This window comes from Panicum virgatum, chromosome 9N (assembly GCF_016808335.1).
Source record: "Panicum virgatum strain AP13 chromosome 9N, P.virgatum_v5, whole genome shotgun sequence".
Taxonomy (NCBI): Eukaryota; Viridiplantae; Streptophyta; class Magnoliopsida; order Poales; family Poaceae; genus Panicum; species Panicum virgatum.
Genome location: NC_053153.1, coordinates 14383276 through 14444223, shown reverse-complemented (window position 1 = coordinate 14444223; position 60948 = coordinate 14383276). Strand labels below are relative to the sequence as shown.

The window sequence follows — 60948 nt, the reverse complement described above, 5'->3', positions numbered from 1 at the left end:
TCTGGGGATGAACCAAGTCCGCGCACGTCAGTGCCACGTGTCCAAAACTGCCGCCACGTCAGTGCAAAACCACCGAAAACGAGCACATGTGCCAAAGTTGCACGGTATTACGACTTAGGGTGTCCATTGTGTCCGGTTTTATAGTTGAGGGTGAAAGTTGGACAAACCCAATAGTTAAGGGGTCAAAAGTGGACTTTTTCCTTTTTTTTCTCAGAATATGCATGAGAGCTGTATATCATTACATTAAGAAGAGAAAATGATAATTGTTTTTCAGATGTTCAGAATCTTCGTTCAAATGCGCAATCTTATCAAGCCCAAGTATAGTGACACGGTATATAGCATCAACTGATGCGAGCAACAGTTAGCTACTTAGCTTCATCAGACAACAAGGCGACAGAAGAGCAGGTGCTCCGGCCGGCTGTACCGCTCGCGCCGACGCGCTCCACGGCTGGGAGCACCTCGCCGGACTAGCTGACTGCCACCGGCGGACCAGCTGCCGGCGCCGGGAGGGAGATCGCCAGGCTCTCGCTTAGCAGTTTTCAGATGGAATGCATTCTTCTCCGACAACCTCTTCCTCTGCAATGCGATGCGTGGTGGGGACTCCCCGGCCATGGACGTGGCACCGAGGGAAACGAGTCGCGCTGCAGGGTATGAGATCAGCACCAACAAAAGTCTGCAGCAAATCCCACAAAATAAGCTTCGTGCTGCACAGTCAGTGCCGGTCAGCTTGTGGACATCTGAAATTCATGCCATCGTCCTTTGATACAATGGAGCTGAATGCCTATACGCCCCCGCACTTTTTGAAATAGATATAAACATGAACCTTCATGACCAAATGCTGCCAACATCAACCAAAAATAGACGCACCAAGAGTCGCCATTCCTCTTCTCGCCTGAGTTGCTATCAAGCCCCAGTAAATACAAAATACAAACAGAGGCTGTCCAAAGATGTTTGGGTCTTATGGGAAAAAGCAGAGCAATGGGCACAAGTAGTGGTCACAACGAGAAGCGACATACACCGAATTCTTTCCCACAACATATCAACTGAAGCTTGAAATCAAATACACAAGCACAATTGTCAGGCAAACAGTTTGTGCTAAGCAACTCGCAAACAACATGACTCCCATGCAACGGGGCAGAATTTATTAAATGAAACTTTAGTCGGAACATGCCAAGCATCGCATCACCGTCAGCTGCAAGTTGTAGTGAACTCAATGAGAAGACGACGATGACGATGATGATGCCTGCACAGAATAATAAGAAAAATCCATGAGTTCCCAGATAGCCAAAAGGACTCTTCATTCTTTCTTCTTTTTCTTTAATCAGACGATTCGGACCCGTAGAGTAGACACAGACTCTTTGTTTTTTTTCTCTCCCAATTTTGGATTAAATTGCCACAACTAGAAGCCTAGAAAAGTATACATGAGTTTACTGCTGCATAGTATAAATTCTCAAACACGCACAATGTAAGCAAAACAGCAAGTAGAGACAGCTGATAATATCGGGGATTTATTAGTTACACTCCCCATGCAAGATCATGATGTATTGCAGGTCCATTTCATCAGAAGGAAAACAAGAATGCTTATACAACAGATAATGACTTGAGTTGCTCAATTAGCTCAAAATAAAATTGTTGACAAGCGGAAATATTAACTAGTTGCTACCTATAAGCTAAGTACACTATAGTTCGTGAAGTGGTAGTTTTACCAATAAAGAAAGCTATAAGGAAACACAGCAAAGAAAGACATGAACAATATAAGCAAACAAATCAATAAAAACACCTCATACTATATAGGAAATATCATTCACACTCCCCCAATGCAAGATCATCATGTAGTGCAGATTCATCTCAAAAGGAAAAAAGAAAGCATGTTCACACAATGGAGAATGAACTAAGCTAATCAACAAGCTCAGCAAGAATTAGTTGACAAGCAGAAATACAAACTAGTTGGTACCTCTAAATGAGACACACTATAGTTCATGTAGTGATAGCCTTGCCAACTGAAATATCCTATAATGATGGCATTAAAATAATTATGCAGTCGCAGCACATGACAGGTGTGTTTTAATCACTACCAGTCACAAACTTAGATATGCAGCAACATATATTTTCGCAGCCAAGCATACTTTCTTCCGATCTGGTTACCAAATTCTAGGAAGTATAATATAATATATCAAAAAAATTATGAAAAGAAACCTGATGGCAGTAGGCATAAAAACTATCGAATGCAACATTGCAAATAAGTGTAAATTCAGAGTACTCAATCAACACCACCTTTTTTTCAGATTCATTAACAAAACGAGCAAAAGCATATTGCTAAGTGAAGACAAGGAATCAGATGCTAATACCTCATGTCCATGTCCATGTCCATGTCCATGTCCATGAGAGTGATCATCATGCCCATCCCAAGGATGGCGCAAGCCCTGAAAGAATTGCACTTATTTAACTTGTATTCAAGAAACAGATACAGTGTAGAACAGAAGTTGACAAAAATAAGAGAGAATATTACCAAGAGCACAGCACCGTCCTGCTTAGCTCTGTAGAAAACCCAAAACCTACAGACAGAAAAATTGGTTATGCTTGTGAGTTGTGACTCGTGAAAATATGCCCAAACTATGCTGTTAGAATATTTGGTGCTTAAACTCTGAAGTCTAAAGATATCTGAGATAATTCTTCATACTTGTGTACTTTTAATATTTCAGGGAAAATCACAGCATTGATAATATGAAGCTCCAGCTACAAAAGAAAGACAGCTTTCAGGCTGGTTAATGAACCTATGCCCAAAGAAAGGGCAAAGCTGGCTTACATGCACAGCAGACTTCAATATCATGCCACATACATTTCTGCAGACCATGCTTATGAAATCATGGCTTTTGTTTGTAACTTGATACAAAATAGATGTGTGGTGATGGAAATGGGATTGTTCAAGTACGAGTACTTACTAGCTAGTTACTGTGTTACGAAATTTCCATAACATGTTTACTGCAGTAGCTGTTTTCAAACCGAACTCCCCAAATGTTCAAAATTAAATATTCATCCTGTAGACATAATTGTGAACCAGGGAACATGCTTTGTTTAACTGGCAAGGGATGTAAAAACAACAGAACGATCAAATGCCTTGAACCGATCTTGTTTGCTGTAAAAATGAAACGACAGTTGAAGCACTGGTCCCCAAACTCTTGCAAGAAAAACAGGGAAATACAGGCATAAAGCCATTGAATGATGTTAGAAAGTTCTCATCAAAGTACCAAGAGCCTAAGGCCTTCCGCAGTGTAGTATCTGAGTGATGCTTCAAATCACTTTTTGGTCTTTGGGCATCACTTCGAGTGGTGCTTGAACACTGCAGCTACTGATGCTCAAAATAAAATTTCTGGCATCGGTGAATGTTGATGCACCGCTGCTTGCTCCTGAAAAGCGGCTGCTGCTGCCGTCAGGAAGAGAAGGAAAGAGCAAGTTAATTCTTTTTATTCTTATATTGTGGGTCCAGCTACAGGAGGAAGTGATGCCTCACGCTGCAGTTTTACAAGCAAAGTTGGCATTGCTTATGACATGACGGTCCAAGCATCACTAGTGAAGCTTCACGCTGTGGAAGGCCTAATAAAGCATAAAAAGTCGGCTTCACCCTTACTAATCGCGCAACGATGGTTCTGGTACGCACAGCTGTCAGTGATGATCACTAGAGCAATCGCAGCTCCCGGATGCTGCAATCGGTGGACAGTCCTAACGAGACGAGATGAGTTAATAAGGCAGTCACCCAGCTCCATTTCCAGATCCCCAAGTCGGGTTTTTGCTACGCGGATTAAGCCTATCGTTGCGCCGGTGCGGGCAGGAAATGGATCGAGACCGCGTCTAACCCCTTGTAATCCCATGGTACTCACGATCCGCGCACGAACAAGTGTCATAAAAAATAGTCCCCAAAGTTTCCCGATCTACCCGAGGCCCACCCGCGAAGACGAACCCCACCGCGGCGTTCCATCCAGTAGATGAGTGCAGGGAGTCACCGGCGGCGGCATCCAGGCAGCCTTGAATCAGCCGAGGGGGGGGGGGGGGGGGGGGACACCGGATCGAAGGAGAATGAGGGATGGAGAGGGAATTGGGGACGAGCGGGGCGGGTGTACCACATGACGGCGCAGAGGCCCTTGCCGGCGACGGTATGCCAGCGCTTGTTGTGCGGGATGGTGTAGCCCTTGTAGGTGGTGCCGCCGTGCGCGCCGCCGCCGCCCATCGCCTCCGCCTCGGCCGGTTCTCGCCTCGTTCAGGCGTCGGCGTGCTGGTGGTGCGCGTCGTGTGTGTAGTGGGCACTGGTCACGCCTCTGGATCTGCCATCCATTTCGCTTCGCTGGTTGCTGGGCTCTTGGGCCTCTTGAATTTTAGTGGGAGGAAGATGAAAAGCCCATAGTCTCTATTGGGCCGTCGGGAGCAATTAAAGTTACTGGAATCGGTTAAACAGCGGAATCCAATACATCTTTCAAAAGATATTTTCTGCCCCGCCTTTCAATGTAATATTACATTTGTTGGATCACTTCACCCAAACCCTAGACCAACGTCGCCCCTGCCTCCGCCATTCGGCCCGGCGGTGCGCGCCGCCCCTACGACCTCGTTGTGTCGCCGTCGGGTTGGGAGGTGGAGGGAGCGTCCGCCAGCGAGGTCGCCGGCGGGCGGGGTTGGCGATCGAGACCAGCGACGAGTTAGGGCTCTGGAATTGCCAGGGTTCGAAGCTACAGTGGTCGCCGGCGTTACAAAAGAGGGTCAGGGGAAGGAACCGCCGGGCAGTGGACGGTGGTGCGATGGGTGGGCAAAGGGACACCACCGGCCGGGGTGGTGGCTGCCGGCGGCGTCGGCGCCACCGGTCAGGGTGGAAGCCGTTGTGGGCCTTGATGGGCTGGAAGATCGCTTGCTTATCCATCTTCTGAAAGCCATACAGGGAAGCTCCCTAAATAGGTCTAAGGCCGTTCCGGCAAGCCTTTGGGCAGTTGGTACTTCATGCATTTTTTTCTTTTTTTTTCCTCTTTTTGTTGGTCAAGCAAAAGAAGAAGGCGAAAAGATGAAGAGGAAGGTGGTGATTTTGGAAGGAAAATGTCAGTCATGAGAACCTTTTTCAGGAAGCAGCAAGAACACGTAGGAAAAGTCTGCCACGCTTAGTAATAAATGAGTTACAAGTGAAGGAGCAGGAGCAATGATCGCAAAAAAGGCCGGACCAGGATGATCACGGAGAGGGAGCAGACATCGGCAGTCGGTGTTGCATTGCTTGCACACACGACGAGCTCGGTCGATTGATCACGGGGAGCAGTAGAGAAGAGCTAGGAACAACGGAGGATGTAGGTCCCATGGCCGTCGTGGATCGATGGGATTCGTTGGAAAGCGACACCGTGGTCGGTGTACAGTGTCCTACTTGACCGTAAACACTACAGTACATGCTCATGTGATCCCTAAACCCCAAGGGGAGGAACGAAGAATCATCGGTGGTAGACTGGTAGGCTGCCACGTACGTCGCTGCTGCGTTGTACTCCTATAATAGCACGTGACGCTACTGACAACATCCGCAGCTCAGAGCTCACCATGACCGTCAGAGAAGAGAACCATGCGGTGCCGTGAAGGGTTTGTGCTTGTCAGCGACGATGAATCTTGTCCCTCCATTCCATCCAAAGCCACAAACATATATTGTTTTTCGAGGAATGACAAACATATATTTGAATTGTGAGATCGGCCGGCACATTGGCCAGCAAGGAAATTCGCTGATACAAGCATCCATCACTGCATTATAGTGCAGCGCACCTAGCATACTTTCTTGCATTGGTTCGTGCAGCCTTGGATCTCTTCAGCCATAGCTAGGGTTGAAAACGGTCGGGAAATCCCGTTTCATTCCGCTCCGATGTCTACCTGCTCGTTTTCATATTTCCGGACAAATATGGAATTGGTGTGAATTACGGGATGTTAAACAGGATGGAAACGGTTTGGTTTGTATTCCGATCGTTTTCGTATTTCTCGTATTTTATCGGGATATTTCGCTTTTAATTCTGCATTATACCATTTTTACGTGTGCGGCTATGACTATGAATTTTTTAAATCTTCTATGTTAGTGCAAGCTTATGAGTTGCGACTATATATTGCACTACTATGTGTGTGGTTGTGAACTTGTTTGTGAGGTTGTGAATTATTATCATAGTTTATAATTACTTGTGTTATTATCATTTGTTTATTGTTTTCATGTACTCATGTCCGGTTTGTTGGATGATTGGATATCGTACGGATCGGTGTGTTTTTGTTTTGCTTTTCGTAGACCGTTTGTTTTTTATACATATCCGTTTGAATTAGTTCGTTTTCGATATCTCAGAAGTTCATATTTGTTTCCGTGTTTGACTATTTCGTTTTCGATACCATTTTCGTATTTCAATGAAAAGTAAAAACAGTAATGGGATTATACTCCCAACCGATCTCGACCGTTTTCAACTCTAGCCATAGCCCATAGGTTTTCTGTTCTGTTTCTCTCTTCGATTCTCTTCAACAACCAACTCTCCATCACAATTCAAGCAAATTACACGCTGGTTGCTGGGCCCTTGGGCCTCCTGAATTTTGGTGGGAGGAAGATGAAAGCCTAATAGTCTCTATTAGGCCGCCGAGTGCAATTAAAGTTACTGGAATTGCCTAAACAGGCCTAGCCCGTTCTGGCAGGCCTTTGGGCAGTTGGTACTTCATGTCCTTTCCCCCCTTTTTTCGGTCAAGTAAAAGAAGAAAGCGATTAGATTAGGTTCAGTTCATGATGCTTTTTTGCTGAAGCTCAAGCTTCCATGGCAGATTCAACAGCCATGTGGACTCAAGGAATGACAAGAATTCAGCTGGGCAGCGACTCGTCTAACCTAGTTTCTGCCCTGAAGTCAAATGCCTTTTATCTATCACCGGCTGGTGTTTTGCTTAGGGAGACAAGAAAATTGATCCCAATAGATTTTGTTGATGTTATTAAGATCTTGTTGTCCAGGCAGGTGGAGAACTTCAACGCCACCAGGGCCAAGTTGGTCGCCGTGGCGGGCTCCGGCACGGTGAACGCCCAGCTCGTGGTAATAAGGCATGGCTCTAATGCTCTCTTTACAATTCTATTTGGCTTTTAATTTTTTAATTCAAAATTGAATAAAATTAGAACCCGGTCCTTTAGAATCTTGCCCTTAAATTATCTAGACAAAAAATTAAAGCCCTTTACCACCCTACGGTGCTCTTCAAGTCCATCTTCCTCGTCGGTGTCGACGGCAACGACATGTTGGTGTTTGCGGCCACGCGGTAGTCGCGGAACAGGCCGGCTGCGCAACGCCAGAGCACGCCACCGTGCTCTTCGCCGACCTCCTCTCCAACTGCTCGGCCACCATCACGATACCCAATCATCTATCTATCGCTAGATTGCTTCTGATTGATCATGGTAATTCGCTTATATTACGTGCGAATGCATGCGTGCGTGCAGGAGCTGCACGCCATGGGCGCCAGGAAGTTCACCACCACCAACCTGGAGCTACTCGGGTGCGTGCCGGCGCTGCGGGCGCTCGACCCAGCGGGCGCGTGCGTCGACGGCGTGAACCAGCTCGCTGCCGGCTTCAACGGTGCGTTCCGGCCGCTGCTCGCCGGCCTCGCCCCCCGGCTCCCGGACCTCTCGTCTACTCCCTCGCCGACTCCTTCGGGCTCACGCGAGACACCTTCGCGGACCCGCAGGCATCGGGGACACCGACATCGCCGGCACGTGCTGCGGCAGCGGGCGGCTGCACACCGAGGGGAACTGCCTGCTCAACTCCATGGTCTGCTCCGACCGCGACCACCCCCCTTCCAGCGGGGGCTCCTATATACATCTTGCTGAGATGATTAAGCAAATCATCTATAAAGCCCATTAAAACTCAATTAATATTGAACTAGTATTTTAAAAATATTGAATTAGTATTTTGAAAATATTGAAATGGTATTTTGAAAATGTTGGAACTTAACATTACCACTTTCTTCTCCGGCAGTGGTGGCCGGCGGCGGGGCAGGGCAGGGCAGCGGCGTGGAGCAGGCAGCGCGCAGGAGCGGCGGCGGTTGCAGCCGGAGGCGGTGGCCGGCAGCGGGGCGCGGCAGCGGCGCGTGGAGCTAGCGGCGCGCAGGAGTGGCGGGGCGGTTGCAGGTGGCGGCGGCAGCGCGCAGGAAGGCCGTGACGGCGGGTGCAGGCAGCGGCGTGCCGGAGACGGCGGCGGCGCGGTCCCCTGTGGCGGCGGGTTCACGGGAGGGGATGGGGAACAGGAGGGTTAGGGTTGGACTGGGTAGATTCAATGGATGTAGATTGTTGCACGAATCTCAAACAGTGGAAGGTGAGGGAGAAAAAAAAAATCTTCCGGAAGATATATAGGATTGGTGCTTTCCAGCGGACCTCTCTTTTCACGGCCCAGGCATTGTAAATGGCCCGGCCCAGTACACCACGCCAATGAACTTCATGCAGCTGGCCCAGTCCAGTTAATACATGACTTGTATTGTAGTCATGACACTACTGACAAATGTGCTCATGGTACACTGCGTAGTGAGCCGCAACCTGTTAGCAGAAGCAGGGGATCGGATATAGAGAATTGGGATTGGGAGGAAGCAATTGGATTGGGAGGACAGCTTGAACGATATGTTCAGAGTTCTGTTACATCCTGTCCTCTTCCTCACGTGTCTCTCGCTTTTAAACTACTTTGCCAGACGCAGCTGGCCATCGAGCTGTCAGACAGCAAGTCTCTCACGCTAGCGATTTGGGCTACTTCCACTCCGGCCCATGTACACGAGCATTAGGCTTCCTTGTACGCATTCCTCGGCGCGGTACGTCTGCAGCTTCAGGTGGCGTAGTAGTAGCAGTACTGACATCCCCCCCCCTTGTAAAGGGCCTGCTTGTTCCAGAGCAGGCGCCCGTGGAAATTGCTGCTTCAAGCAATCCAGGTTCTCCCAGGTTGCCAAGGAAACCGGCATGCTGGACTATTTCACCAAGACCTCCGGAACGGGATGATCACCAGGAGCAAGCCTGGTCTGCAAGATGCGTTCAGGTATCTGAAATGCAGCAGTATCATCAGGAAGACTCACCGACACAGGATGAGAGGCAGGTACAGCTTTCTTCAATTGAGACACGTGGAACACCAGGTGGATCGTGGCAGAAGATGGTAATTGGAAGCGATATGCAACAGCGCCAATGCGCTCCAGGATAGTGCAGGGGCCGAAAAACTTGAAGGCCAGCTTTTGATTGGAGCGTGGAGCCAAAGAGGCTTGGACATATGGTTGAAGCTTCAAGTATACAGACTCACCAACTGCAAAAATCCATTCAGAGCGATGCTTATCAGCTTGGGATTTCATGCGCTGTTGGGCACGGAGCAAATGCTGCTTGATCAGTTGCTCCATAGTCTGACGTTGGGACATCCAGTCAGTCAACTCGGACACAGGGGAAGCAGTAGCAGACTCAAGGCTAAAGTGGCGAAGATGGTAACCGTATAGTGCTTTGAATGGAGTCATGTACAAGGCAGAGTGGCAGCTCGTGTTATACCAATATTCAGCTAACTGCAACCATTGACCCCACTGAGAAGGACACGAGTGCACAAAACATCGGAGAAAGGTCTCAATACACTGGTTGACTCTCTCAGATTGGCCATCCGTCTGAGGATGGTATGCAGAGCTCATGTTAAGAGTAACTCCAGCGAACTTAAAGAGATGGCGCCAAAAATTACTTGTAAAGACTTTGTCACGATCACTCACTATTGTTGTTGGTAATCCGTGAAGTCGATAAATCTCAGAGAAGAAAAGCTTGGCAACACTGACCGCAGTGAATGGGTGACTCAATCCCAAGAAATGACTATACTTGCTGAATTTGTCGACAACCACCAAGATGCAGTTCCATTTGCCTGATCGTGGAAGCCCTTCAATGAAATCCATGGTGATGATTTGCCAGGCGCCAGATGGTACCGGTAAGGGCTGTAGAAGACCAGGATACCTAGAGCGATCCGGCTTTGCCTGCTGACAGATAGTACATCCAGCAACAAATGTCTGAACCGTCTTCTTAAGACCCGGCCAAGCGAAAAATTGTTTGAGCTTCCTCAGGGTCACAGGAATGCCAGAGTGGCCACCCAATGGAGAAGAATGAAGGGCAGCTATGACCTTGTATTGGAGTGAAACATTGGTGCCCAACCATATTCTATTCTTGTAACGTAGGACACCATGAACCAATGTAAAGTGGGGAACAGCATCAGCTTTGACTGACAGCTTGGTGATTAGGTCAGAGGCCATGGAATCAGACTGATAGCCAAGGACCACCTCTTCCAGCCATTGAGGTGTGCAAGAAGTTACTGTCATGCAGTCAGATGTGGGGTGAGGTCTCCTGGACAGTGCATCAGCAACACTATTATCCACTCCCTTTTTGTAAACAATTCTGTAAGAGAGACCCAATAATTTGGTGAATACCTTTTGTTGCCAGACTGTGTGCAGCCTTTGCTCATTCAGGTGAACTAATGCTTGTTGGTCAGTGTAAATAAGAAACTCAGATTGTTGCAAATACATTCTCCACTGCTCAATGGCAAGCAAGATGGCCAAGTACTCTTTTTCATATGTTGAGAGAGCTTGATTTCTGACACCAAGTGGTTTGCTGATAAATGCCAAGGGGTGTCCATTCTGAAGCAGTACTGCTCCCACTCCATCCTTGGAAGCATTTGTTTCCAGACAAAATTGTTGTGTGAAGTCAGGAACTGCTAACACTGGTGCTGATGACAAGGCCTGTTTGAGCAGATCAAAGGATGTGGTATGCTCTACTGTCCAGACAAACAAGGTGTTCTTCCTCAGCAAATCAGTGAGAGGTTTGGCAATAATGGCAAAGTGCCTAACATACTTTCTGTAATATCCAGCTAGGCCAAGGAAGCTTCTAAGTTGTTTCACATTTTCAGGAATGGCCCAAGTCACAATGGCCTCTACTTTCTTGGGATCAGTGGCAACACCCTTGTCAGAAATGATATGGCCCAAATAAGAGATTTGCTGTTGTGCAAAAGTGCACTTAGATATTTTCACATACCACTTGTCCTGCCATAACAATGTCAACACTTGTCTGATGTGCTGAACATGTTCCTCAAATGTAGCACTATAGATTAGGATATCATCGAAAAAGACAAGGACACACTTCCTCAACAGTGGTGATAATGTCACATTCATTGCTCCTTGAAATGTACCTGGTGCTCCACACAATCCAAAGGCCATGACTCGAAATTCATAGTGGCCAAAGTGAGTCTGGAATGCTGTTTTATGCTCCTCACCTGGTTTCAATATGATCTGATGATATCCTGCATTCAGGTCTAATGTTGTAAACCAACGTGCCTGAGCCAACTCATCCATCAATTGATCGAACACTGGTATAGGGAAACGGCTTTTAAGAGTAAGGGCATTTAGATACCGATAATCTACACAAAACCTCCAGGACCCATCCTTCTTTCTTACGAGCAACACTGGAGAAGAAAAAGCACAAACACTTGGCTGAATGAGACCCTTAGCCAGCATTTCTGCCACCTAATTTTCAATTTCTGTCTTTAGGGAGGGATGATATCTATAGGGACGTACATAAACAGGTTTAGCACCAGCAATGAGAGGAATAACATGATCACAGTATCGAGGAGGTGGAAGCTCAGAAGGAGGAGAAAACAAGTTCTCAAACTCCTACAACGGGGAAGCAATAGGAGCAGGTAATTGACTACTAGGATGTGGAGAAGCAGGTGTGGATGAGGAGGTGAGGTAAAGCTCACTAATGCGGACTAGCAGCTCTGAAGGCATATCATCCAATAGACCCTGAATGAGCAAGGAATAGACAGCCATTTTAATTTCCAGTGAACCTTCATTGGACTGAATGCTTCCAACCAATCCATGCCTATAATCAGATCATAATGAGGCAATGGCAAGATCTTAAGATCAGCAGAAAACTGAAACCCCCCCCATAGACCACTGAGCATTCCTGACAAAGGAAGAGCAGGTAAACTGTTCCCCATTAGCAACTTGGACAAGCATAGGAGAAGCCACTGGGCTGACTGCAGCCAACAAGTTAGCAATCTTTTGACTCAGAAAAGAATGTGAACTGCCAGAATCAATGAGAACCAACAACTCATGGCCTTGAATAGAACCTGCCAATTTCATGGTACGAGGTCCCTCTGATCCCGAAGCAGCATGGACAGAAAGAGTGAGAAAAAGCTGATGCTGAAAGGAAGACTGGGAGTGCACTGAGGCTGTATCATCAAGTGCTTCCAGATTGAACAAATCCAAGACCTCTTGCATAGCATGCAGCTGAATAGTGGTAGAGCACACATGATCACGACCCCATTTCTCAGCACATTTGATGTAGAGCCCTTTAGCTCTTCTGAAAGCACGAAGAGCACGCAGTTTCTCTTCGGCAGACTTGCCATCACAGAGCTTCTTCTCTTCAGGGTGGACAGGGACCGACTGCTTGTCAGCCCCAGGTGGCAGAGGTAATGGCTGAGCCCCCTTGGGCGAAAACTTGGAAGAAAACCCAACATCAGGCTTCTTATACTCACGGCGACGAGAAGAATCAGTCAACTCTTCCTGCAAAATGGCAAGAGAATAGGCAGTATCGAGGTCTTTTGGGCGTTGAACAAGCACTATAGCACGAATAAACCATCTACGAAACGCATGGTGTAGTACAAAGGATCAGTCACATGACCATAGGCCGTCAATTGATCAACCAATTTAGAGAACTGCTCAACGTATTCAGAAACAGGGCCCGACTGCCGCATATGAAACATCTGACGGATAAGAACCTCCTGCTGCTCCCGACCGAATCGATCTAACAGCAACTGAGTAAATTCATCCCAAGTCGCGGAGCGGAGCCGCTTCTCCACAGATTGGAGCCAGTGAGCGGCCGCCCCAGAAAAATGCATAGTGGCGAACTTGACGCGCATGCTAGACTCGAATGTAAACATCTCAAAGTAGTTCTCGCACCGAGAGACCCACAATTTCGGGTTCTCGCCATCGAAGGAAGGAAAGGGAACCTTAGGAATGCACTCGATCCAGTACTACCAACAGTAAGAGAACTCGATCTAGCTCCCCAAGTAGAAGGCTGATGAATTATGCACGGAAAAGGAGGTGGAGGAGGAATCGACTCACCCTTGACCGGGGGAGGGGTGAGGGTGGTGACAACCCCGTACCCATCCGCCCGGTGATTGTCTGCAACGTGGTGCCCGTTGGGCCGGCTGGCAGGATCTCCGGCAGGAAGGCGCGCCGACGCCAGCTCGAACTGGGAGAGGACCAGTGTGGCCTACCTCGTGCTCACGGACGGGGCGGTCCCAGTACTTGGTGAGTTTGCGGACCTCCAACTTGAGATCGTCAACCAGGCCGTCGATACTTGGCCGCCATTCCTCCAGGGAGGCGGCGACGGACTCGATTTTGGAGATGCGTTCATCCTTCTGGGTCTCGAACTCAGCGAACTTCTGGTCCCAACCGGTGGCGGCTTCAGTGAAGCGCTTGTCCAGAAGAGCGGTTTGTTCGGCGAATTGCTTCTGGATCTCGTCGAGGATCAACTTGGTGTCGGGATTCATGGCGCCCTGCCGCTTCTGCAGACGGGTGAAGTGGCTGTGTTGAGGAAAGGAATCCAGGACTCGATGATTGTCTCTGATACCAGATATGTTAGCAGAAGCAGGGGATCGGATATAGAGAATTGGGATTGGGAGGAAGCAATTGGATTGGGAGGACAGCTTGAACGATATGTTCAGAGTTCTGTTACATCATGTCCTCTTCCTCACGAGTCTCTGTGTATCCGTAAAACAGTGGTAAAAAAAAGTCACATCAGACACTGTGGTATACTATAGAATTTTTTGTTTATGGTAATTGTTGTCCTACCATGACCTAACTATGCTCAAAAGATCCGTCTCGTCGTGTACATCAAACCTATACAATTAATTTTTTTATTTATCTACATTTAATGCTCCATGCATGAAATAATATATTTGATGTGATAAGTGAATAGTGAAATTTGGAGAGAGAAATTTTGAAAATGAACACAGCCTTTGCCGGACACAGCTGGCCATCGAGCTGTCAGACAGCAAGTCTCTTACGCTAGCGATTTGGGCTACTTCCACTCCGGCCCATGTACACGAGCATTAGGCTTCCTTGTACGCGTTCCTCGGCGCGGTACGTCTTCAGCTTCAGGTGGCGTAGTAGTAGCAGTACTGACACAACCGCAAGGAACAAACAGCCCGAGCTGCCGTCCAAACAGAAACAAGGTTCAAGCTGCTGTTCGTGAAGGATAGCTTTAGCAGCAAGCTGGAGGATGAAGATGAGCTCACGGCGCAGGTGGAGACGAGGATGAATAATGGACACTGTGACCTTGCGGACCAGTCAGGTTGCTTCCATGTTTGTTTGCCTCCTCTACCTGAGTTCGTTTGCCTCCTATTTCAGGCTTCCATTCATCGTGCGAGCCCCCTCCTCTACCTGAGTTTGTTTGACTCTAGACTGATGCTGGGACGACATGCTCCCAATGTCCAACCCAATTGCGACCGTAGATTTGTAGTAGTAGGAAGCAGCATCAGTCCACAGCCTAATTGCAGTAGTCAGATTTGCTCCGCTCGGCACATGCTCCCATCCCAGATCACCGTTGATTCACCTCCACGTTCCCGATCCGTGCAGAGAGCCCTTTTTCAACCGGGTCTGTTCAACCATGCACCGAATCTAATCCACAATGTCGTTTCCCAGGGAATTGACGGGCCATCAGCTTGCTCAGCTCGATATCTTGGACCTGCACACACGGTATTCAGGGACACGCCTCCTGGTCCCATCGGCCGCGCCGGTCGGTCAAAAGATTCGCCAACCAACCACCATGAACCAAGCTCCACCCGCCACGAAGCCGCGCGCGTCCCAGTTGCTCAAGCTTGTAGTCTCTCCCCCCAGTCCTTCGCGCACGTGGTGGACGAACGCGAGCTCTTGCCGGCCCGTCGCGCTCTGTTCTACAGTAGTGTTCTGCCCGCCCTATAAATCATCCCGCACCTCCTCGCTTGTTCTCCCGCAGCTGCCGACCACCGAGTCCAACGAGAAGACGCGATCCAACAACCACGCCGATCGAGAGCGATCTCGATCGATCGCCGGACAGACGCCGCCGCACGCCCGCAGCTCGGTCCGTCCAGCCATGGTGTGGAAGAGGAAGAGCGGCGGCGGCGGGGACGAGGAGGAGAGGGTGCCCAGGGGCCACGTCCCCATGGTGGTGGCCGGCGGAGGCGAGCGCGTGTTGGTGCCGGTGCGGCTGCTCAGCGACCCGCGCGTCGCGGAGCTGCTGGAAATGGCGGCGCAGCGGTACGGGTACGGCCAGCCGGGCGTGCTGCGGGTGCCCTGCGACGCGGGGCGGTTCCGCCAGGTCGTCGACGGCGCCATGCAGAGACTAGTAGAGCTGCATGGCCACGAGATGGGAGGACGCGCCCCCCATGTGTGCGGCGACAGTGCTTGTAGTCTTGTACTCCTACCAGATGATTGATTAGCTTAATCTGTGATAGGATAGATCGACCATATTTCCTAGATGTAGGGAGCTTACCAATGAATGATGATTCTTATTAGCTGATATTCTCCGTTGTTGAATAAACGGTGCAAATTAGGTGCGGATACCTGCTCAGGACTTCTAAAATGAAAACTGCAGTTTCTCTACACTTTTGTGAGCACATAATGCACCATCAAGTAATGTGAAAGCTGCCCCTGAAATTTTTGCTTCTTCCAGTAGCTACTTCGATTCGAGGCTTAAATTTCTGCTGCAGGCCTGTAGTCGATCGGTTACTCGACCGTTTGGTGTGCGAACCTTCCAAAGTTCATCTCTGTATTTACAAACGTCTGCAGGTTGCAAGTGTGACGGAACCGCCAAATTAAAACTCTAATTAAGCATAATGACTGTCATTTGAACACATCGGGCTCATTAGCTTAACGGCTTAATTTGGCGATCCTTTCTCAACCCACGTCCCGATCGAAACATCACCGATAGTCCCACGCGAAGGTGGGCGTAGATGGTACAAGCACGACACATATATAGAAATACAACAAATATACATACGATTTCACCTTAAATTTTACAAACCCCGTTTGAATACCTCCATAGTTTATAAACTTTACACTACCGAAATTAGAGTTCGAGTAGGGAAAAGGACATACAACTACCAAAAGTGTAACCTCGGAAGGTCCCTAACTAAACATCCGGCTCCGCAACCTCCCATCCCTCTGTGTCCCGACGGATGAACTTGACGCAGCAGGGACAGAAGTCTACGTATGCGTGTCCTGAAATAATTGTGGCAACAAACCTTGAGTATACTAATACTCAGTAAGGCTTACCCGACCAGTGGGTATAACTTAGCCCACATATCTAAACATGCAAGGCTTTTGGCTGGTGGTTATCTTGCAGAAAACAGCGACTAAGTTAATTCCTCACTTTCCTTATTTTAGCCCAAGTTCTATATAAATTAACAGAGTCTTATATTTGCATAACCAAATCTAGAGCAAACATAGTGGAGCAATAAATAATAAATCATATGTTCATCAACATAGGTATAATCATTATTCCATCACAACACTACGCTGCGACGCAGTGACCAAGGTGCTCAAATCCAAGAGCGACTGACGGCGAATCGATTCGATTTAACCTTGCAAGGTGGACCTAACCAACACGGCACGCATTAGCCCCGTCGGACCACACGCACCAACCCTTCCCCTCCCCGCCTCGAACTACAGAACCACCCCACCTTCATATAGTCAGCCGAGCTCAACGAGAGACCACCAAAAGTAAACATATGCATCCCGTTTCTCCGCGACTACTCGACTCGCCCTAAGGGGTGGTGATGAAGTTCTGTACTTTCGAAGCGAGGCAGTACTAGGCTTACCGGTTTCGACTACCTCCTACTCCCGGCATGCGGTTAGTACAGTTCAAACATGATCAGCAGGGCCAACAACGGCTCGGTCCTTAACCGACACAGGCGAAACTACACTTCTCCCGCCCGGTCTCAGATTCTATTCTTTCTTTCATTCCAAGACTTTCATCCATAAATTAGTAACTCATATCTGGAAACATAAAACTATCCTATATCTCGCGAGTAACCAAGAATTACTCGACTTCTACCGAACCCTATCTAGCATAGCATTTCTATCGTCCTATACATACTAGTACAACTCAAGGACACCTAGGGTTTATGCAACTAGGGTTTCAAACAACTCCTAAACGTATTGCATAAGTAATAAATACATATATAGGTGTCATAATTTAAATTAATAGGGTGTGCACCGGGGCTTGCCTTCGGGCTGCTGCTCAAAGCTGGGGTTAGACGGGCCTTGGGCCGGGTTCTCACACCTCTCCTCTTGGGCTTGCGCCGGCTGCTCCTGCGGTGCCGCAATCACTTCAAATACGGCGCCCTCAGCTGCGGATGCTACACGTATGCATATGAAATAAATGAGTGCAGCTCAATGATGTAAATATTTTACTTCAACTGGAACGCCCTGCGGACTGTCCGCGCCCAAGTGGCGGACCGTACGCCATACCATTCTACCGACCTACCAGAACCAATTATCTCTCTGGACAAACTTCAATCCATACGGCGGACTGTCCGCTCACCCTTTGCGGACTGTCCGCAATACACCTACGCCAACCCACCAGAGACAACAACGCCTCTGGACCAATTTCTAATCCTACCGGCGGACTGTCCGGCCCCCCTTGGCGGACCGTCCGCAGTTCATTTATCCAGTCCACCAGAGACGGCAACGTCTCTGTACAAAAGACTCTACGGCGGACTGTCCGCTCTCCAATAGCGGACCGTCCGCAGCTCAATCCTGCGAACCCCACCAGAGACAACATCGTCTCTGGACAAATTTCAAGTTTCAACGGCGGACCGTCCGCTCTCCTATAGCGGACCGTCCGCAGTTCAGTTATGCTAAACCACCAGAGACAACATCGTCTCTGGACGAAATCTAATCTGACCGGCGGACTATCCGCACCTCCCAAGCGGACCATCCGCGATACATAACTTTTGACCCGCGCCACAGGCGGCAGCAAGTGCGGCGGCGACGGCGGCGGCCATTCACCGGCGCCGGCGACACACCACAGAAGGGGAAAAAGACCGGGGAGCACAAGGAACTCACCACGAATCCATTCCCGCAGTCGGTTCGAGCGGAGGACGACCGGAGAGGTGGATCGACGGTGGAGCAAAGCTTCAAGCACCTCCAATGGTGACCGGCGGTGGTTGGGCGATTCCGGCCGGGGAGAAGCCGGAATGGGGGTTTGGGAAGGTGGAGGAGGTGCCGGGGAAGGTTCTCGCGCGAGGAATCGAGGTTTGGTGGCCGGAGGAGGGAGATCGACGGAAGGGGGCGCCGACGGGGTGAGCGCACGAGCTCCGCTCGGCTCTGGTCGAAGTGAGGAGGAAGAGGAGGAATGACAGGCGAGTCCCACATCCATCCAGATAAATATCTGGATGTTGTCTGGACGGACCGTCCGCCGACCCCGAGCGGACCGTCCGCGAGGCAGGTGTTACAGCAAGCACAATAATTCTTCCCACGTGAATCAGATACTGAGATACAGGTTAGATTAAGACCTTTCTGTTTAGTTTTGGCAGGAATCTGCTACGAGCGGGTCCTACGATTTTTCTCCACACTCTCACCTCCACGTGAGCTGCCGAGGTCGACTGTTGCATTGGGCTCGCTTCTAGTTAGCATTGGGTTGAGCAGTGTAGACGGCCGCTCCGTCGCAGCTTAATGTACATGCTCGTAATCCAATTATAATAGCAAATCGTGTTCGTACACTCTTGCCGTAACTTACTGGTTGCTCAATTCTTCTTCAAACTGCAGTTTATGTACAAAGGTACGTAACAGAGGTGGACGTGATTTATTACTTAACAGGGAACTTTAATCTTCAGTGTTAATCTGATAGCCGAGAAAGAATTAGTGAACAAACTACGCAGTAGAAAAACAGCCTAACCTTTTCGATGCGCTAGGCAAGCATCAGCATCACTTTGTAGAGACCTAAGAACGAACTTGACCCAATAAATTAATAACTTTTCCAAAAGCATCTCAGTTGTGGTGGTATAGCCAACTTACAAAAGTCCCTCGGATAACATAATATTAACTTGAAGCTAAGCACGTTCTTTCCGTGCATCACGTGCAACATGTTTGGATTTCCTTGCCATCTGCTCATCTCGTGCTTCAAATTTCTCTCCAGGGTCCCACGCACGATCAATTCTCCAGAAATTCCATAGCTCCGTAGCGCGATCACGGAACAACGCACAGTTCTTATGACTTTGTCATGGGGATTGAGCTTTGTGTGTGAACCAAAAAACCCCCCACACCTCTTGCCGCCTTGCCGGAAATGTTGGGGCATCTTGGTCGCAGAAAAATTGCGCAGAGGGAAGGCGCGCGGCATCCGGGCTCGTCGCAGTTGCTCAAACCGTGGTCTTCTTCCCGGCCGCCCGCCAGAAGCGTCCAATCTGAAGAGCGACAGCGCGTGGACGGACGCGAGCTCCACCGATACTCCTCATCTCTCACCCGGCCCGCGGTGTCACGCTTGGCCTCCCTATCTATATAAACCCGGCCACCTCTCGGCTCTATCTCGGATCCTCCGCAGCTGACGACCGAGGTGGCGAGCCCGTGAACACCGACCTGAACCACCCGCAGTCGCAGCCTCGCAGCAGCCGAGCACCGGCCGGGCGCGGCGCGATGGCGTGGAAGAGGAAGATCGGCGGCGGCGGCGGCGAGTCGCCCTCCCGGGCTGCCGCCGGCTCCGGCGAGGAGGAGAAGGTCCCGAGGGGCCACGTCCCCATGGTCGCCGGCGGCGGCTGCGGCGAGGGGGGAGAAGGCGAGCGCGTGCTGGTGCCGGTGAGGCTGCTCGGCGACCCGTGCGTCACGGAGCTGCTGGACATGGCGGCGCGGCGGTACGGGTACCGCCAGCCGGGCGTGCTGCGGGTGCCCTGCGACGCGGGGCACTTCCGCCGCGTCCTCGACGGCGCCGCGCAGAGGTGCGGGACCAGCTCCGACTAAAAAGGCTGGCCAAGCTGCGACGGCGAGGACGACGCCCCGGCCCCGCGGCGGGCTAGCATTTTATCTGTACAAAAACAGATGAACTTTGTTAGATAGATCAAATTCTTTAAAGAATATACTACTCATTTTTATTAGTGGCAATGTGCCTGTCAGGACTTCTCGTGGCTAAGCACGCTCTGGTGACGCGGAAGGCGAATGGGCCGTAAACCATTTGAGTGTAAAGCCCAAAGACGAGACGGATTGAATTTGGGCCTACCGGCCGGCTGTGACCGGAGTAGTTAAATACTCGTGGGGGATAACAAAGAACAGAACAAACATTCTATCCTGGAAATTCTCTGATTCCCTCTGATTCTTTCTCTCGATTGCTTCTTCTTCCTCTCCGGCGGACTTGTACCCTGACATCTGGTATCACGAGCCTCTCGATTGGGAGCCCAATTTTTTTTCCCAATCCAGTTCCGTTCCTGCAGCCGCCGTGTCGTTCCCCAATAGTGTGGCCGCTTCGCCGGTGCCTCTTCCAAGCTCGGCGCCCATGCCCCGCCACCGACTTCCAGTCGGCGGCGGCCACCGCATAGCGCCAGTTAGCCGTTCCGGCGCCGTCGCCCACTCCCTATCGCGCCGCTTAGGTTGTAGTGCAGGAACGTGACTCGGCTGCGCCCTGGCTCCGCGCAAGGCCACGAGGTTCGAGTCGCAGATGACTACCTCCATGGACGAGCTCACGAAGAGGTTCGACGGGTTTGAAGCCGTGATGACGAAGATGCTCGACAAGCTTTCGGGCCTCGAGGAGTGGCGCTCCACCGCGGACGCGACGATGGCCAAGCTGCTGTCCTCGACTACCAACACCGCGTCGCCTACACAACATTCGGAGCAAGCGCTGCCCTCCTCCTCGCGACCACCTCTGCTGCCCGTTCGCCCGACGACAGCACCGCCGCACCCGTCCGCGCACAACTTCAACCCGTTCGACCTCAATTTGGCTCCACCCCAAGACATGTGCCCATCTGCATCGTCTTCGGAGCGGCCCAGCGGGCACCACGTCGACCACCACCACCGGGATGTTTGCGGTGGGATTCTCGGATCCCATCCGCCACACCCGGTCACGGGTATGTTTCCTGAGCCACCTCCTCATCGTATTGATCACCACTCTGTTGGTCGTTCACCTCCTCTGCCCAAACTAGATTTCCCCAAATTTGACGGCGAAAACCCTAGGTTGTAGAGAGATCGTTGTGAGATGTATTTCAATGTCTATGGGGTGAGTGAGTCCTCGAAAACTCGTTTTGCCGCTCTGAATTTTTCGGGCACAGCGGCCTCTTGGCTCCATTCTGTCGAGTGTAAGGGACGCATTTCAGATTGGGACCAGTTCTGCACCTTAGTTTGTGATTGCTTTGATCGTCACCAATACCAAACCCATATGAATCAATTTAATGCTCTTAAGCAGACAGGCTCAGCTGAGGAGTACTATAATAGGTTCATCGAACTTTCCCACCACATCTTGCTTTACAACCCGGCTTATGATCATGTCTTCTTTGTCACTCGTTTTTTGCATGGTCTTAGAGATGAAATTCATTCTGCAATTACCCTACACCGCCCCAAAGATGTGGAGACTGCTAGTGCTCTTGCACTTTTGCAGGAATCAGAGTTGGAGCTTAGCAAGAAGAAGTTTCCATCCAAGCATGATAATGGCTGTTCTGTCAAATCTCTTGTTAAGTCTGGGTATTCTTTTGACAAAGGGAAGCAGAAAAGTGACACCAAGTCATCTGAAGATTCTAAACCCAATGATAAGCTGGATCTTCTTAAAGCTTATCGCAGAGATAAGGGTCTCTGTTTTAAATGTGGTGAGAAGTGGAGTAAACAACACCAATGCCCTCAACAAGCGCCTTTGCACATCATTGAAGAACTGTTGGAAGTCCTGGATCATTTTGATGGTGATACCTCTGATGATGGGGATCTCTGTAGTCCAGTGGACTCTTCTCTCATGGCTTTATCTACTACTTCTGTGCCAACCCAAAAGAAAATAAGAACAATGCAGTTGCAGGGTTTCATTGGTAAGCAAGAAGTACTTATTTTGGTTGACTCAGGGAGTGTTTCTTCTTTCATCAGTGAATCGGTGGTCCAACAGCAAAAATTGTCTGTGACACCGATATCTTCAGAACATTTTGTTGTGGCTGATGGGGGTTCAGTTAGCTGTTCTGGATTGGTAGAACAGTTGCAATGGTGGACTCAGGGGCATTGTTTCACCCAGGATATGCGAGTTTTAGCTTTGGGCAGTTTTGACATTATTTTGGGAGCTGATTGGTTGGATGATCATAGCCCCATGTGGGTGCATTGGCAACAGAAGAAAATGAGGTTTATGCATCAAGATAAGAGGATCATGTTGCAGGGTCTGAAGCCTGACACCATAAACTGTCGACCTATAGCCTGTCACAAGTTCAAGGGTCTCCTCAAAAGGAAAGCACTAACACATATTGTCCAGTTACAACGTGTACCATTATCTGCAGGACAGTCGGATACCATTGCAGTTGTGTCTGAACCAGTTCCATCTAATGTTGTTCCTCCTGAGATTCAGACAGTGTTGGACACCTTTCCTCATGTGTTCAAGGACACTACTGCTCTACCACCACAGCGTCGGTGTGATCACACTATTGACCTGCTTCCAGGTGCCCAACCAGTTAATGCTCGACCTTATCGTTTTCCACCAGATCAAAAGGATGAAGTGGAAAAACAGTTAAGAGAAATGCTACAAAAAGGATTAATCCGAACCAGTTCCAGTCCTTTTGCCTCCCCGGTCTTATTGGTACGAAAGAAAGACGGCTCATGGCGATTTTATATCGACTACCGAAAGTTGAATGTTGTCACTGTCAAGAACAAACACCCCATGCCCATTGTGGAAGAGTTGCTTGATGAATTAGCTGGTTCAGCATGGTTTTCTAAATTGGACTTACGCTCAGGCTATCATCAGATCAGGGTGGCCCCTCAAGATATCCACAAGACACCATTTCGTACCCATCAAGGCTTGTAAGAATTTGTGGTGATGCCCTTTGGCTTGACAAACGCACCTGCAACCTTTCAAGGCTTGATGAGTGAGGTGTTTGCTCCCTTGTTAAGGAAAGGGGTATTAGTATTCATGGATGATATTCTCATTTATTCACCTACATTGGAGGATCATGCTTGTCTGCTAACAGCTGTGCTTCAGATTCTGCCAGACAACAATCTTTTTGCCAAACCATCCAAATGCTCATTTGCACATAACAGTATAGAATACCTGGGACATGTTATCTCCAGCAATGGTGTCTCTACTGATCCTCGCAAAATCCAAGCTGTCAAGGACTGGCCAGTTCCATCAAACATTAAAGATGTGAGGGGATTCTTGGGCCTTACTGGATATTATCGTCATTTCATCAAACATTATAGCTTGATCAGTCGGCCCTTAACCTTATTACTCAGAAAAGGTACACCCTTTGTTTGGTCTGTCACCACTCAAGAAGCTTTTGACCTGTTGAAACAAACCATGGTAACTGCTCCTGTCTTAGCTTTACCACAATTCAACAAGTCCTTTACAGTAGAGACTGATGCTAGTGAGATAGGTTTGGGAGCAGTAGTTATGTAGGATAGCCATCCCATTGCCTTCTTAAGTCAGACTCTTAGCCCTAGAAATGCAGCATTATCTAATTATGAAAAAGAATGTCTTGCCATTTTGATGGCTGTTGACAAGTGGAGAACCTATCTGCAGGCTCAACCTTTTGTTATTCGTACTGATCATAAAAGCCTCTTACACTTGACTCAGCAGAAGATTCATACCAAGATTCAGCAAAAGGCCTTGCTTAAGTTGATGGATTTAGATTACACTATTCAGTACAAGAAAGGAATAAACAATGATGTTGCAGATTCCCTATCTAGAAGGCCTGTTTCTACTCTCATGGCTATCTCTCTGTGTACTCCCACCTGGCTGGAACAGTTACAGGCTGGTTATGCTGATGATGATTTTACAAAGCAACTCTTAACTGAGCTCAGTCTATCTCCTGCCAATGACAAGGGCTTTCAGCTGCAGAATGGTGTGCTCAGATATAAAGGAAGGGTCTGGGTTGGTAACAAAAATGTGGCTCAGAATCATATATTACAAGCTCTGCATGATAGTGGAATAGGAGGACACTCTGGTTCCAATGCTACTTATCAGAGAATCAAACAATTGTTTGCTTGGCCTCAACTTAAGGATACTGTCAAGAAATATGTTGCAGCTTGCACAGTATGCCAACAGGCTAAAGTGGAGCATGTCAAGTCCCCAGGACTCTTGCAGCCATTGCCAGTCCCAACTGCAGCTTGGCAAGTGGTGTGTATGGGTTTTATTGAAGGTCTTCCAAACTCACATAACAAGATAGTGATCCTAGTGGTGATTGACAAATTCTCCAAGTATGCACATTTTATCCTGATGTCTCACCCATACACTGCTCTCTAGGTGGCACAAGCCTTCTTAAATCTGGTGTATAAACTTCATGGTCTCCCTTCAGCAATTATTTCTGACAGAGACCGTGTGTTCACCAGTCGAGTATGGCAAGAACTTTTTCGTTTAACAGATACAAAACTCCTCGTGAGCTCATCCTACCATCCACAAACTGATGGTCAGACCGAGCGATTGAACCAATGTTTGGAGAACTTTCTCAGATGCTTGGTGAATGCGTGTCACAGAAAGTGGCTTGATTGGCTTCCACAAGCAGAGTACTGGTACAACACAGCTTTCCACACAGCATTGGGCAAAACTCCGTTTGAAGTTCTCTATGGATAGTCCCCTCGCCACCTGGGTATCTCTGATCCTTCATCTTGTCAGGCTCCAGACTTGGAGGATTGGTTACAGGAACGCAACATGCTTGACAAGTTAATCTATCAGCAATTGCTACGTGCTCAGCAACGCATGAAACATCATGCTGATAAGAACCGTTGTGAAAGAACTTTTGCAGTCGGTGAATCAGTATACCTGAAGTTTCAACTCTACGTCCAATCCTCAGTGGCGCCACGCAGTAATCAGAAACTATCTTATCGCTTCCTTGGACCCTTTAAGATTGTGGCTAAAGTGGGTGCTGTGGCTTACAAGTTGGCTCTTCCTCCTGATTGCAAAATCCATCCCGTGGTGCATGTTTCCCAACTTAAGAAGCATATTCCCGCCGACACTCAGGTTAGCTCTGATCTGAGTTCTGTCAGTACTGATCCGTTTGTTGAGGTATCTCCAGTGGCAGTGTTGGACCACAAGCTGGTTGCACATGCGGGCGCGGTTGTTCCTCGCGTCAAGATCCAGTGGTCAGGTATGCCTTCAACACTGGCTACCTGGGAAGATGAAAATGATTTGCGTCGCCGTTTTCCTTCTGCTCCGGCTTGGGGGCATGCCGGGTTTCAAGGGCGGGGTTATGTCAGGACTTCTCGTGGCTAAGCACGCTCTGGTGACGCGGAAGGCGACTGGGCCGTAAACCATTTGAGTGTAAAGCCCAAAGACGAGACGAGTTGGATTTGGGCCTACCGGCCGGCCTGTGACCGGAGTAGTTAAATACTCATTGCGTAGGGAATGGGGGATAACAAACAAGAGAACAAACATTCTATCCTTGAAATCCTCTGATTCCCTCTGATTCTTTCTCTTGATTGCTTCTTCTTCCTCTCCGGCGGACTTGTACCCTGACAGTGCCCCGTGGCGGGAACTCTTGTTTCAACGGTGCTGCTTCTCCCCTATACTCCCTCCGTTCCAAATTACAAATTATTTCAAGAATTTTGGAGAGTCAAAATTTTTTAAGTTTGACCAAATTTATACAACAAGATAATAACATTTACGATACCAATTAAGTATCATTATATTCTTTGTTAGTTATATTTTTATAGTATATCTATTTGATGTCATAAATCTTTGTATTTCTCCCTATAGTTTTGGTTACTCCCTCCGTTCCAAATTATAAGTCATTCCAAGAATTTTGGAGAGTCAAAGTTTTTCAAGTTTGACCAAATTTAAATAATAAAATAATAACATTTATGATACCAATTAAATATCATTAGATTTTTTGTTAACTATATTTTCATAGTATACCTATTTGATGTCATAAATTTTTGTGTTTCTCTTTATAATTTTGGTCAAATTTTGAGATGGTTTGACACTCCAAATTTCTTGAAATGACTTATAATTTAGAACGGAGGGAGTACAAATTTTTTTACTATTTTTATTGGACCCTGCTTCGTTGCTGCGAGGGGGGAGAAGGCGAGCGCGTGCTGGTGTAATTTATTCTCCCATATCAGTTCTACGGGGTCATCAATCTGTTGACTGCTGGTCTCCGGCTGCTATCGTGGCAGAGAGACTTTTGAAATCTCAGAGACTTTGACGGTCCTCACCTCCTCCGGAGTACACCCATAGGAAAACGAGAAGAGGGCCGCTCGCATCGCCCCACGCGGCCGCCCCTCTCCCGACCGCCGCCTGCCGTTGCGCTGTTGCCCGAGAGAGGCTCCGAAAGTTCGTGGGCTCCCAATGAAGGCGGCGGCGCGGCTCTCTCGCCTTCCTCTGGGATTCCGCGGCGGGCGCGGCCACATCGGTCCCGACGGACCTCCCCGGCGCCGGTGGCCCCTGCGGCGGCGGCGGAGGCTGGGGGACTCGGATCCGGCCCGCCCTCGACTGGATCTGGAGGCCGCGCGGAGGGGGTGCCTGTCTGTTGCTGGTGGGTGGAGGTAGGCGTCCGACGGCGGGCGGCTGCAGATGCGGAGGCGCGAGGGGCGGCGGCGTTCCGTGCAGTGGCGTGCGGGATGGCTACAGTGGAGCCTCGAGCGGTGGCGCGCGGGACGGCGACGGCAGCGGGGACTCGTGCGGGGGCGCACGGGATGGCTTCGGCGGTGGTGGTGGCGGCCTGTGCGAGCTCCCGCGCCGGCCGTGGGGCTGTGGGCGGCCGAGGTGGGGGTTTCTTCGGCACTTGCTGCCCTGGGCTAGGTTTCCGAGGGTGATGTTGGCGACATGCTGCGTGTGGGCAATGGGAGCGGAGCTGTGCTCGGTGGCGTTCCCTTCTCTCCTCCTCGACGGCGCTGCAGGAATGGCGCCACCATGGTGGTGGGGGCTGGGTGGCTTGTGTTGGGCGCGTCCAGCACTGGGTACGCTCGTGGTGCTATGGTGGCGCTTCGGGTTGTTCCGGGCCTCCTCTTCAGCAGGGGTGTTGCGGGGCAGGGAGTGAGCTGCTGTCACATGGTCGTGAGCATGCTGCAGGTCTGGGGTTCAGTCGGGCGAAAGCCTCCACCGACACCCCTGTCCGTGGCGATGGTGGCGGCGTCATTGGGGCGTCGTTTTCCGAGTTGGGATGCCATTGTGGAGTACCCTGCCCAGCAGCACGGGGTTCTCGGGGTGAAAACCCTATCCAACTATGGACGAGCGACGACGGCGTCATTGGCGTCGTGCCCTTCTTGGAGGCGTCGTTTTCTGAGACCCATCTCGGCTTGTAGTAGTGTTGGTGGTGTTTTGTTTGGGGGTGTTGCCCGGGCGCAACGGAGGTGGAGGTGCACTGGTTACATGCTAGCGGCAAGGTGCAGAGGGCCCATGGGTGTTGGAGGCCTTGGACTGGTGCGCATGGTGCGGTGGTGATCCCGGTGATGGCTTGGCGAAGGTGAGGCTCTCAATGCGGTTTCGGTGGAAAAGATCCTTGGCTGGGCAGTGTCCAGTATGGCGGGCGGCAAGGTCCCTGTACACTTTAAGGTAGTTGCTTCTAAGGAGTATGAGGCGGTGGATGAGGAGATACCCCATGCATTGAGTGTTAAAGGTGGCTGCACTGGTGCTGCAGCGGGAGTGTTCTACTGAAGCAATGTTGGAACTGGGAGATCGACGGTCGTGTGTGTGCGGCATGAGGATGACAACCCGGTGGTGGAGGAGTTCTGGTTTGCCGCTCATGATTGCAGCAGGTTGCGGCTTTTGGCGTGGCACGGCGTTGGCGACGATGGCGTAGTTCTTCGTGGCTTACTTTTGGCTCCTCTCCCAGGTTGTGGCGGTGTAGCATTTTGTTGTGTGCGTTGTCTGCGTGTGTTATTTGTGTGGAGGTGGTGTTTGCTTCGGCGCGTGATGTACAATTGCTTCTTTTTCTTAAATGACATAGCAGTGCTCCTGCTTTCTTTTCAAAAAAAAAAGAAATCTCAGAGAATTTGCTATCATGGCTGCTTCGCTTATGTTAGCAGCAACAAACACATATCTCATTCTTTTAGCTTCAGCAACAAACATCGATCTACAGACTCACCGCATTATGACCTCAACAATCACATGTAGGTATCTTTCAGGTGAGAGTGAGACCCCTTGTAAGGATCGATGGACCAAGAGGGGGGTGAATTGGGCCTTTTTCAAATTTCTAAAACAAAACAAAGCAACCTTAACCTATGCAATGCTAGTAAGGCTCAATTCACCAACCGGCTAACTAAGCAACCTACACAAGCTATAAAGGAAACAACAAGATATAAAGCTAAGCAAGGTAGAGCTAAGTTATGATCTCTAGAGTCAAGCACATGAATAAATTGCATGAAAGTAAGTGCTTGAAAGTAAAGAGTTGGCAAGAGACGACCAGATTTTTTCCCGTGGTGTCGATGTGTTGGCACACACCCCTAATCCACGTTGTGACACTCACTAAGAGACTTGTCGCCTCCCATGTCGCCAAGACAAGGGTGCTCACTAAGAGTCTCCGTTCACCATCCCGGCGTGGTGGAGCTCAAGCCACGTACAATCTTCTCCGGGCTCCCACAATCAACTTGGCAAGCTCCGCAAGAAGCACCTCAATCACCAAGATCGCCTAGATGATGCCAATCACCAAGAGTAACAAGCTAGGACCTTCACTTGAGCAAGAACCGATCACCAAGAACGGATGCACACAAGCTTCTCTCTACTCAAGTCCTTAGCCTTGCTTCTTGGATGATTGAATGATCAAATGAGTGGAATGTGAAGCTCAAGGTGGCTCTCGACAAGAGAATGAGTGTATGAGTGTTGCTTGGTGTCAAGAGACTTCAAAATGACCCATTGGAGGTGTATATATAGGCAGCTCACACGGATAGAGCTGTTGGAGAAAAGCTGCCAGAAAAAGTACTCAATGCCGGTTAATCCGACGGCCCTCCAAATGTCATCGTCGGTTCAACCGATGAGTGTAAAACTGCCCATTTGAAAAACTGTAACACCCCTGTGTTAATTGTACTCGCTAATCACGTGTTTAATCGCTAATCATGGCTTAAGCGCATCATTAGCGTTAACCGAGTCCGTGCGTTAAACATTATTTTAGCTATGTTTGACCCTGTTTTTCTCGATGATCCGAACCTCAAATCAACTTTCGCCCAAAACAAAAGTTGTAGATCTTCTTTTCCTCTACAACTTTTATTTTGGTCAAATTCCAAGTTTCTATATGAAAATTGGAGTTTCAGCTGGTCAAATTCGAGTCAAAATTGTTCAAACGAGTAAACAGTGGTTCTCCAGTGCTCGGCACTATGACGCCCGGTGCCCATACCGCGGCAGGTGACACGCCAGCGACGCCACACATCAGCCGTCGCGCCTCGACGCTGCTCAAGCTCGACCTTATCTCATTCCAGTGCCGTCTCTGGTTTCTCCTCCCGTTCCTCTTCGCCCTCGAGCTTGCGCGGAGCCAGGCCGAGCAGAGCTCGCTGTCGACGACTGCGCCGGCCGTTCCTCGCCACCCCACCTCGATCCTATGCACTCCGAGCTGCATGACCTCGCCCTGCCCCCACTCCGCCCCTCCATGAGCTCGGCCGTGCCCTACGCCGGCCGAAATCGAGCCGTAGACCGCCATCCGCCATCGTCGTCCGCCCCGAGCTCCGCCCCTCTCCGTCGACGACCCTCTCCCGGCTCTCCTCTACCCGAAACGAGCCCTCGGTGAGCTCCTCCGCAACCCCCTCGTCCTCCCCGACCTTCTCCCCACTTGATTCCGTGGCCTCCGGCGTCGGAACGCCGCCGCGCCGCCGTGGCTGCCGCGTGCCACCACCGGCGCACGCCGCGGGGCCCCACTGCGCCGCTCGCGGGGCACCGCCGCGAGCCGCAGGGCCGCCTGGGCCCCCTGGCCGTCGCCCGCCGTGCCGCACCGCCGGTATGACCTCACCGGCGGGGGACGCCGTGCGCCGCCGCCCTCGCCATGGCGCCGCCGCGGGCCGCCTTGCGCGTGCCTCTGGGCCGCGCCACACGCGCGCCGCTCGACCGCCGCCCGCCCCGCACCCCGGCCGCAGCTCGGCCCAGCAGGGGAGGGGGAGGGGGCGACTGGGAGCTGGTCTCCCACTGACGTGTGGGGCCCAGTTGTTAGCCCCCCCTTTCTTTATGTTTTTCTTTTTACTTATTTCGACTGAAGTTTCAAAATTGCATAGAAATTCGCAGAAAAATGCTAAAAATACAAAGTAAATTTTGTTAGTTTTATTAGATCCAGAACTTTAGAGGAAAAATACTCATGCATGTCAATTGTTAGTTTTTTCCCAGTTAGATTTTACTTTGTGTTTGAGCTTGTTTATTTATTGTCTGCAGTTCTGTTGATCTAAAAATTCTGAAATTAATTTAGTAGCCTCATCTTTTCATATGTAACACACTATAAAATTTTCATGACCTGTTGCTGTACACTTTTGTGTAGATCTATTTGTGTTTGCTTTAGCTTGCTAGGGCTAAAATAAATACTTTCTATCATCAATAAAAGCTGAAATAATTCTGTGGCATGCCTCATCTTTATCATGTTGATCTGGTAAAATTTTCATTGCTATTTTATGTCATCAAGTTATGCCTTTACTTTTATTAGTTCCTAGCTATGTCTTTCTTTTATAGAGTTGCTAGTTAAATTTTTGCATTGTATCGCATTGCATCGCATCTGGAGCACTCATGCGTCGCACTGTGTCCTAACTGTTGCATCGCATTCTTTTTCATACGTGTAGACACCACGAACGAAGCCGCCTACGAGCTGATCGCCGAGCCGATCCAGGAGCCGCAAGTGGGAGAGCAGCAGGAGGGCACAGTCGAGCCCACTTCTGAAGAAGTTGCTAACCCCGCTGACCTACAAGGCAAGCCCTGGAGCATAACCCATAATTTCAGTATATTAATATTTATTTAAGTATTTATGTATTTATGTTCTAGGAGTTGTATGGAACCATAGTATGCATGTTTTCCCTAGGTACCCATGAGTCTATACTAGTATGCAGGTGTCGATAGAAATGCTCTGCTAAATAGGATTTCGGTATAAGTCGAGTGATTCCTGTCGCTCGCGTGATAAGTCCTTGTTTAATGGCAAAGTTACTGAAGGAGGAACCAAAGAGGAAAATATAATTGGAGACCGGGCGGAAATGGTTTGGAGTATAGAAATGGAATAGATGAGAAAATGAACTTCCGCCTGTGTCGATTGAGGACCATACCGTTGTTGGCCCTGATGACTGAGGATTGAACAGTACTAACCACATGCCGGAAGTAGGAGGTAGTCGAAACCGGTAAGCTGTGTACCGCTTTACAACGATAGTTTGAATTCCGACCTGCTACGCTAGGCGTGGAAGTTGGCGGGTGTTGGATAGGATGCCGTCTTCGGGTTCTCTGGGAGTTCACCGGGAGGGGCCCACCACCTGGGTTTTAGCAGGCGTGGTTCATATGTCATGGTAATGATGGAAACAGTTGACACGCGTGGCCCGACGGGGTTTACATGTGTCATGTGAGTTAGGTCCACCTTGCAAGTTTAAATCGGATCGATTCGCCGTCTCTCTCGGTTAAGAGAACCTTGGTCACTGCGTCACATCGTAGTAAGAAATGGAATCAGCATTGAAAGGTGGAGATGGGATGTTGTATCCGTTGTTTTGAAGAATTAATCTGTTTTACCATGTGTGCTCTAGATGTTTAGGCGAATTTTAGTTAATACTCGCTGTATTAAACTTTAGCTAAAATATTGAAAGTAAGAATTCACTTCTAGTAGCCTTTCAGCAAAAGAACTCCAGAGACAAAAAGCTTTGCATGTCTAGGTAATGGGCTAAGTATACCCAAAGTCGGGTAAGCCTTGTTGAGTATTAGTATACTCAGGGTTGTTGTTCTAACCCTCCTGAGCAGGTTGTGTTCCCGCTGACTTCGAGGAGGTCTGTGCATCTTGGATTGGACAACCGCTTCCTCCTGGGTGGACCATAGAGTGGGCCCCGTCTTCCCCGTGAAGATCGGGCAGGCTGGCATCACATCGGTGGGCAGGATGTGGAGCTCACCTGGTATCGTCGTCGTGGTTATCGTATTGTATTTCGAACTCGGTCTTTAACTTCCGCTGTGTTTTGAACTCTGTCGTTTGTACTTAAAGCTTTTATGTAAAACCTGTGTTGTAAATTAATTTGAAGATTTCTGTATGCTGGTATCACCTGTGCTCATCTTCATACGGGTCTACTAGTGCAATTGTGATCCTGGAGTACAGTAGTTTAATCGGGATTTACCCGACAGCCTGTCAGATTACACCATTTTAAGTGCACAGTAACTTGATTAAGTATTAAAATGATGGTTAGCGCACTTAAGCCGGTTTAATTTGGGCGGTGCTGCTACAGCTGGCATCAGAGCTCTAAATTGCACTGGGGTGATTACTGGTGTGCTTAATTACGTTAAGTAACTCTTACCTTGCAATGATTTCGGGTTTTTCGAAAAGTTGACGCTAGATGCGCTAAGGAATAGGATAGATAGTTCGTATGCCCTAAATATGTTACATAAGTTAGGTGGCATCTAAGTATCTATTTTATTCCAGCACTTCCAGCTTTTACTTTTTGTTAAACCTTACTTCGGTAACGACGCACCTACGCTAAGGTAAGCAAGGTACGCATTCTTGGTAGTCCTTTAGAATAGCCCACGTGTTTCATACGTGCGCGGGTCCCATATGATGAGCATACGAGGAGGTGATAAGGCTCAATTCAAACGAGCCTGTCGCTATCTGCCACCTGATATGGAGTGCGGATTTCCTACCGTGTGATTGTGATCACGGCCATTTCGTAAGGCAATGTTACGAGATGTAAACCTGTCATGCGGTTGGCCATGACCGTGACCCTTGGGACACGTCTACCCTTGGATGTTCCGTAAGGCGAGTGTACGGGAAGTGAATACATTGTTATGACATATGCAGCGCTGCCCATTCAGCGTCGAACGTCTGGGTGCCATCTCTATAGTGGATGGTAATGTATATGTGAATATGTGGGAAACTGCATATGCGTTACCCGTGTGGCGTAGGACACATGGGGGCCGTTCGTGAGCGCTGGCACGAAGGGTCCAGAAGTGGTTATATACTCTGTGTTCTTCTGCAGGAAACTAACCACGTTAAGCGCGTTATGAAATCCTTGATCGTAGGAACGATTAGTCTATATATATAGGGAGAGTACGTAAATGTGCCACCGATTGTCCTCGTATACCATATTTTGGTACTTGTTTGGGTGAGAAACACTAGAACGTGCATGCATCTTGCATCTTGCATACCCGAGTTTGTTGATCGTTTTGTTGCTTACGGTTGCGCTTCATAAAAATTTATTTGGACCACTATGTTTTTACTATGCGTTCTTCAAAAATTTATTTATATTGCGTTGCCCAATTTAAATCTATTTCTTTTGAAAATTGTGGCTTACGTTAGCGCTATGTGTTCTTACATATGGCTAGCTTCACGCACGTGATCGTGGACGCTGAGGGTTGGGCGCACTCCAATGCCCTCCACACCGGCCACTTTCCTCGTCTGCTGTGGCAGATGCTCAGGGCGTTTGACTACAATGAGCCCCCACAGTACTCATGACACGAGTCTAGCTTGCTGGGCACCGAGCGCTATCAGATGATCGTGAAGATTCCTGCGTGCCCCGCTCGCTTGGCATGGGACTCGTGGCAGCTCACTGTCTATGGTAGGAAGCTGGCAGACTCTCGGGAGATTGCTGCTAGGAAGGCCATTGAGGAGTTCTCAGAGAAGCATAGTGCTGAGATCATGGATACTCCCTACAGTGTGTTTCCTTTGAAGGATGAGACCACTCAGGCCTATGCAGATCGGGTGAACCGCAACATGAACTACATGATGCCCGACTACAACGTCAGGACGGCCCTCTCGTTCTGCTACTCCTCAGCTTTGATCAACATGTATGAGCAGCTTCGTGAGGAAAATGCGATATGCAGGAGCAAGGCTCGAGAGGCTCACCTCCATGAGCAGCACATGATTGGTACCCAAGACAAGATCAAGACCCTGAAGGCCAAGTCCAGAGCTAGAAAGATAAGGATTTAGGAGTTGCAGGAGGAGCTGGAGAACAGGACTCAGATGGTGCAGCATCTTGAGGGGCAGCTTCAGCAGGCCCATGAGTTGATTGAGGACGTCCAAGCTTAGGTGCAGGCAGCAGCAGACATGGAGGCTGAGGCAGCTGAGGAGGAGCCAAAAGAAGAGGAAGAAGAAGAAGAAGACCCTGAGGAGATCGAGGGAGTGTCTGGAGTGGAGTCAGGACCTGGGACTCCGTGAGGACGTAGCTGGATAGCGTCGATTCTCCCCTTGCAGTGTAGCCTAACTGTAGGATAGTTGGGTAGGATGACCAACATAGTGCTCTAGGCTAACCTTGGGTTGAGAATTCTTTTGTGGCTCGGTAGTTCGAGTCATGTAGGATAACCCTTCGCTAGTGTGGTGTGTAGCCGGGTCGTGTAAGACCCCTCCTTTCGCAGTGGTGTGTTGTCGGGTCGTTTATGAACCTTTCTTAAATGTTAGTTTGTTGTTCGTAGCAAGACGTTGGTAATGTAATGAACCTTATTCCAGCTTAAGCAGCGTGGCTGCTTATTGTAAAAATTACTTCTATAATGATCTTTCTGTCAGTGTGTGAAACTTTAACTATGAGCTGTGCTTTGGTCGTCTTCGAATCTGAAATCTTGTTGAGCAATGTTTAGTATGGCATAAGTTAGCGCTACTCTGGACGGAACTTGTTGAGTTGAGGCGGTTTCAACTGAAGCAAGTTAGTTTATCTTCCCTTGGTGAACCATATCGCGAGGGGAAGGATTCATGCCGTGTGTTCATTTTATATAAGCACATTCTTTATTTGCATGAATTAGTCCTGATAGCGAAATGGCTAACCAGGGGAATGATTATTTTGCAGATGGGTGATAATCATGACAATGAGAATCACGAAGCACTGCCTCAACCACCTCCCTCTTTGGCTCAAGCTATTGCGGCTCTTATCGCGGACCGCAACGAGCAGACAGAGTTGATAAGACAACTGGTGCAAGCCCAAGCCAATCTTGGCAGAGGTCGACATGCTCCCCCGCTACCACCTGCAGAAACTGACTATGTCGGTTTTCTGGCCACCTAGCCTCCTCTATTCCACAAGGAAGATGATCCTCTTGAGGCAGATGCTTGGATTCACACCATTGAGGATAAGTTCAGCATCCTCAATTGCGCGGAGATGGACAAAGCCGCCTTTGTAGCGCAACAGCTGAGAGGACCTGCAAAAATATGGTGGGTCAATCACAAGGCTCTACTTCCCGCCAATACGCGTCTCACTTGGGATGAATTTGTGGCAGCTTTTAAAGCCCACCACATCCTTACGAGCTTAATGAGGAGAAAGATGGCAGAGTTCCTAGCCCCGAAGCAAGGGAACAACACCGTGCTCCAATATGCTCAAACCTTCAATCAGCTATCCCAATATGGTGGTTTCCATGTGGATACGGATGAAAAGAAGCAGGATTGCTTCAGGAGGGGACTCAACACAAAGCTTCAGGACAAACTAACTCTCACTACTTGCAACAACTTTACCGATCTAGTTAATAAAGCCATTACCCAGGAAGATGCCACGCTGGCGCACAAAGCTGACAAGAAGAGAAAGGCACCTGCTGGATCCTCCAGCAATGCACCCCAGAGGTACAAGCTGGTTCAGACAGGGAATTAGCAGGCTTCAAACCGTCCTTCACAGCAGGGTCGTTGGGTCGCTAGACCACCACAGCAACAGCAGCAGTGGGCACCCCGTTTCCCAACACAGTAGTAGAGGCCTTTAATGCTACAAGGTCCTCGCCCCAACAACTACCCCTATTACAATTGTGGTAACCTGGGGCACTTTGCACGTGACTGCCGTCTGCCACCTCGGCAGAATAACTACAAGACTCCTGTGCTGAGTCAAGGTTCCAGCCAGAAGGATCAGAAAAAGAAGATTGTACCTGCCAAGACTGGTCGCGTGAACTACACCGCTCTGGAGGAAGTTCCGGAGGGCACCCAAGTGATGGCAGGTATGTTCTCCGTTAATCACTGCCCTGTTACTGTGTTATTTGATTCGGGAGCATCTCATACCTTTATCAATGAAGCATGTGTGGCACGACATCACTTACAAGTAACATGCCTAGAGAGACCCTACATTATTCAGACACCTGGCACCCGGTTAAATGCTGGCCAAGTAGTTCGAAATGTTCCCCTTAATTTGGGTGGGAAAATTTTTTCCGATCACTCCCATTGTCCTTCCAAGTCAAGGGATAGATGTCATACTTGGAATGAATTGGATGAAGAAGCATGGCGTTATCATCAATACCTCTTCTCGTATCATTCAATTCAACTCTTCCACGTATGGTTCTATGGATATTCATCTTTTCCAGCATCAAATTCCAACCACTGTCATATACCATCTTGAGGGGAAAATTCTAGAAGTAATTCCGATGATTTGTGAATACCCCGATGTGTTTCCGGAGGATTTGCCAGGCATGCCTCCCGATCGGGATATTGAGTTTGTCATTGAATTACAGCCTGGCACAGCACCCATATCTCGAAGGCCATATAGAATGACTCCGAGTGAGTTAGCTGAGTTAAAAGTTCAGTTACAAGAGTTACTGGATAAAGGCTTTATTCGACCGAGCATCTCACCTTGGGGTTGCCCGGCTCTGTTCGTAAAGAAGAAAGATCACGGGCTGAGGCTATGTGTGGATTATCGACCTCTGAATGCAGTCACCATCAAAAATAAATATCCACTTCCTCGTATTGATATTCTTTTTGATCAACTAGCTGGAGCTAAGGTATTCTCAAAAATAGATCTACGATCTGGTTATCATCAAATCAAAATCAGACCGGCGGATATACCAAAAACAGCCTTCTCTACTTGTTATGGTCTCTACGAGTATTTGGTGATGTCCTTCGGATTAACCAATGCTCCCGCTTACTTCATGTACCTTATGAATTCAGTATTCATGCCAGAGTTAGATAAGTTCGTCGTGGTCTTCATTGATGATATCTTGATGTACTCCAAGACTGAGGAAGAACATGCTCGTCATCTTCACATAGTTCTTCAACGTCTTAGAGAGCACCAGCTTTATGCCAAATTCAGCAAGTGTGACTTCTGGCTGAAGGAAGTTCCGTTTCTAGGTCATGTCATATCTGCTGAAGGTATTTTCGTGGATCCCAGTAAAGTACAGGATGTACTTGATTGGGAGGCCCCAACTTCAGTTCCTGAAATCCACAGTTTCTTGGGTTTAACTGTGTATTATCGTCGGTTCATCCCAGAATTCTCCCGAATTGCGAAGCCAATGACTAAACTTCTAAAAAAGGGCATCAAGTTCTATTGGGGTACCCAATGTGAGGAAGCTTTCCAGAAATTGAAAACACTTCTCACTTCCGCTCCAATCTTGGCCCAACCCGACACTGCGAAACCTTTTGATGTCTACTGTGATGCCTCCGGCACCGGACTTGGCTGTGTCTTGATGCAGGAGAACCGAGTGATTGCTTATGCTTCTCGATCACTCAAGAGGCATGAAGAAAACTATCCCACTCATGATCTTGAGTTAGCAGCTGTTGTTCATGCTCTGAAGATCTGGCGACACTACCTTCTGGGTACGTTGTGCAATATCTATACTGATAACAAGAGTCTCAAATACCTTTTCACTCAAGCTGATTTGAACATGCGTCAAAGGAGATGGCTTGAGTTGATTAAAGATTATGAGCTCGAAGTGCATTATCATCCAGGCAAGGCAAATGTGGTTGCCGATGCGCTAAGTCGCAAAGTTCATTGTCATTGCATCTCAGCTATACCATTAAGCGAATCCCTTTGCTTTGAAATGGAAAAGCTGAACTTAAGTATCGTACCACATGGCACATTGGCCCATCTAGAACTCACTCCTACTCTTCGTGATCTCGTCATTGCGGCACAAAAGAAAGGTAAAGGGGTGAAGGAAATTCAGAGAAGGATATCAGAAGGAGATCCTAAAGTCAATTGTTTCCACCAAGATAGTGAGAATGTGTTATGGTTCAAAAACCGATTAGTGGGGCCTAAGGATTTTGAGCTCAGAAAACAAATTCTTGATGAGGCTCATACCTCTCGACTATCAATCCATCCGGGTAGCAACAAGATGTATCAAGACCTAAAACAACGATTTTGGTGGACGAGAATGAAGAGAGAAATTGCCAAGTATGTGTCAAAGTGTGATATCTGTCGAAGGGTTAAAGCCAGTCATCTCAGGCCAGCTGGAACTCTTCAACCATTGAACATTCCTGAATGGAAATGGGAGGATATCAGTATGGATTTCATAGTTGGTTTGCCACGAACTCAAAAGGGATACGATTCTATTTGGGTTGTGGTCGACAGGCTAACCAAGTCAGCACATTTCATTCCAGTTAACACTCGTTATTCAACAAAGAAATATGCTGAGTTATACATTGAGCGTATCTTATGCCTGCATGGTATACCCAAGACTATCATCTCTGATCGTGGAAGCCAATTCACTGCTCGCTTTTGGGAACAATTGCATACTTGCTTAGGAACTCGTGTGATTCACAGCTCTGCTTACCTCCCTCAAATAGATGGCCAAACTGAGAGAATCAATCAGATTTTAGAAGATATGCTCAGTGCTTGTGTTTTAGCCTATCCACATAAATGGGATCAATGTCTGCCATTAGCGGAATTTTCTTATAACAATAGCTATCAAGAGAGCATCAAAATGGCACCATTTGAAGCATTATACGGTCGTCGATGTCGAACACCTTTGAATTGGTCTGAAGCGGGTGAAAGGATTTTTGGACCCGACATGGTTCAAGAGGCCGAAGAACAAGTCCGTCGTATCCAAGCCAACTTAAAGATTGCACAATCTCGGTAGAAGAGCTTTGCGGATAAAAGAAGGGATCCACTCATCTTTAAGGTCGGTGACCATGTCTATTTAAAAGTATCACCTTGGAAAGGCATGCAAAGATTCGGAATAAAAGGGAAGTTAGCTCCCCGCTACATCGGTCCATATCTAATTGTAGAAAGATGCGGTCCTGTGGCTTACCGCTTGGATCTGCCAGCAAATCTTTCTGCAGTGCATAACATTTTTTTATGTATCACAACTCAGAAAGTGCCTTAGAGTTCCAACTGAAGTTGTGGAAAGTGACTCGATTCAATTAGAGTCTGATCTCACTTATTCTGAGCATCCTATCAAGATTATTGATCGCAAGGATCGAGTTACCCGTCACACCACCAACCAATTCTACAAAGTTCAATGGAGCAATCACTCCGAAGAAGAAGCTACTTGGGAGAAAGAGGAATTTCGGAGATCCAAGTATTCGGACTTTTTAAATGCTCATCAGGTACTTTATCTTGGAACCTTCTCGCCTTATACTTTCTATCGTGCATGAATCTCGGGACGAGATTCCTTTGAGGGGGGAAAGCTGTAACACCCCTGCGTTAATCGTGGTCGCTAATCACGTGTTTAATCGCTAATCATGGCTTAAGCGCGCCATTAGCGTTAACCGAGTCCGCGCGTTAAACATTGTTTTAGCTATGTTTGACCCCGTTTTTCTCGATGATCCGAACCTCAAATCAACTTTCGTCCAAAACGAAAGTTGTAGATCTTCTTTTCCTCTACAACTTTTATTTTGGTGAAATTCCAAGTTTCTATATGAAAATTGGAGTTTCAGCTGGTCAAATTTGAGTCAAAATCGTTCAAACGAGTAAACAGTGGTTCTCCAGTGCTCGGCACTGTGACGCCCGGCGCCCATACCGTGGCCGGCGATGCCACGCGTCGGCCATCGCGCCTCGACGCCGCTCAAGCTCGACCTTATCTCGTTCCAGTGCCGTCTCTAGTTTCTCCCGTTCCTCTTCGCCCTCGAGATCGCGCGGAGCCAGGCCGAGCAGAGCTCGCCGTCGACGACTGCGCCGGCCGTTCCTCGATGCCCCACCTCGATCCTTTGCACTCTGAGCTGCGCGACCTCACCCCGCCCCCACTCCACCCCTCCATGAGCTCGGGCGTGCCCTACACCGGCCGAAATCGAGCCGAAGACCGCCATCCGCCATTGTCGTCCGCCCCGAGCTCCGCCCCTCTCCGTCGACGACCCTCTCCCGGCCCTCCTCTGCCCGAAATGAGCCCTCGGTGAGCTTCTCCGCAACCCCCTCGTCCTCCCCGACCTTCTCCCCACTTGATTCCGCAGCCTCCGGCGTCGGAACGCCGCCGCGCCGCCGTGGCCGCCGCGTGCCACCGCCGGCCCACGCCGCGGGGTGCCGCCGCGAGCTGCAGGGCCGCCTGGGCCCCCTGGCCGAGCGGGCGAAGCAGGGGAGGGGGAGGGGGCGAGTGGGAGCTGGGCTCCCACTGACGTGTGGGGCCCGGTTGTCAGCCCCCCTCTCTTTATGTTTTTCTTTTTACTTATTTCGGCCAAAGTTTCAAAATTGCATAGAAATTCGCAGAAAAATGCTAAAAATACAAAGTAAATTTTGTTAGTTTTCTTAGATCCAGAACTTCAGAGGAAAAATACTCATCCATGTCAATTGTCAGTTTTATCCCTGCTAGATTTTACTTTGTGTTTGAGCTTGTTTATTTATTATCTGCAGTTCTATTGATCTAAAAATTCTGAAATTAATTTAGTAGCCTCATCTTTTCATATGTAACCCACTATAAAATTTTCATGACCTGTTGCTGTACACTTTTGTGTTGATCTATTTGTGTTTGGTTTAGCTTGCTAGGGCTAAAATAAATACTTTCTGTCATCAATAAAAGCTGAAATAATTCTGTGGCATGCCATATCTTTATCATGTTGATCTGGTAAAATTTTTGTTGCTATTTTATGTCATCAAGTTATGCCTTTACTTTTATTAGTTCCTAGCTATGTCTTTCATTTATAGAGTTGCTAAGTTATTTACCCGACAGCCTGTCAGATTAAACCGTTTTAAGTGCACAGTAACTTCATTAAGTATTAAGATGATGGTTAGCGCACTTAAGCCGGTTTAATTTGAGCGGTGCTGATATAAAAACTAGCCGTTACTGCACTGGCAATTTAACTGACGTATCATCGGTTTAATCAGTGAGTATAGTTGTCCACTGATCAACTGAAAAACCAACTCTCTGGACAACTGCACCGACACTAACTCAAATCCTTCGTCGGTTTAACCGGTGAGTGTAAGCCTGAAAACCCCTAAAAAACCGACTCTCTGGACAACTGAATCGACGTTAATTTTAAACATCGTCGGTTAATCTGGTGAACACTGTGTCCAGACTTCAACAACTGCGTTTAACCGACGTATAGAAAATTGATGTCGTCGGTTAAACCGGTGATAAGACTTTTTCTTGATTTTGCTTTTCCTAATCTGAGTCTTGAATGAAATCCAAATATTCTTAAGATATGAGCTGAATAGCACTTGTTTGAGCTTCCAAGAACCTGAGTGACCAATGTGTGCATCCATTATTTTTGATTGACCATGTCCATACTCAAGTTACTTGGCCTTAACCCCTCTTAATAGTGCGACCTCTACAAAACTATAAAACCTATACTAACCTAAGTGTCCTTCTCAACCTTGTGACACTTAGGACTAGAAAGATCCTTAGTCTTGTTATATACTTGAGTTGAATACCGAGATCGCCTTTTTGAATAATGAAATTTAGGAGCCTCTTTAACATATGATCCAATGAGCGATAAGATTTCATTAAGCTGCACAAACTCATTAGTCACAATATGGTTGTCATTAATTACCGAAACATACCTTGAGGGCTAGATGCTTTCAATCTCCCCCTTTTTGGTGATTGATGACAACACAAATAATAACTTAAACGAGTAAAGCAAGAAAGATTAACGCGCGAAAAAAAGCACAAAGAACACGAAGGCTCGAACAGAATCCATAGACATGTCATAAAGAGCAACACGCACAAGAGTCTAATATACATGTCAATGAATCAAAAGCCAATCAAGTCCTGGCATCTACGAGCACTCTGCTAGCTCTACCCTCCCTCTGACTCCAACTCCTCTGTGACTCCCCCTAACTCTCTCCCCCTTTGGCATCAAAGCATCAAAAAGGTGAGCTACGGGTCCTGCTGTCGTGGCACGGTGAGGAAGCGGTCCAGGTCATCGTCGTCGTCGTCGGACGGGGAACCCTCGGTGACGGACGGGAGCTGCGGGTCCGAGCTGACTAGAGGTGTAGCTGTCGTGGAGGCTCTCGTGCTGGCACTGCCTGGGAGAGGATCCGTGAAGTCGTAATCGGGTAAGCAGAAGAGGTGTCACCATCTGAAGACGTGACTGCTGAGGCTGCTATCTGTGTCAGCTGTGGAAGTAGGGACTCCTTTCCTCCTCCTCCCCCTGAAGGTAGTGCCTGTGGTACGATGGGGAGGGCGACTGACTGAACCGCTGACGGTGAGTCCTGAAAAAGCGTAGTCGCTGGCAGTGGCGAGAAGATCTGACGACCGGCAGACCCAAGAAGTGCGAACAACGAGAAAGTGGTCTCCGGTGCCGTCGAAGAAGCTAGAGCTGCAGTAGAGGCTGGAGCTGGAGTGATAGTAAGTGTAGATACTCCCATACCTTGAAGACCTGGCTACTGCGGGGCTAGTCCGGATTGAGAGTATAACTGTGTGATCATGCCAAACATAGCCATCATGCCCTGCTGCATCTGCTGAAACTGAGCATCTGTCCTCTGAGTAACTCTATCAAGTAGGCTGACAAACCGCTCCTCAGATGCAGTGCGCTCTAGAGCAGCTTCCCTCTGGATGGCAGTGAGCCAGGCCTCTGTCGCGAGCCGATCCTCTCTCTGCTGACTAATTAGCTGCTGGAGTAGAGAGGTGAGCTCGGACGGCTGAGTCACCTGAGACTCGGAGACAGTAGTGACTGTTGGCTCAGCTGGCTCTCTGGATCCTCCTGCCTCATGATCGTGAGTAGCTGGTGTAGGAGGGAAGTACTCGTCGTCCTCAGAGGAGTCAGTCTCTATGTCTGACCAGTGGATCTCGTCGTCTCCTCCGGGAAGCTGTGCCTCTGCCTCAAGTAGTGCCTCGTCCTCCTCGGCCACTCAGGCCTGCACCTCAGCTGGTAGCTGTGCCATTGCAGCTTTGTCTGCCTATCTGCCCCTCCTCCGGTCCTGTGGAGTAGTGGGACGGTAGACTGGGAACCGGGGAGCCTCATCCTGGCGGTAGACAGCACTGATCGGCGAGTCAGTGGGCACGATCATAGAACAAATATAACTAATCCAGTGTGCATAAGGAAACTGCCACACGACCCCCAACCCATCAGTGATCACATCCTCAATCGCAGCCAAAATAAAGTCCACAATGTCAAAAGGCTCATGAGTGAGGATGTGGAGTAGTAGTAGCTGCTACAGTCCTGTGAACCCCTCTGGGTAGCCACTCCCCGGTAACAAGGTCCTCCGGAGGGCCATGTGTACTGTGTAAGCCTCGGCTGTCAGTAGGCAGGGGACCCTAGCATAGGAAGCAGGGAACGGCTGACGGAAACACCGAGAGATTGCCTCATGAGAAGGTGCTATCCCGCCAATCAACGCCCTGCGAGGTGGATCTGCATCCCCGTAGACTCTCTCGTGCAAGGAGACATCGACCAAGTCGACTCCAAGGATTCCTGCAATCATCGCCCTCGTCAAACCAAAGACCTGGCCTCCAAACATGAAATGCACAGCTCTGCGCTCGGGAGCAATCCAGGCTGTGGCATAGAACACTCGGACCCAGTCCTCAATGTACCTGTTCTGCCCCATCTCAAGCAGTCTAGGCAGCCCTCTGAAGTGAGAAAAATGCTCTCTGGCATCTGCCCCTCCTGCTGCTGTCCTCAGAGAGACCCAGTCAACCACATAGTGAGGGAAGATCCGGTGGCCCCTCCTCTGATAGGTCTCGTAAAAACTGGCCTGCAACAAGGTCCACAACCTCCTGTCAACACGGCTGTCACGGCCAACTGGGAACCAATCCTCCTCCTCAACGCTCCACCTGAGCCTCTTGACCTTAGCCGCATTGGCTCTAGTCAAGTTCTGGAGCAGGACCCCTGGCTCCAGATGCACGATCGTGTCCATACGAAACACTGCGCGCTCGGCCTCTAAGGCCTCAGCTCTGCGTGCTGCTGCTGCTGCTACTGCGGCGGACCTCCGAGGTGGCTGAGGCTGGTGTCCACCTCGTGTCCTAGGTCTGGCGCGACGCTCGGTCGCTGGCGACTCTTCTGCCGCTGCTGACATCTGCCGAGTGCGGACAAAACGTCGTGGAGTAGGAGAACTCTGCCCCTCTGACTCAGGTGATGGCTCCCCCTCAGACGAATCTCTCTCTGTCTGCTATGCCGTGGCCCTAGTGGCCCTGCCTACTCTACCTCTGCCTCTGCCCCTACTGGGCTGATCCCTGATCCGGAGTGAACGAGCACGCCTCGAAGCCTGCTCCTCGGCGGGCTTGGCCACCATCTCGGCCCTCTCGGCCTCCCTCTCTGCACGGGTCCGCTTGTGGACCGACTGCTCAATGACAACTTCCTTCCCCTTTCTCTTCTCACGACCCATCTAGGCGGCGTGAGCACGAGCAATGCACGGCAGGGTTTGTGGAGCGTGAGCGATTAGACGTGGCACGGCGGTGGCGCAGGATGCATGGAGCGGGCTGCGCAATGTGTGAATGGCGCAGGTGGCGTAGAGCGTCGGAGTGGAGTGGCGGAGTGTAGCGGCGAGTGAAGGTGCAGGTGGCGTGGAAGAGGCACAGGCGGCGCGGGCGGCGTAAAGCAGCGGCGCGGGCGTCATGGAAGGCGCGGGCGGCACGCGGGCGGCACTGCAGTGGTGTGCACGCTGCAGAGGCAGACGGTGGCGGTGCAAGCGAGCGACTGGTGCAGGCGAACGCGGCGGCCGTGGACTGGCGACGGCGTAGGCGCGGGCCGGCGGCGTGGCGAGGTGGGCGGCGCCGGAGGAACGGCGGCGGTGCTGTAGTACGTGGAGACGAGAAGGAAGCGGGCGGAAGTGAAGCCGGCGGCGCGGGCAAGAGAGATATGTGACATGTGGGCCCCGCGATTTTCTTTAACACCGGTTGATCCGACGCTTAGGTTTTGAACGCCGGTTGATTGCGTTGGTTCAGTTCACCCGTGACTCCAGCAAATCTGCATCTGAACACCGGTTGAACCGATGATGTGAAGTTTGAACTCGCCGGTTGAACACTGAAATCATCGGATGATTGCTAGGTCAGAACTGTGTTATGTTCACCGGTTGATCCGATGCTGTGATATTTGCATATGCCGGTTGAACGCCTGGATTTGACTGAGCTGAGATGGAACTTAGCAACGCCGGTTAAACGGATGGTGAAGATCCATTAAACATCGGTTTAACCGGTGAACCCGAAAAACCTTCACTCATCCCACTCTTCAATGCTAAGTCCAATAAACTTATAAAATTCAACTAAACTCAAGTTAATGGACTTGCATAGGCGACTTTACCCCTCAAAATATTTAGGATAGCATACAAGCCTAATAGTTTTTCTTTTCAAACACAAAGAAAAGCCGCGAAGCGAGACAAAGCGCCAAATAAAATGTATGAGCCATGCCATAGGAATATTGAAGATAGAGAGCTTCAAACTCATCATGACATGACTCACTAGGCAATAACGCACCTAACACTTTGCTCTATTCACTTCTCATGAATTGAGATCTTGCATATGAAACAAGTCTCATTTTCATCAAGTGATCTCCTTTGTGATCCTTACGCATGCAATGATGGTGCAAGCTATAACCACATGCGAGAGAAAGGTAAACATGAAGTGCACATCTATATGACAAGAAATGTATAACAGGAATTTAAGTTCTACTTGTCAAGTTTGAACCCATGGGAAGCTTCTTCATGATGAGCCTTTCTACAAGCCTAGAGAAAAACAAGTGAACCACCACCTCTAGCTAAACCCATGCTCATCACTATCTTACCATGGTTAGACAAGTGTCCTATAAATATGTATGCATTTTATATGGCATAGCAACTTTACATGACGTTTGCCGCATCTAAAACATTTAGCTCATTTCTTAGCCTTACAAAGGTACTCTCGTCTAAAGGTTTTGTGAAAATATCCACCAATTGCTCCTCGGATCTCACACCTTGAAGACATATGTCTCCTTTAACTTCGTGATCATGCAAGAAGTGATGGCGAATATCAATGTGCTTTGTGCGAGAGTGTTGAACCGGATTTTTGGCAATTTTTACGGCACTTTCATTGTCACAAAGGAGTTGAATCCTATCTAGTTTCACACCAAAGTCCAAAAGGATTTGCTTCATATATAGGATTTGGGCACAACATGCACCGGCCACTATATATTCCGCTTCCGCGGTGGAGAAAGCCACGGAATTTTGCTTCTTACTTGACCAAGAAACTAGAGAACGCCCAAGCAAGTGGCAGCCCCCAGAGTATCCCAAGAGATCTAAACTAGCGTGCTTGGGGTACCATAAGCCTATGCATGGGGTTAGCTTTAGATACCGAAGGATCCTATTCACAGCCGAGAGGTGTGATTCCTTTGGGTTTGCTTGAAAGCGGGCACACAAGCACACACTAAACATTATATCGGGCCTAGATGCGGTAATGTAAAGCAAAGACCCTATCATACAACGATAGAGGGATTGATCATCCGGTTTACCGTCCACATCCAAGTCGAGATGCCCATTGGTTGCCATGGGTGTCTTGATCGGCTTGCATTCATCCATCTTGAACTTCTTCAAGATATCTTTAGTATATTTTTCTGGATAGATGAATGTCCCTTCCTTCAATTGTTTGACTTGAAAACCAAGGAAGAATGTCAATTCGCCGATCATGGACATCTCGAATTCCCTAGACATCATGGTAGCAAACTCATGGCTTAGTAAATCATTAGTTGAGCCAAAAATAATATCATCAACATAAATTTGAAAAATGAAAATATCCCCGTTGACGTCTTTTGTGAACAATGTGGTGTCCACCCTCCCGATCTTGAAGCCATGCATGATTAGGAAGTCACGAAGCCTCTCATACCAAGCCCTTGGAGCTTGTTTGAGCCCATAGAGTGCGTTGTGCAATCTATAAACATGGTTAGGATTCCTCGGATCTTCAAACCCGGAAGGTTGCTCAACATAAACAAGTCCGTAATTAAAGCCATTTAAGAATGCACTTTTCACATCCATTTGATATAATTTGATATTATGATGAGAAGAGTAAGCAAGAAGGATGCGGATAGCTTCAAGTCTTGCAACCGGAGCAAAAGTTTCACCAAAATTCAAACCTTCGACTTGAGAAAACCCTTTTGCCACAAGTCTTACTTTATTGCATACCACCACCCCATGTTCATCTTGCTTGTTTCGGAAGACCCACTTAGTGCCGATGATGTTCTTGTTTTTCGGAAGAGTTTTGAGGACCCAAACTTCATTGCGCGTGAAGTTGTTCAATTCTTCTTGCATGGCCATCACCCAATCCGAGTCCTCAAGCGCTTCCTCTATGCTAGTGGGTTCAATACAAGAAACAAACGAGTAATATTCGCAAAATGAAGCATGTTTAGAACGAGTTCTTACTCCCTTGGAAGGATTACCAATGATTTGATCAATTGGATGATTCTTGGAGAAACGACCATGCTTCACTAGCGGTACATGCGTGGATGTTTATTGAGGTGGATCATGGATGACTTGTGATTGTGGTGGAACATTTTGCTCTTCTTGTTCTTGCACTTGGGGTGTTGGCGTTGGAACACTTTCTTGAGATTGTAGATCATCTTTTTCTTTATCTTCATCCACTTGGGGTGCCATGGAGGTACTTGGTGTAGATGAGGAAGGTCCCCCCCTTTGATCATTGCCTTCATGCACCTCTTCCGGCTTGATATCCACAATGGACATCTTCTTCAAAGCTTCTTCAATCTCCTCATCACCTACATTGTCATAGCCAATAACCTCCTCTTGGGAGCCATTAGATTCATCAAACTCCACATCACATATTTCTTCAACTAACCCGAAGGTTTGATTGAATACTCTATATGCTTTGGAGTTTGATGCATAACCAAGAAAGAATCCTTCATCACATCTACTCTCAAACTTACCGATTTTTTTCTTCTTATAAATGAAGCATCTATGCTCTTGCTTGAGTTTCTTGTGGCTCTCTTCAACTTGCTTAGCAAGTGCAAGTGACTCATTGTGCTTTTTAAGCAAGTCATTGTACTTGCCAAGCAAATCGGAGTGAGCTAACTCTAACTTGGCATGAGTGCTCTCAAGGTGCTTGACCTTGCCCTTTTCCCTCTTTATGACGGATGTATACTCATTGATGAGGTTAGCAAATTCATTTGGATCAAGCTCATCATCACTATCACTATCACTATCCTCCTCACATACCTTTATGTTACCTTTTGACATGAGGCACATAGGAGGTGGAGGTAGCAATGATTCTTCATTTGTGAGAGCATTGGTGACGATGTCTTCTTCATCACTTGATTCTTCACTTGATGAGACATCGGTCACCCATTCTTGTTTTTCCACCAAGAAGCTTCTCTTGGTGTTTCCTTTCTTCTTTGGGAAGAGCTTGGTCTTATTCTCATGGCTCTTCTTCTTCCCATATTTCTTGTTCTTGATCTTCATCTCATCTTCTTCATCATCGCTCGAATCATGGCGATGCTTGTTCTTGCTTTCTTTCTTTCTTTTGTCCGGCTTGGGGCAATTTGGAGAGATGTGGCCCTTTTCTCCACAATTGTAGTAAGTTTTGCTCTTGGAATCTCCCCTTGGCCGGAACATCTTTCTTTTAGGGTCAAAATTGTAACCCCTCTTGTTGATCTTGTCGCTGAAGCGTGTGAACTTTCTCATCATGAGGGCAAGTTCTTGTAAGGAATATGGCACCATTTATGCCATTTCAAGTGATTTTGGTGATCGAATGATAACACAACACTTGGACTAATATGATTGTTAAGATGACCATTCTCAGATTTTTAGGTTCAAGTGATGACAAAGAAAAAGAAAAGATAGGCAAAGTGGGGCCCGAAGGGCCGCGCCTACGGGGGTTCCGCATCGGTGCATCCGATGGTAGTCGGAAGAACCGACGCTATGGAATTCTAGTGCAGGAGGAAATCGAAGCCAAATTAGCCTATAGGCACCGGTTGAACCGACGGTCCAAGAAAGGGCATCGGTGCATTGGGCGTCCTATGTTCCAGAGACGATGTCAAGAGCCCAGGAGAAGATTCTTCAGCACCGGTTGAACCGGTGAAGCATCGGTGCATACCATCGGTGTAATGACGTCTCCTGTCAGGAGAAGATTCTTAAACACCGGATGAACCGGTGATGCATCGGAACAAAGCATCAGTTCAACCGGTGATCACTGCGTCAGCTGTCAGGAGTTCAACGGCTACTTCGGGTTATGAGTGACCGGATGAACCGACGCTACCCCTGCCAGAGGCATCGGTTCTTCCGGTGATACGCAGATTTTCTGCTGACCGTTGGAGCAACGGCTACAAGACTTGGTGGCCTATATATACACCTCACCCCGGCCATTTGAAGATCGCTGGAGTCCCAAGACACCTCATACACATCCAAGAACATCTCCAAGCCATACAAGAGCTCATAGATCATAACCTTAGCTTATAGCACTAGCTTTGTAAAGTGTGAGTGCTAGATTAGCTCTTAGTGAGTGTGATTGCAAGGCCTTGAGCCTTTGTGCTGTGGTTCTCTAGTGAACCAAAAAAAGAGCTTGGTGCGCCGGCACCTTGGAGCGTGAAGCTCACCAGCAACGTCATCGACCCTCCGACTTGGTGTGGAGCGGCGACGACACTTTGTGCGGGGGACGTGGAGACCCCCATCCTTTGTGGAGAAGCTCCTTAGTGGAATCCGGGGCCAAGGTGACCGTGATTGTGTTCACGGAAGAGACTTGGTGGCCAAGTAGCAATACTCTTAGTGAGTGCTACAACAACGTGGATGTAGGTGTGCCTTTGTGGCTAACTGAACCACGGGATAAACACACACGTCAAGAGTTTGCTATCTCCTATCCCGCTCTTTAAGCTTCCGCATTTCATACTAGCAATTTGTGTGGCTTTACTTTCATAGAATAGTTTCTTGATAGGAAAAGGCTATAGGTTGCTAAACTCTTTTGGGATAGGAGTTTCACACTAGAACAACCTAGTTGCACATCTAGATAGCATGTTTTAGTTTAAGTTTTGTGCAAACTAGTTGGAGCCATAGGTCTAAGTTTTTATTAGTGCCTAATTCACCCCTCCCCCTCTTAGGCTAGAGCACCCGATCCTTTCAGTTCTCCATCATCATCTTCATCATCGGATGTGCTTTCTTGACGATGATCTTCTTCATCGCTTGGGCTTGATTCTTGCTTGATCATCTTGAGCTTGTGGTGCTTGTCGACCTTGGTCTTGAGAGCGATTGATTCGCTTGAAGTTGGCTCTTCGGACATACCAAGAATATCCAATTCATGAGCACGAATTTCGCCCATAAGCTCTCCCACTTCCATCGTATCAAGATTCTCCTTTTGAAGCATAGCATTGATGATGTTGTACTTGGGCTTCGGAAGGAGCATGAGTATCTTGCGGTTGATGGAGCCACTGTCAATTTTAGATATTTCAAGCGCATTAATGTCCTTGACAATGACATTCAAGCGAGAATACATATCATTGCAATTTTCATGAGCTAGCATTTTAAAAGAATCATATTTAGCTCTAAGCAAGTGATATTTTTGCTCACGAACTTTGGTGGAGCCTTCATGAATTTCAATGAGCTCCTTCCAAATATCACTTATCAAGTCCGTGCCATTAACTCTAGCAAAGACTTCCTCACTAATGGCTTCGAAAATTGCATTTCTAGCCTTGGCATTTCACTTGAGTTGTTCCGAGGTGGGAGTTCCGGTGAACCCGGTCTTTGTTGCTAACCATACTTCGGGGGCAATCGCATCAAGGTATGCGGCCATGCGAACTTTCCAACAAGCAAAGTTCTTGCCCTCGAAGTGAGGAGGCGAACCACCCATCTTGGCCATAGCTCTAGGCGGCGAAGCCTAATGATCCAAAAGACCCATCTTAAATGACATAGCAGTGCTCCTGCTTTCTTTTCAAAAAAAAAGAAATCTCAGAGAATTTGCTATCATGGCTGCTTCGCTTATGTTAGCAGGAACAAACACATATCTCATTCCTTTTAGCTTCAGCAACAAACACCGATCTACAGACTCACCGCATTATGACCTCAACAATCACATGTAGGTATCTTTCAGGTGAGAGTGAGACCCCTTGTAAGGATCGATGAACCAAGAGGGGGATGAATTGGGCCTTTTTCAAATTTCTAAAACAAAACAAAGCAACCTTAAACTATGCAATGCTTGTAAGGCTCAATTCACCAACCGGCTAACTAAGCAACCTACACAAGCTATAAAGGAAACAACAAGATATAAAGCTAAGCAAGGTAGAGCTAAGTTATGATCTCTAGGGTCAAGCACATGAATAAATTGCATGAAAGTAAGTGCTTGAAAGTAAAGAGTTGGCAAGAGACGACCATATTTTTTCCCGTGGTGTCGATGTGTTGGCACACACCCCTAATCCACATTGTGACACTCACTAAGAGTCTTGTCACCTCCCATGTCACCAAGACAAGGGTGCTCACTAAGAGTCTCCGTTCACCATCCCGGCGTGGTGGAGCTCAAGCCACGTACAATCTTCTTCAGGCTCCCACAATCAACTTGGCAAGCTCCACAAGAAGCACCTCAATCACCAAGATCGCCTAGATGATGCCAATCACCAAGAGTAACAAGCTAGAGCCTTCACTTGAGCAAGAACCAATCACCAAGAACGGATGCACACAAGCTTCTCTCTACTCAAGTCCTTAGCATTGCCTCTTGGATGATTGAATGATCAAATGAGTGGAATGTGAAGCTCAAGGTGGCTCTCAACAAGAGAATGAGTGTATGAGTGTTGCCTAGTGTCAAGAGACTTCAAAATGACCCATTGGAGGGGTATATATAGGCAGCTCATGCAGATAGAAATGTTGGAGAAAAGCTGCCAGAAAAAGTACTCAACGCTAGTTAATCCGACGACCCTCCAAATGTCATCATCGGTTCAACCGATGAGTGTAAAACTGTCCATTTGAAAAACTAGCCGTTACTGCTCTGCGTTTAACCGACGTATAGAAAATTGATGTCGTCGGTTAAACCGGTGATAAGACTTTTTCTTGATTTTGCTTTTTCTAATCTGAGTCTTGAATGAAATCCAAATATTCTTAAGATATGAGCTGAATAGCACTTGTTTGAGCTTCCAAGAACCTGAGTGACCAATGTGTGCATCCATTGTTTTTGATTGACCATGTCCATGCTCAAGTTACTTGGCCTTAACCCCTCTTAATAGTTCGGCCTCTACAAAACTATAAAACCTATATTAACCTAAGTGTCCTTCTCAACCTTGCGACACTTAGGACTAGAAAGATCCTTAGTCTTGTTATATACTTGAGTTGAATACCGAGATCGCCTTTTTGAATAATGAAATTTAGAGGCCTCTTTAACATATGATCCAATGAGCGATAAGATTTTATTCAGCTGCACAAACTCATTAGTCACAATAATTGTTGTCATTAATCACCAAAACATACCTTGAGCGCCTAGATGCTTTCACCCCTGTAACACCCGGGGTTTAACCATTAGAATTATGGTGGGGTTAACCCGGCAAGACCGGTCCGACCGGTGTCCCTGCTCGTCGGAGCAGAGCACGTATCTTGGTGCACCCCATGTCGCCGCCGGCGAGCTAGCACCACGCGCTGGCCATCCTCGGTGTGCGCGCTCACTAGGATGGGTTGCAGCCAATGGAAGAGCGCCGTCGGGCTGTCGCCCATGCCGAGACTGAGCTTCGCACGGGCTGCTGCCGCGTGCCGGCCGTCGAGCCCTTCCCTGGCCATCCCTGTACGTCGCCTTGAAGCCGTGCATCTCCCCTGAACCACCCAGTGCTCACCCTCTCTTTTTCCCTCTCTCGGCTCACACTTCTTCTTCCTCCCGAAGCCATGGATGGAGCTTGAGCGACTCCCGTTCGCCGGTCAAATCCGCGAGCACCTCTCCATGGATTTCGATTCCACCACACCCAAAGCTCAACTACCGCCCTAGCTCCCTCCTCAATCCCCCCCCAATCACAGCCACAACCCTCATCTCGCCGAGAATCCCGGATTCCCCGGCCGTCAGTTCGAGTTTCGCTCAAACTCGACCTCACCGTGGAACTCCATCGCCCGACCACCGTTTATTCCACCCAAGAGCTCGAATCGACTATAAGTAAGCCGCTAATGCTCGTGCTCTCCTCGTTCTTGCACGTTCATCGAGTTTCCATGCACGTTCCCGACCATGCCACCCTGGCCGCCGTGGCCGCATGCCGCCGGCCATGCTTAGCAACTCCTGCGCGAGAACATCACCCAAGGACTTGTGTTCCTACTCACTGGGGTCGTGCAGAGCCAGCTCTCATCGTCGGTCGGCTTCGCCGCCGGCGAGAACGCAGCGCCTCACCGCCGGCCGTGGCCCAGGCTGGGCGTGGCTCTGGCAACCAGTCTGACCGGTTTGCTATACCAGTCTGACCGGTAGCTTCATGCCGCTCTGATGACTGGTCTGACCGGTCGAGTATACCAGTATGACCGGTGTTTCCTGAATTTAATCTACAGCCCCAGTTTATGCGTGGAATCTTGTGTACTTTGCTAGTTAGGTGTTTGTTATACTTTTTCTTTCCTCTGATTATGTGCCTCCGTGTAGAACCTGCAACCGAAGAAGTCGTGTTCGAGGCGATCGCGGAACCGCAGGAGCAATTGGAGCTAGCCCAGCCGGAAGTCAGCAAGAACCCGGCCCAAGGCCCAGTTGATCGTAGTACGGACCAGCAGCCCGAAGGCAAGCCCCGGTGCATAACCCCTAATTTAAATTTATGCAATTTGTTTAATTAAGTATCTGTGCATTAGAGTTCATAGGAGTTGAATGAAACTATAGATGCATAACCTTTAGGTACCATGAGTTCTCTAATAGTAGATGTAGGATGATAGTCATGCTATGCTAAACAGGACTCGGTAGAAGCCGAGTAATTTTCAGTTACTCGCGAGATATAGGGTGTGTTTATGTTTCCATATATGAGTTACTGAATTGATGAATGAAAGGAAATGGAATTTGAGACCGGATGGGGAAGTAGGAGGTAGTCGAAATCGGTAAGCTGAGTACTGCCTCACTTCGAAAGTACAGAACCCCATCTCACCTCCTGGGGTAGTCGAGTAGTCGCGGAGAAATGAGGATGCATGTATTTACTTTTGGTGGTCTCACGTTGAGCTCGGCTGACCATATGATGGTGGGCGGTCCTGTAGTTCGAGGCGGGGAGGGGAATGGTTAGTGTGTGTGGTCTGATGGGGCTTATACATGTCATGTTGGTTAGGTCCACCTTGCAAGGTTATATCGAATCGATTCGCCGTCAGTCTCTCTCGGATATGAGCACCTTGATCGCAGCACTGCATCGTAGTAATGAGATAGAATATTTATGATATATGTTGATGATGAATTGTTAATTGATACTCTACTATGCTTGCTCTAAATAGTTGAAACCTAGCGGATGGTTAAGCTATATAGAATTTTGAGCTAAAATATAGGAAACAAGGATCCACTTTTAGATGCTATTTCTGCAAAACAAACCACCAGGCAAAGAGCTTTGCATGTCCAGATAATGGGCTAAGTATACCCAGAATCGGGTAAGTCTTGCTGAGTATTAGTTGCTCAAGGTTTTATTGGACAATTATTTCAGGACCTGCACACGTGGATCTTTGCCCGTGTTGCACCAACTTTGTTCACCCGGGAGCGGAGGGCTGGAACGTCGAAGACCTGGATGCTTAGCTCTGGAAGTTCGGAATTGCACACTCGTGGGCTGCGTGTAATTCATCATAGCAACTTTGTTTATAGTCATTAACTCCAAGTTTGACAGACTTTGGTTTAAGTAGCAAGCAGACTTGTAAATTATTCGTGTATTCAAACTCGGTTTGTAAAATTTAAGGTACTGAGTTATGTATTGGAGCAATTTCAAATTTTTGTCATAATGTACCATCTATGCCTACCTTCGTGTAGGACCACCGGTATTGTTTCGATCGGGCCGTGGGTTGAAACAGGTTGTTAAGTTACATTTAATTAAGTTAATGTGCCTGATGTGTTCAAATGATAGCCATTACGCTTAATTAAGCCAGTTTAACTTGGCGGTTCTGTCACAACCCCTATCCCTGCTGCTTCGTCATCCCTCCCCCATCTGGTGTTACCTATCAATCCGTATATATGACGGTCAAATCAAAACTTAGAAAAGAAGTTTAGAGCTTGATGGGAATCACTACCTCCGGAGATGCCATACCCGAAGGTTATTGGCACGATGGCAACTGCAACTAACCCTTCGCCATAACCTCCGATCAACCTCTGGAATTTCTTTGTTGATCTGCAGGTCGAAGTTTTCCCCGGAGTCGCGCTCTCGTGAGGGTTACACGCCCGAAGGTCCCCTTGCTACGTGTGAGGAAAGGCCGAAGGCGCCGAAGACCTTCGACCCGAAGCTGATGGGGCGTAGCCCAAGGGACAAGGCGTGCCTGGGGTCTCCAAGAACCTTTGGACGCGCGGCAGAGGCGTGTTCAATCACGGCTCTGAGAAGCTTGCATGGCGTAAATGACTCTCCAACTCGAAAGCGAGAAAAGACTAGTTAGGGGCTCCGAAAGTGCTGACATAAGGTGAAAATGTATGGATAAGAATGTAAATGCACCGCAAGGGTTGGGGGTATAAATACCCCCAGTTTTCTCTACTGTAATAACTTTTTGATCATTTGAAAAAAGCTTGCTCTGAGTTATTATCCGAAGGTCTTTGAGTGCACCGTTCCTACAGTCTATTTCCTTTGTCTGCTTGGTATCCAAGCTACCTTCGGGCGCGAAGATCCCAACAGTGGCACCCATCGTGTCCCAGCTCGAGAAACAATTCCAATGGCTTCCACCAAGAGAAAAAACACCAACCAAGCCACCGCCGAGGCAGAAACTTTCAGCCTCCACACCGTCGTAGTTCAAGCTGTTGTCCCCTCAGAGCAACCCCTCGCCCAAACCACCGGAGCAGGCATGCAAGTCCAAAGGCAGCGTCCCGCTCAAGAGAAGGACAAGGCCGTGTTGGTCAACCAAGACACAGAGTTCATTGTGGATGATGAAACACCTGAGCAGGAAAATGAGTACACGCAAACAGCTCTCAAGGTCAAGGCCCTCGAGAGGGAAAATGCCAACCTCAACACCCAGCTGGCAACAAAGCAACGAGCGCTAACACAAACAAAAAAGCTGGCCAAGGCCAAACGCAAGCTTACCAAGATGCAATCTGAGGTTGATCAACTCCAGAAGGCCTGCGAGGCACAAGATGCAGGTTCATCAGGTTCATTGTGGTATCCCAATCCCAATCCTCGCGCGAACGTGCACCGCGCCGCCAGCCCCCACACGCCACGCCTCTCCGCCGGGCCCAGCTGGCCCTGGACGCCGTCCCAGCGGCACGGTCGTTTCCTCGTTCGCCCCCCGATGGAACAACGTGGCTGCGCCGCCGCCCAAACTTGGCGCGCCGCGCGTTGCTTGGGAGTTGGTATGCAACTCTTGTGAGTTGCGACAGTCTGGTTTGTACGCAATTCTACAATCAACCGCTCGTCTACGAGCTTACGATCGACGAGTCAACAGTCAGCACCCACTCCCATTTCCTTTTTCTTTTCACGGTACCCTCTCTAGGTCGTGGGCTCGACTTCCAAATGGATCAGGCTGGCAACGTGCCCTTCGCTCCTCTTGGGCGCCATGCGCCACAAATCTAGTGCGGACGGTGAGAGGCGATGCAGACAGGCATACGGCGGCGGACTCAAGTGCGAGTGTGCAGCGGAGCAGGAGTGAGCGGGACTAGTGAGCTTCCTGTGTCGCAGCACACGGCGAGTGGAGCTCCCCGCACCTGAGCTCGCGGGCGGCGAGACCGCCGAGCTTCCTGACACATAGCGGGCTGGAGCAACCAGATCCGTGCGGGGTGCCACCAGATCGGAGCGGGAGAATTTTATTTTTTTATCTTTCTCGATGCTTCTTCTATAACTTTTATCCTCTAATAATTTTTTCCTTCCAAAGTTTTTGGTTCAACTTTTTTTTTGTTTTCCATAATTTTTTCGTAACTTTTATTCCTTTTTTATTTTCTCCTTTTTCCAATTATTTTTATATAACTTTTTTTGTTTGTTTTCTTCTAACTTTTCCCAATTTTTTTGCTTAATTTTTGTTTCTGAATATTTTTCAAATTCTGTTTCCAATCCATCCACCTTTTTTCCTTCCAATTGTTCGTATTTTTTTGACAGTTTTGTTTCCTAATTTTATCTCCCATTTTTTCTCAATTTTTTTCTTAGAATTTTTTTGTTTGAAATTATATTTTGAATTTATTTATTTAAATATTTGTTTGTATAAATTTATCCATTTGTGAGGGTACCAGACAACCCAGCCTGGTGATGTGTTGAGAGGAACAGATGTTGAGATTGGCGTGGAGATCAAAAAGGGAACGCGCGATCGGACTCGGCGAGAAGCCAAAATGGATATTATCTTCGGTTGGAAATTGTTATATTTACGGGCGACCATAAACTAGCCAGTCCCTATGGAATCGATGAATTCAAAATATATGGAATTGATTTGCCTATTGAGCATTGCTTCTGAATTATGGCGCGTGTTGTTCTGGTAGCAAGCTGTTTGCTGATACATCACGGGAGCGGGGCGAGACGACTGCCTCGTGGGCCTAACGGTAGACACAGGTCCACGGGCCACAGCATCTCCAACGCTCACCTCTTTCGCCAGGCTCCGCGCGGCCCGCGCGCACGCGTCCAACACGTCGACAAGTTGGCAATTTGGGCCGCCAACGACCTGCAAAATCGGTACGGGGCACATACATTGATGCGTCGGCACGGAGGCGTACGGCACGGCCGCGATCGTACGTGCCAAGGTGCCCGTACGACGTGAGCGGAAAACGGTAGCCAGTGAAGTGAGCCTGGCCTGGCCCTGCTGCCGTAACGGTACAGCCCCAGTACGCGGCGCAGGACTCGCTCACCTCACGAGTGCAGCCTGCGGCGGCCTGCGCCCGCCGGACGCTGCCTCTGCGCGCCATGAAACACCCCGCGCTGCGGGTCTGCGGCGAGGCAGGCAGCGCGGGGGGCACGGCCGTGGACCGTCGCCGTCGCGGCCATTAAAGCCTCGCGCAATCACGCCGCTCACACGTCGGTCGGACACTCGGAAGGATCATCGGAGGAGTACTACGCGCTCCGCTGTCCTTCGGCGGCGATGATGCCGGGCGCCATCAAGGCGGGCGCGGGGTCAACTCCCTGTCCGGCATTAAACGGCGGCAGGAGACGCGACTACGCGAGCCGAGGCCGAGCATCATTGGCCTTTTGGTTCCAGCTACAATTCGTAGCACACGAATCGAGAAAAAAATTTCGCAGGTATAAAATATTAAATAAAATATATTTGCAAAAATTTTTTAGAAATGAATATAATTTTTCGCGACGAATTTAATGACAGTAATTCTCATTAAATTCTCATTTAATTGGCTACAGTGTTGCTACAGTACTATCCTCTAATCACGCACTTAAAATTCTCATTAAATTCTTCAGAATTCTAGCGGTAGAATTCTGAAATTAGTTTTGTAAACTGACTTAATTTGACAACGTCATTTGACAGTTAAAATATTAATTTCCTAGCGATCTATGAAACCAAACGGGGCCGCCCGCTGTCGCGACCGACCGACGTCTGCGCGGCGCCCGCGCAATCAATGCGTCGCCCGTGGACGGCCACGGCAACCGTTTCGAACTCGCAGGATCAATCAATCGCCCAAGACCATGAGGAACAGTACTTTGGTTGCAGCAGTATCACCATTCAAGTTCGTTCTATCGCCGGCCATAAATTTCCTAGCAGATGCATTTCCCGGAGTGCATGGAGATGCGTTTCCGGGAGGAGAAACGGAATCGGAGCCAAAAAAGAGGCGACCCCCAACCAGGTTATACGGATCGGTGAACACCTTGCCTAACTTTACGACGTCGGAATGGCGACCGAACAACGAACGGATCGATCCATGGCTCGGCTAGGTGCCGAGGAAGCCGACGTTGAGGTCGATCCGGGGCTTCTTGCTCGCGGCGGGCGCCGCCGTCGCGGGGGGAGCCGGCACGTGGGACTCGCACCGCGGGCACCGCGGGTCGCTCCGGGAGATGAGCACGTACAGGAAGCACCTGGGGCACGCCGCGGCCACCATCCCCCCTCCGCCGCCGCCCGAGGGGGAGTCGCACCCGTCGCCCTGCTCCACGGCGCCGCCGCGGCGCTTCACGGAGGACGTGGTCACGGACGACGACGACGGGGACGCGCCGGCGCCGCTGTGCTGCTGGCTCTGCTTCCCGCGCTCGAACCGCTCCAGCGCCGTCTTCACCTTCTCTATCGTGCACACGCTGTGGTACGTCGCGGTGGCGCCGCCGCAGGCCGAGGACGAGGCCGCCGCAGCGGGCGCCGTCGTCACGGCGCAGGGCTTGGTCGCGCCGGCGGCGGCGGCGGAGGCCACCGGGAACAGGTTGAGGTCCCTCGGCGCCGCCGGGCACGCGTGCTTCTGCAGGGACGCCTTCCCGGGCTGCAGCTGCAGGGTGGAGGAGACACAGGATTAGGAGCTTGCTGCACGTTCGCCACAGTTCCTCTTCCTCAGATGGCTACTAATAAAAAATAATTCCATGGAAGCTTAAGGTAATGCAGCTACTGATGCTAGTACTTATTCTAAACGACTCCGCCTAATAATGAACATAAAAGGGCAACATGTGCGAGTGCAGATTCTTCTTTTTTATTATGATGAGTAGCACATGTGTTTCGGGAAACATATACTGTGAATTCTTCTTGTTTTGATGTCAGTAGTCTGCATTTGTTATTGGGCAGAATCTAGTGGGAATTTCTTCTGACTCAGGTGGAGCAACTGTCTCATGTTAAAATTCAGAGTTCCAAAAGAATGGCTCTAATCACAATGGGCAAAAAGAAAAAGAAGGGCTTGTTGTACAACAAGCGAGTTCTAGCTAGAATGAAACTTGGAACTTCGCACCGATAGCGTGTTGAAACCTGAAAAAGCCTTGGACTAGACTTTTCCACGTTACCTCTAACGATCGGAAAACATGAAACGAAAGAAGGGGAAAAGAGGATTTCCCACCACATGCAGGTGCTGTCTCTGAAAGAAACAATTCTATTTATAATTTGTGCCGGTAGCAAGCACGCAAGAAACCCAGAGCGGCGGACCGGATCAGCTTCCTTCTCCGCTCAAAATTTTCCTGCTCGCTCCTGTCGTAATCATCCAAGCAAACGGAGCGAGCACGGCAGGGAGGGAGGGAAGAGCAGCGAGAGAGTTGTTGGTACACGGAGCCGTGGGGGTGGGGGCTTAGTGGATTACCACGGCGTCATGCCTGGCGGCGGCGTCCCTGGCGTCGTCGGCGGCCGCGCACCCGCCGAGGAAGTCCCTGGTGACGAGCTCCGCCGCCCTGCCGCCGCTGGCTCCCCGCGCCATGAACCCCACCGCCTCGGCCGCCATCCTCTCCTCTTCTCCTTGCCTGCTACCGCGGCAGCATGCAGCGGGGGCAAGGGCAGGGCCTCTCGAGTCGACCGATCACGCCTTCGCAGACAGCAGCAGATGTTGCTGAGCAGGAGCTGGGGAGGGGGGGGGGGTGATGGTGCGCTGCTACGGGAGGAGGGAGGGAGGGTGCGGCGGTGAGCAGGGGAGGGGAGGGGAGGGAATGATAAAGGGTCGGGGCGGGGGCGGGTCTTGGAGGCATCGGGTCACGTATGGGCGCGCCATTAATGAAGGTGTTGGAAAGGCAAGGCATGAGGACAAGATGCGCAATGAATGCGAGCGGGGTA

At 49.0% G+C, this 60948-nt stretch overlaps 4 protein-coding genes across 8 annotated transcripts; 2 read left to right on the top strand and 2 right to left on the bottom strand.

Moving 5' to 3' along the window:
- Window positions 1-858: 858 nt before the first annotated feature.
- On the bottom strand, window positions 859-4335 carry LOC120690765 (NADH dehydrogenase [ubiquinone] 1 beta subcomplex subunit 2-like). Of its 4 annotated transcripts, none has more exons than XM_039973563.1 (4): window positions 4119-4335; window positions 2510-2555; window positions 2348-2423; window positions 859-1239 (listed from the first exon to the last, which is right to left on the bottom strand). In XM_039973563.1, the coding sequence occupies exons 1-4, from the start codon at window positions 4223-4225 to the stop codon at window positions 1211-1213; spliced, it is 258 nt and encodes an 85-aa protein (XP_039829497.1). In that variant the 5' UTR covers window positions 4226-4335; the 3' UTR covers window positions 859-1210. The 4 variants fall into 4 exon arrangements, with proteins under 4 accessions (XP_039829497.1, XP_039829496.1, XP_039829498.1 ...); XM_039973562.1 differs by having other exon boundaries at window positions 859-1243; window positions 2349-2423; XM_039973564.1 differs by having other exon boundaries at window positions 859-1245; window positions 2357-2423.
- Window positions 4336-15025: 10690 nt separating this feature from the next.
- On the top strand, window positions 15026-15644 carry LOC120692480 (auxin-responsive protein SAUR71-like). The gene has a single exon (XM_039975789.1). It carries the CDS (start codon window positions 15134-15136, stop codon window positions 15473-15475), a length of 342 nt encoding a protein of 113 aa, XP_039831723.1. The 5' UTR covers window positions 15026-15133; the 3' UTR covers window positions 15476-15644.
- Window positions 15645-19472: 3828 nt separating this feature from the next.
- On the top strand, window positions 19473-20320 carry LOC120692603 (auxin-responsive protein SAUR71-like). The gene has a single exon (XM_039975971.1). It carries the CDS (start codon window positions 19675-19677, stop codon window positions 19993-19995), a length of 321 nt encoding a protein of 106 aa, XP_039831905.1. The 5' UTR covers window positions 19473-19674; the 3' UTR covers window positions 19996-20320.
- A 38559-nt stretch (window positions 20321-58879) lies between these two features.
- LOC120691854 lies at window positions 58880-60830 on the bottom strand. Of its 2 annotated transcripts, none has more exons than XM_039975054.1 (2): window positions 60485-60830; window positions 58880-59686 (listed from the first exon to the last, which is right to left on the bottom strand). In XM_039975054.1, the coding sequence occupies exons 1-2, from the start codon at window positions 60620-60622 to the stop codon at window positions 59153-59155; spliced, it is 672 nt and encodes a 223-aa protein (XP_039830988.1). In that variant the 5' UTR covers window positions 60623-60830; the 3' UTR covers window positions 58880-59152. The 2 variants fall into 2 exon arrangements, with proteins under 2 accessions (XP_039830988.1, XP_039830987.1); XM_039975053.1 differs by having other exon boundaries at window positions 58880-59692; window positions 60485-60825.
- Between the last annotated feature and the right edge of the window lie 118 nt (window positions 60831-60948).

Bases quoted from the DNA above. Each gene is read 5' to 3' on its own strand.
- LOC120690765 (XM_039973562.1), bottom strand. From the start codon at position 4,225: ATGGGCGGCGGCGGCGCGCACGGCGGCACCACCTACAAGGGCTACACC. The intron at 2,556-4,118 runs GTACACCCGCCC...TTCTGTCTGTAG, and splicing joins GGCCTCTGCGCCGTCATGTG to GTTTTGGGTTTTCTACAGAG. The intron at 1,244-2,348 runs GTATTAGCATCT...TATTCTGTGCAG, and splicing joins GACATGGACATGGACATGAG to GCATCATCATCGTCATCGTC.
- LOC120692480 (XM_039975789.1), top strand. From the start codon at position 15,134: ATGGTGTGGAAGAGGAAGAGCGGCGGCGGCGGGGACGAGGAGGAGAGG.
- LOC120692603 (XM_039975971.1), top strand. From the start codon at position 19,675: ATGGCGTGGAAGAGGAAGATCGGCGGCGGCGGCGGCGAGTCGCCCTCC.
- LOC120691854 (XM_039975053.1), bottom strand. From the start codon at position 60,622: ATGGCGGCCGAGGCGGTGGGGTTCATGGCGCGGGGAGCCAGCGGCGGC. The intron at 59,693-60,484 runs GTAATCCACTAA...TCCACCCTGCAG, and splicing joins CCGCCAGGCATGACGCCGTG to CTGCAGCCCGGGAAGGCGTC.